The sequence below is a fragment of the Zingiber officinale genome, chromosome 5A (assembly GCF_018446385.1).
Source record: "Zingiber officinale cultivar Zhangliang chromosome 5A, Zo_v1.1, whole genome shotgun sequence".
Lineage (NCBI taxonomy): Eukaryota > Viridiplantae > Streptophyta > Magnoliopsida > Zingiberales > Zingiberaceae > Zingiber > Zingiber officinale.
The window spans coordinates 73,267,300-73,338,389 of NC_055994.1; the positions used below are offsets into that span (position 1 = coordinate 73,267,300).

Genomic DNA, 71,090 nt, shown 5'->3' on the forward strand with positions numbered 1-71,090 from the left:
ATTCAAACGGCAATTCTCGCGAAGCTCTAGATCGATCAGCCGATCGATTCAGGAGTCTGAATCGATCCGTGGATCGATTCAAAGGTTCAATCGATTGGAACCCAACTCCAATCGATCCAAGTTGCTGATTTTGGTGGAAGGCCTGATTTAACATCTTTGAACCTCTTTGAGTCTAGGTAACCATTCCAAACCCTTAAATACATTTGTATACATACAAGGGTGTTTTCATGTTGAAAACAAGGATGGATTGGTTAACGAAGACTAAGTAGAAGTTTAGGTTGAGGTTGTTTCAAATTTTGAATATTTGAACCTCAAAACTTCTAAATTTGGGTTTCCTAAAGGTTTAGGGATTCCAGGTCATTGTTGGTGCAATGACAGAAGTTACCACCATGTCTTTAGGGAGGGACTCTTTAAAGACATGAAAATTATTTTCATGAACCTTGGAAGGTGGTTAACCTTCTGTTGTAACTTGCTCAAGGTTGAGCATTTAAACTTGAAATGGGGAGAAATGGGGAGTGGATATCCTCATTATTTCAAGTGGACATTCAAGTGGTAGATAATGCTCAAGGTTGAGTAGTTGTCTACATTGAGGGAGAAGTTAAGGTTAAATGAAGGGTATGGGACCTTCATTATCGTGTTGATCAAGCGAGTGATGTTGTGAACAACGATGAGCAACTTCGGGAGAGACTTCAACAAATGGATTTGTTGAAGTGTGCCCAGAATTGGAGCATAGGTTGATGTGTATCCAACGATGGGTTGATGTGTGCCAATAGGGGAGAATGTATGGTTAAGTTTAGGCTTTCATTACCTATGGGAAGGTCATAGGGAGAGGGAGAATGAAGGGAGTAAGTTAGGCTTTCATTACCTAGAGGGTTTGCCCTCTTAGGGGAGAATGAAGAGCTTAATTTATGCTTTCATTACCTAGTGGCATGAAGAAGGAGGCTATGGGATTAGCCTAACTTACATATGGGATTGTAAGTGTTATTGTGGTATTGTCAAACATCAAAAAAGGGGAGATTGTTGGTGCAATATCCCTCAGGTCAAGGTTGACCTGGGTAACCAAGCCGAGTCTTGGTTTGGGTTTAGATGTTTGACAATAAGATATTGATTGAAGAAGAGTCAAGTAGGTCAAGGTTGTTGGAACTGATCGAGAGTCCTAATCGGGATGTTAGGCAAAATGAAAGTCTGGTGAGTGAAGCCAGGAAGAAAAGTCCCGTGAGTGAAGCCGGGAAGGAAGTCTGGTGAAGTGAGGTGGAGGAAGTCTAGTGAGTGAAGCTAGGCAGATGGAAATCCTGGTGAGTGAAGCCAGGTGAAAGTCCTAGTGAGTGAAGCTAGGCAGATGAAAACCCTAGTGAGTGAAGCTAGGTGAAAGTCCTGGTGAGTGAAGCCAGGCAAGGGAAAATCCAGATGGATCAAGGATGATCAGACATCTGGTGTTGGGAAGTCAAGTAGGTCAAAGGATTGACTGGATACTTGGCATGAAAGAAAAGTCCAAGTAGGTCAAAGGATTGACCGGATACTTGGCACAGAGAGGATTGACTGGACACTTGGCTGAAGGGAGTCCTAGCAGGTCAAGGGAGTGACTAGATGCTAGGCATGACATACCAACAGGTCAAGGTTGACCGGATGTTGGTTTGGGAGGTTTAGGACTTGGTTTTGGACAAAAACCAAGTGCTGGATCGATCAGTGGATCGATCCAGGCTCTGGATCGATCAGTGGATCGATCCAGACCTGTCCCAGCGAACAGAAAGCTTCTGGATCGATCCGTGGATAAGCGCTGGATCGATCCGTGGATCGATCCAGGCGCGTTTCCAGAGCACAGAGGCGCTCTGGATCGATCCGTGGATCGATCCAAAGCCTCCCCGATCGATTGGGAACATTCGAATCGATCGGGATCCGACCGTTGGCGTCGTTTATAGCTGCAGGCGTTCGATGGCTGCGGGTAAGAACTTCTCCGATTCACTCCAGAGCTCTCGCCAACTCCTCCACAGCGCTCACAAAGCTCAGATCGCCAGTTCTTGAAGGATCTTGGAAGCTCTCCAAGTCAAGAGGCGGATCAAAGCCAAGAAGAGAAGCTAGGGTTAGGTTTTTGTACTCATTGTAAGCTTGTAAGCTTGTATTTCTTGTATCCTTTCCCTCTCTTCTTGTATTGAGTATTGTAGGGCTTCTCCGCCCTTGGTAGTTACCACAAAGGAGAGTTTTATTTAGTGGAGGGTGTGTGTGTTGGTGTGGATCCTTGGATTAGTCACCTCTTGTGAGGTGGATACCAAGTAAAACCAACCGTGTTAGCGTTGTGTGTTTGATTCTGTATTTTCCGCTGCACATCTTTGAAGGAACAAGCAACGCCGAGCACCGAGCGAACGCGACGAGCTATTCACCCCCCCCCCCTCTAGCTACTTTTGGTCCTAACAGTCCTGATGTTTCGTATGCTTTTAGCATGACGAGCAGATACCAGTCAGATCCAGGTGAAAGTCACTCGATAGCGGTCAAGAATATTCTTAAGTACTTAAGAAGGACTAAAGAATATTTCTTGATATATGGAGGCAATGATGAGCTAGCTGTAAAGGGTTACAGTGATGTCAGCTTCCAGACCGACCAGGATGATTATCGATCGCAGTCAAGATTCGTGTTTTGCATAAATGGTGGTGTTGTGAGCTGGAAGAGTTTGAAGCAGGACACAGTCGTTAATTCTACAACAGAGGTCGAGTATATTGCTGCATCAGAAGCAGCAAAGGAGGCAGTTTGGATCCGCAAGTTCATCACTGAACTTGGGGTGATTCCTAGCATCGTTGACCCTATTGAGCTCCATTGTGATAACAATGGAGCAATTGCGCAGGCTAAGGAACCTCGCTCACACCAGCGGACCAAACACATACTACGACGCTTCCATCTCATTCGAGAGATTATCGATAGAGGAGATGTGAAGATTTGCAGAGTACCTGTTAGGATGTATACTAAAAGCCTAGCTTTTGGTATAAACATTTATCTAGAAATAAGAATCACATTGGTCAAATGTCTACATTTATGATAAATGTAGTTGTTTAATTAATTTATATTGTAGATAACATAGTGTGTGGTGTCACACACAGAAGATCATGTTATTTGTTCTTTATAAATTATAAACAGTAGCTCACGACCAAGATGGAAAGGAACAAACCATTGGAAGGTCGTAGTGTAATTAGGTATTAGTTTATCTTAACTATATAATTACACTAGTACACTTAAAGTGTATTGAGTAGGATCATTTGAGGTCGTTTCTTTTATACTGACTTTATAAAGAAACAAAGACCTCGGTTATTATGGAAGTGTGTGCTCTTAATCCTGATATAATAACAAGCATATATATTTGATATTTATTTCTTTAATTTATCAATGGGTGAGATTTAGTTCGATGAATCAATAAGCCCGGTAAGTTGGAAAATGGTATCACTTATAGTGTGTGTTGTTGATTATAGAAGGAAACTGTGTCCTAGAGATACTAGGTTGATAATGTCCTCAAGAGGAGCTCATAAGGATTGTCATGTTAAACCCTGCAGGTGGACTTAGTCCGACATGATAATAAGGTTGAGTGGTACTACTCTTGGACTAAGATATTAATTAAATGAGTTGTCAGTAACTCACTTAATTAGTGGACATTCGACATCTTAAACACAGGGAGACTAACACACTCATAATAAGAAGGAGCCCAAAAATGTAATTTGGGATTGGTGCGGTAGTTCAATAATAGTTCTTTAGTGGAATGAATTATTATTGATGGAATTAAGTTGTGTGTTCAGGGCGAACACGGGAAACTTAATTTCATTGGGAGACCAAAACTAATTCCTCCTCTCGGTCCCTATCGTAGCCTCTTGTATATAGAGAATTTTATCCATCCAAGTTTATCTTCTAGTTCATGTTGTTGGTGTTGCTTCCCATTGTTGAAATCAAAGTGAACAGAATGGCAACTCACGGGAAGCTTATGAACGTTTTGCTTGCCAATTAAATCAATGTGAGAAGCTTTAGCAATTCACGTTCAATTAAATCAACGTGAGAAGCTTTAGCAATTCACATTTTTGCTTGCCAATTAAATCAACGTGAGAAGCTTTAGCAATTCACGTTTTTGCTTGCCAATTAAGTCAATGTGAGAAGTTTTGCCAATGCTGATGTGTCAACGTGATCACATGGAATTAAAAGGGAAAGAGTTTTAATTAAAATCTTTTTTTTTTTTGTGAAGACATGTTTTAAAAGGATGATTTAAATTTTGGTAAAAAAAAATTTTTAGTAAATCATCCATATGTTTAAAAGAGAGATAAAGAGAGATTTTAATTTATAAAAATTCCTTTTTATAATCCACCATGAAGGGAAAAATTATTGGAGAAATTTTTATAAATTTCCGGAGACAAATTAGGAAGTTTTAATTCTTGTGTTAATTAAAACTTTCCTTGTTTTGGAGATTAGTGGCCGACCATTATTTTAATGAGAAGAAAATTGTTTTTTAATTAAAATAAATTGTCTTTTTCATGGCAAAAGAATTAAGGAAGTTTTTATTAAAATTTCCTTATTTGCCAAGACCAAGGATTATAAAAGAGGGGGTAGAGGTGCCTTCATGGAGTACAACTCTATTATTTTTCTCCCTCTTTTCTTCCTTGGTGTGGCCGGCCCTTCCCTTTCTCTTCTCTCCATCTTTGTGGCCGAAACCTTCTTTTCTCTTGGAGATCAAGTGGTGGCCGGATCTTAGCTTGGAGAAGAAGGAGAGAAAGCTTGCATCCCTTGGAGCTTGGTTGGTGGAAAAGGATCTTCTTCCTTTGAAAGTCTTGCTTGGCCGAAACTTGAAGGAAAGAAGAAGAAGGTGGTTTGGTGGTTCTCGTCTCGGAAGATCGTTGCCCACACAACGTCCGGGATTAGAAGAGGAATACGGTAGAAGATCAAGAGGTTTTTCTAAAAGGTATAACTAGTATTTTTCCTTTCCGCATCATACTAGTTATTTTTGAAAATAAATACCAAATACAAGAGGCTTACGATTCTAGTATTTCGAATATGTTTTTTTTTATGTTGTGTTCTTTTGTTTTTTTTTTTCCTTGTGATTTGATTGTTCTTTTCGGTTAACCTAAAATTATTTTAGGAAATTAAATATTAGCTTTCTATAAAAGGTTTTGTCTAGTCAGTGGTGGTTGCTCCCATATCCAAGAAGGCCATGTGCCTCGCCACGTCAGTACTGGGAACCAATTATGGAAATTAATATTTAATGGAATTAATAACTTAAGGTGATTTGGGTCGAACGTGTTAAGTTCCGCAGGAGATCCAAGTCAAAACCTAAAAGAACAAATAGATTAAGTTTTGGATCAAACGTGTAAAGTTCCGCAGGCGATCCAAAATTTAATTTAAAAGAACACATGGTAACTAGGAAAAAGTTCAGACCTTTGTACAAAATTTTTGTACATTGGAACCTATAGGCTTTCCGAGTAGCAACCAACAGTACCCACAGAGGCTAATATCGTAGATCCCTTGACCAAGGCTTTGGCACAGAGAAAGCATGATGGTCACACTAGGTCATTAGGCCTTGGAGCCTACACTGATTGGCACTAGTGCTAGTGGGAGATTGTTAGTTAGAGCCCTAGAGCCAATCATTTGATGATTGTTGTATGGACTCATTGTATCATATTCTTGTATATAAATAAAGGCATTTGTTTTGGTTATTATACTTACTTGTATTGATGCCAAATAACTAAGTATAATAGTGTCCTTGAGTAAAGGGTTCTTACCTATATCAATCGGTTAGTTGAACCAATATTGAGATGATATAGGGAACACTACTCTTAATCATTCCTAGTCGAGTATTAACATTCAGGGACAATGTTAATGCGACGAGACTAGCATGTAGGTCCACTAAATGACTTGATCTCACAAGTCATGGATATAAAGATATCAAGTTGACACATGGGTATGCATTGGAGAATGTATACTGAATGACCCGCCATGAAAAAATATCATGGATCGTTATATGAGTGTCATATACTTTCTCATATGACTATTAGTATGACTACTAGTCCTTAGACCTGAAGTCACCATGGTTCCCTACATAAGGAGTTACGTACTTTGGCTTCGTCAAACGTCACCCATAACTGGGTGGACTATAAAGGCGATTACTGGGTATGTAACAAATTATGCGGAGGGATGTGAGTGATGTAGATGGGATCTATCCCTCCTATATAACGGAAGAGACATCGATATTCTTGATAGAGTGAGACCACTAAGTGTATGACCATGCCCAAATGAGTCAATATAAGTTATTGAGCTCATTTGATTGAGTGAGTCTACTTGGAGTTCAAGATTTAGATTGATTAGAGGACGACACGGTCTATGCCTCATATTGATCAATCTACATGTCTAGGATAGAAGGACAATGTCATATATTGTGAGGAGTCACAATTAGTAGTCACAAGGTGATGTTGGATCTCAACATTCTTGTAACTTGGGTAGTAATGATGTGTTGCTAGATACCGCTCATTACTTATACTTCTAAAAGAGTTTAGGAGCATTGTCAACGTTACAAGAACCTATAGGGTCACACACAAAGGGCAATTAGATGGAGATTAGGTTCATTTGATGAACCTAAAGGATTAGGTTCATATTGTTGGTGCAATATCCCTCAGGTCAAGGGTGACCTGGTTAACCAAGCTGAGTCTTGGTTAGGGTTTAGATGTTTGACAATAAGATATTGATTGAAGAAGAGTCAAGTGGGTCAAGGGAGTGACTGGATACTTGACTGGAAAGTCCTAGTGAGTGAAGCTAGGCAGAAGGAAATCCTGATGAGTGAAGCCAGGCGAAAGTCCTAGTGAGTGAAGCTAGGCAGATGGAAAGTCCTAGTGAGTGAAGCTAGGCAGATGGAAAACCCTAGTGAGTGAAGCTAGGTGAAAGTCCTGGTGAGTGGATACTTGGCAAGGAAGGAAATCCAGATGGATCAAGGATGATCGGACATCTGGTGTTGGGAAGTCCAAGTAGGTCAAAGGATTGACTGGATACTTGGCAAGGAAGGAAGTCCAGATGGGTCAAGGTTGACCAGACATCTGGTGGAAGTCCAAGTAGGTCAATGGAGTGACCGGATACTTGGCACGACGAGTAAAAGTCAAAGTGGGTCAAAGGGATTGACCGGACACTTGGTGGGGAGTCCTGGCAGGTCAAGGGAGTGACCAGATGCGAGGCATGATGTACCAACAGGTCAAGGTTGACCGGATGTTGGTTAGGGAGGTTTGGGACTTGGTTTTGGGCAAAAACCAAGTGCTGGATCGATCCGTGGATCGATCGATCAGTGGATCGATGGTGATTCCCCGCGAACAGAAGCTTGGATCGATCCGTGGATCGATCGAGGTCCCGATCAGCGATCGATCGGATGAGTCGCCGCGATCAGTCCTGGATCGATCCGTGGATCGATCGGAGCGCTGAGGCGCTCTGGATCGATCCGTGGATCGATCAGCCTCCCCGATCGATTCGGAACATTCGAATCGATCGGGATCCGACCGTTGCGTCGGGTTTAAAGCCGCAGGCGAGCGTGGTCTTCGGCATCTCTTTACGAGCTCTTCTCAGATTCATTCCAGCTCCTCCACAGCTCTCTACAAGCACGTGATCGCCAGTTCTTGAAGGTTCTTGGAGGCTTTCCAAGTCAAGAGGCGGATCTATTGCAAGAGGAAGAAGTTAGGGTTAGGGTTTTTACTGCACATCTTGTAAGCTTTTGCTTAACTTGTATTTCCCTTTCTTCTTCTTGTATTGAGAGTGTTGTAGGGCTTCTCCGCCTTTGGTAGTTACCATAAAGGAGTGTTATTCATAGTGGAGGGTGTGTGCGTTGGTGTGGATCCTTGGATTAGTCACCTCTTGTGAGGTGGATACCAAGTAAAATCCTAGTGTTAGCGTTTTGTGTTTGTTTCTGTATTTTCCGCTGCACATCCAAGAAGAAACAAGCAACGCCAAGCAACGAACGCGACAAGCTATTCACCCCCCCCCCCCCTCTAGCTACTTTTGGTCCTAACAAGTGGTATCAGAGCGAGGCCGCTCTTCACCGGAATCATCGCCGGAAGGGTCAAGCATATCAAGAAAAGCTAGAGGGTGAAGAAGTTGGAGCAAATTCTTCAAGTTCAAGACTTTATCAAGCTCAACTTCAAGATGCAATTCCAAGATGGGCTTGGATTTGACACAAGGGTGGCTCCACCATACACTTCTACGAGTTTCGATTCTTGGAAATCAAGAATCGAAAATTTTCTTATGATGGAGATAGAGCAATGGTTTGCTCTAATGGAAGGCTTCAAGGCTCCAAGAAATTCAAAGGGCAAAGTTCTAAAGAAAAGCAAATGGAGCCCTGAGCAAGCCCAAAGGTGCGAGGCAAATGACAAAGTGACCAAGCTTTTGGTCAATTTATTGCCAAGCACCATCCTTTGCAAAATTGGAGAGTTTGAAGATGCAAAGGAGCTATGGAGCAAATTGGCCAAGCTTCATGAAGAGATCCCCTCCACTGTACAAGATCATGAAGAATCCAGAGAGGGTGACTCTTTGGAGCAAGACCAAGAGGAGGACTCCGAGGTTGAGAGATGCTCAACCTCCGAAGAAGTCCAAGAAGCTTCATCCTCAAGGGAATGCAACGAAGGGAACAAGGAGGAGCATACTCCTTGTTTCATATTCAAGATGATGAAGCCTCCACCTCTAGGATTGAGGGGGAGCAATCCTTGGTGACACCGGATCAAGAAGAAGGAGAAGCTTCTACATCCGGGTCAAGAGAAGAAGAGGAGGAAGAAGCTTCTATCTCCACAAGTCAAGAAAAATCAAATGGAGGAGAATCAAGGTCCGATCAAGAGGAAGCTTCTATCTCCGGATCCAAAGAAAAAGATGCCACCCCTACAAGCAAAGGTATAAATATTTCAATTAATAATAAATATCATATTATATGCTTTGAATGTAGGGAACATGGGCACTACAAGAGCAAGTGCCCTAAATTAGCCAAGAAGAAGGGCCAAGTGGCACAAAAGGGCAAGGTGAAGCCCAAGGAGACCATCCCCAACACAAAGAAGAGCAAGGAGCATATTATATGCTTCTCTTGCAATAAAAAGGGGCATTATCGTAGTCAATGCCCCAAGGGGAAGAAGAGGGTCAAGGCTCAAGGAGGCACTAAACAAGGGGGAGCCTCCAAGGTAAAAAGGAAGGTAACTTTTATTGAGCCTATTCCCTTGCATTATGGTAAAAAGCATGATAACTCTAATTTTTATCATTTTAATGCTATTTACCATAAAAATAGAGAGCATGGTAAAATTAAGGAAAATCATGTGGCCCTACATGCTAAGACTATCACTCCTAGGGTTAGGAATGTAGGTAAAAGTCTAGGCAATAACTCTAAGGATTTTAGATACAAGCCGAGAAACCAAAATACTCATGGACTTAATGAAAAACCAAATTCTAAGGATTTAATGATAGAAAATCAAGTCTTGAGATCAAGACTTGATAAAATGGAAAAGACCCTAAAAAGGATGGAAAATATCCTAAAAGGGCAAAATGAGCAAAACCTAGGGCTAGGAAAGTCAAAGCCATCAAATAGCCATAGAGGTTTGGGATACAAACCAAAGGCTAAGAAGGATGTGCCTAGTTATCATAGGGTTCCATATAGTTATGGAACAAACCCTAGGTTTAATGGTCAAGTCAAGAATACTAGGGAAGTCATCCCTAAGAGTATTTTTGCAACCAAAGTGACTAAGACTTCTAAGAAGTCTAAGAAAGTCACTAACAAGGTCACAAGGGAGACTATCCCTAGGGTTGACCTAGAAAATGTGACCAAGGCTTCTAAGAAGCCCAACAAGGTCACTAGGAAGGTATTTAGGGAAGTTATCCCTAGTGAGTACCTAGAGCATCCAAGGAGCACCAATAGGTGTTGGGTTCCTAGGAGCATCTTCTCTACCCCATAAATGGGTAGAGAGTGTCAACTCCAATTAGAAGGGTAGTTAACCCAACTTTGAGGAAATTGACACTCAAGGAGCATTTTCAAGGTTTGGTTAACCTTTGAAAATGAAATGGAACTATTATTTACTCCTTGAAAGAGTAAAATGTGCCTAGTGGTGAAAATTTGATTTTAATCTTAAAAGGCACATATTGGGAAATTCATAAGAGCTACCAAGTTGGGATTTTGGTATGTTCTTAGGAAATTTAAGGCAATCCGGGCCTTAACTTTAAAGTGCTACTCTTGTGGAAAAATGGAATATGCCAACATTTGAGGATAAGCTTAATTTCAATTAGCATAAATTAATCAAGAGAATTAGAAATGCCCATTTAGGTTTTGGCACTCTCTTGAAGCACTTTGGGCAATCTAGGGTTTAAGTTTTAGGATTAGCTAAGATTAACGATACTTAGATAGGTAATCTAGGTATATTTTATTTATGCTAAACCTTGCCATGATTGTTTGCTCATAATATGCCATGACATCATATTTTATCTTATTTGTATTTTGCATTCATGACTTATCATGAAAAATACAAAAATATCATGTCATGCCATACATACATCATGTAGTTATAGGAATCTTTCTTTTGAAAGCTATTTTATTTTGATGTATGCCATAACATTATCATGCATTATGTTTATTTCCTTAAAAATTAAGGACATATGGCATTAGTTAAACAAGTGGCATCTGTTTACAACAAGTGGAATAAACAAGTGACATTTGTTTAACAAGTAAATCAACAAGTAACATCCTTTGTGGATGTCTACCTCTCAAAATGCCTAGATAGATATGCATGATCCCTAGAATAGGGCAAAACCAAAATCTTACATCTCACAAAGACCTATAAGATGACTTGTATGTGTTTCAGTGCACATTAGATACAAGAGAGATGTTAGGATGATGAACAAAACTCAAGATCTTGATTTAGTGCATTCTTTTGAGTTTTAAGTTCATCAAAACACATAGTTATGTGTTTTCCCATCATTGGGAAAGCTAATGTACAAGTCATGTGCATTATGCCCAAGGAACATGATGGGATATTGGTTTTGAAAATATTTTTAAAATGTTTTTGGAAAACTTTGGTGAAGGCTATCTTTTGATAGTAATCACCATTGAATAGTTAGACACAAACTTGAAGAAAACGCTAAAGTTTTTGCAAGTTTTCAAGTTTGTGTCAATCTTTGAAAATATAAAGTATTTTCATAGAAAGCTATTTTTCCATGATTAAGTATGCCCTAAATAATGTCTACACGAAATTTCATGATTTTTGGATTTTTGTAGAATTTTCTAGGGGTTTCTGAAGTTGACTGAAATGGAATTTCAGCAACTATCAGAACTCCGATCGATCCATGGATCGATTGGAGTTCCTGAATCGATCCGTGGATCGATTCAGAAGGTAAATCTCACGAGCAGAAGCTCGCTGGATCGATCAGTGGATCGATCCACACATACTGAATCGATCAGTGGATCGATTCGGTTGGTTCAATCGATTGGATCCCAACTCCAATCGATCCAAGTTGCTGATTTTAGCTGGGAAGGCCTGACTTCAGCATCTTTGAACCATGGTTAGTCTATGTAACCATTCCAAACCCTTAAAATACATTTGTATACATAAAAAGGGTGTTTTCGTGTTGAAAACAAGGATGGAATGGTTAAGGAAGACTTCATTGAAGTTTAGGTTGAGGTTTGTTTCAAATTTTAAACATTTGAACCTCAAAACTTCTAAATCTGGGTTTCCTAAAGGTTTAGGGATTCCAAGTCATTGTTGGTGCAATGACAGAAGTTACCACCATGTCTTTAGGGGGAGGGACTCTTTAAAGGCATGAAAATTATTTTTCATGAACCTTGGAAGGTGGTTAACCTTCTTTAAAGAAAATGCTCATGGTTGAGCATTTAAACTTGAAATGGGGATAAATGGAGAGTGGATATCCTCATCATTTCAAGTGGCAACTCAAGTGGTTGAAAATGCTCAAGGTTGGGTATTTATCAACATTGAGGGAGAAGTTTAAGGATAATGAAGGGTATGGGACCTTCAATATTGAGTTGATCACAATGAGTGAAATTGTGATCACGATGAGCAACTCTTCAGGGGGAGAGTCTTCAACAAATGGATTTGTTGAAGTGTGCCCAAAATTGGAGCATAGGTTGATGTGTGTCCAAAGACGGGTTGATGTGTTTTATTAGTAGGGGGTTGATGTGTGCCAATAGGGGGAGAATGAAAGGAAGTAAGTTAGGTTTTCATTACCTAGAGGGAGTTTGCCCTCTTAGGGGGAGAATGAAAAGCTTAATTTATGGGTTCATTACCTAGTGGCATGAAGAAGGAGGCTATAGGATTAGCCTAACTTACATGTGGGATTGTAAGTGTTATTGTGGTATTGTCAAACATCAAAAAGGGGGAGATTGTTGGTGCAATATCCCTCGTGTCAAGGTTGACCTGGTTAACCAAGCTGAGTCTTGGTTAGGGTTTAGATGTTTGACAATAAGATATTGATTGAAGAAGAGTCAAGTAGGTCAAGGGGTTGAATGCTGATGGAAAGTCCTAGTGAGTGAAGCTAGGCGTAAGGAAATCCTGGTGAGTGAAGCAGGAAGTCCTAGTGAGTGAAGCTAGCGGATGGAAAGTCCTAGTGAGTGAAGCTAGGCGGATGGAAAACCCTAGTGAGTGAAGCTGGGTGAAAGTCCCGTGAGTGGATACTTGGCAAGGAAGGAAATCCAGATGGATCGAGGATGATCGGACATCCGGTGTGGGAGTCCAAGTAGGTCAAAGGATTGACGGATACTTGGCAAGGAAGGAAGTCAGATGGGTCAAGGTTGACCGGACATCTGGTGGAAGTCAAGTAGGTCAAATGAGTGACCGGATACTTGGCACGACGAGTAAAAGTCCAAGTGGGTCAAAGATTGACCGGACACTTGGTGGGAAGTCTGGCGGTCAAGGGTGACCGGACACGGTGATGATGTCCAACAGGTCAAGGTTGACCGGATGTTGGTTAGAGGTTTGGGACTTGGTTTTGGGCAAAACCAAGTGCTGGATCGATCCGTGGATCGATCCAGCTGTGGATCGATCGTGCATCGTTCCAGGCTTGGATCGATCCGTGGATCGATCCAGGTCCCATCGATCGACCGATCGATCCGTGGATCGATCTGCGCTGGATCGATCCGTGGATCGATCCAAGCGCGTTTCCAGAGCACAGAGGCGCTCTAGATCGATCCGTGGATCGATCCAAAGCCTCCCCGATCGATTCGGAACATTCGAATCGATCGGGATCCGACCGTTGCGTCGGGTTTAAAGCCGCAGGCGAGCGTGGTCTTCGGCATCTCTTTACGAGCTCTTCTCAGATTCATTCTAGCTCCTCCACAGCTCTCTACAAGCACGTGATCGCCAGTTCTTGAAGGTTCTTGGAGGCTTTCCAAGTCAAGAGGCGGATCTACTGCAAGAGGAAGAAGTTAGGGTTAGGGTTTTTACTGCACATCTTGTAAGCTTTTGCTTAACTTGTATTTCCCTTTCTTCTTCTTGTATTGAGAGTGTTGTAGGGCTTCTCCGCCTTTGGTAGTTACCATAAAAGAGTGTTATTCATAGTGGAGGGTGTGTGCGTTGGTGTGGATCCTTGGATTAGTCACCTCTTGTGAGGTGGATACCAAGTAAAATCCTAGTGTTAGCGTTTTGTGTTTGTTTCTGTATTTTCCGCTGCACATCCAAGAAGAAACAAGCAACGCCAAGCAACGAAGCGCACCGAGCGAACGCGACAAGCTATTCACCCCCCCCCCTCTAGCTACTTTTGGTCCTAACACATATAATGAACCAAATTGGATTAAGAGTAATCCAAAGTAGGCTAATTGAGTTGGACTCAATTTGGTTCATGTGTTAAGTGAGTCTAATTTAGACTTAGACTCATTTAATTCAATGAATAGAGATTCATTAAATTAAAATTGACTTGAACCAATGGTTAGATTAGATCAACCAAGGGAGAGAAGTGGTCAAGTTTGACTTGACTTAAGTAGGAAGATGAAGAGTCAAGTTTTGACTTGACTTTGACTTGACCAATGCCACATCATCAAGGCTTCTTCATTTTGTCAAGTTTGACTTGACCAAATGCCACCTCATGGAGGAGATCAAGAGACTTGACTCTTGATATTCCATGGGGGTTACAAGCCTTGAAGTGGCCAGCCACTTTTAGTGTGGAATGAATTCATTTTTCATTCAAGGCAATTCATTTCTTCTTCTTTCTCTCAAGGTTTCTTCTCTCCCTCTCCTCCTCCTTGTTGTTGTTAGAGTGTATACTAAAAGCCTAGCTTTTGGTATAAACATTTATCTAGAAATAAGAATCACATTGGTCAAATGTCTACATTTATGATAAATGTAGTTGCTCAATTAATTTATATTGTAGATAACATGGTGTGTGGTGTCACACACAGAAGATCATGTTATCGGTTCCTTATAAATTATAAACAGTAGCTCACGACTAAGATGGAAAGGAACAAACCATTGGAAGGTCGTAGTGTAATTAGGTGTTAGTTTATCTTAACTATATAATTACACTAGTACACTTAGAGTGTATTGAGTAGGACCATATGAGGTCGTTCTTTTTATACTGACTTTATAAAGGAACAAAGACCTCAGTTATTATGGAAGTGTGTGCTCTTAATCCTAATATAATAACAAGCACATATATTTGATATTTATTTCTTTAATTTATCAATGGGTGAGATTTAGTTCGATGAATCAATAAGCCCGATAAGTTGGGAAATGATATCACTTATAGTGTGTGTTGTTGATTATAGAAGGAAACTGTGTCCTAGTGATACTAGGTTGATAATGTCCTCAAGAGGAGCTCATAAGGATTGTCATGTTAAACCTGCAGGTGGACTTAGTCCGACATGATAATAAGGTTGAGTGGTACTACTCTTGGACTAAGAAATTAATTAAATGAGTTGTCAGTAACTCACTTAATTAGTGGACATTCGATATCTTAAACACAGGGAGACTAACACACTCATAATAAGAAGGAGCCCAAAAATGTAATTTGGGATTGGTGCGGTAATTCAATAATAATTCTCTAGTGGAATGAATTATTATTGATAAAATTAAGTTGTGTGTTCGGGGCGAACACGGGATGTTTATCGGGAGACCAAACCAATTCCTCCTCTCGGTCCCTATCGTAGCCTCTTATTTATGAGTTCTATACCCACCTATACCCACCTTCTATACCCACACAATAGGGCCAAGCTAGCTTGGGAACAAGCTAGGCCGCCTAGGTATAATATTGGGTGGCCGGCCCTAGCTTGAACCCAAGCTAGTGGGGCCGACCAAATTAAAAAAGGATTTTAATTTTAGTTTTATTATGTGGAAGAAATAATTTATTAAAAGAATTAAAATTAAAATATCTCTCTTGTAAAAGATCTACAAAGATTAAAGAAGAGATTAGATCTCTTTCCTTATTTATAGATTGGAGAGATGTTTTATTTTCTCTTTAAAAATTATTCACATGTTGATAAAATTAAAATTATAGAAATTTCCTTTTATCAACCATGAAGAGATTTTAAAGAGAAATTTTATTTTTTAAAATTTCCGGAAACAAATTAGGAAGTTTTAATTGTTGATTAAAACTTGTCCAATTTGCTCTCCAATGATGTGGCCGGCCATTGAAGTTTAATTTGGAAAATTTGTTTTATTTTTATAAATTAAATCATGTCAATGAAATTGAGGAAATTTTATTGTAATTAAATTTCCTAATTTGCCTAGGCCAAGGAATATAAAAGAAGGGGTGATGGTGCCTTCATGAGACATAACCTCTATTGTTTTCTCTCTCTCTTTTCCTTGGTGTTGTGGCCGGCCATCATCTCTTCTCTTCTTCCTCTTTGTGGTGGCCGAAACTCTCTATTGCTTGGAGGTCTTGTGGAGGCCGGATACTACTTGGAGAAGAAGAAGAAGAAGGAGAGGAAGCTTGCATCTCTTAGAGCTTGGTTGGTGTTTTTCTTCTTCCTTGGTGGAGCTTTCTTGTTTTGGCCGAACCTAACTAGGAGGAGAAGAAGGTGCTTGGTGGTTTCTCATCTCGGAAGATCGTTGCCCACACAACGTCCGAGGTTAGAAGAGGAATACGGTAGAAGATCAAGAAGTTTTTCTACAAGGTATAACTAGTAATTTTTCTTTCCGCATCATGCTAGTTATTTATGGAAATAATACCAAATACAAGAGGCTTACGTTCTAGTATTTCGAATATGTTTTTCGAAGTTGTGTTCTTTTGTTTTCTTTCTTTTCCTTGTGATTTGATTGTTCTCTTTGGTTAACCTAAAGTTATTTTAGGAAATTAAATATTAGCTTTCTATTAAAGGTTTTGTCTAGTCGGTGGTGGTTGCTCCCATATCCAAGAAGGCCATGTGCCTCGCCACGTCAGTACTGGGAACCTTTTATGGAAATTAATATTTAATGGAATTAATAACTTAAGGAGACTTGGGTCGAACGTGTTAAGTTCCGCAGGAGACCCAAGTCAAAAACCTAAAAGAACGAATAGATTAAGTTTTGGATCAAACGTGTTAAGTTCCGCAGGCGATCCAAAATTTAATTTAAAAGAACACTTGGTAGCTAGGAAAATGTTCAGACCTTTGTACAAAATTTTTGTACAGTGGAACCTTTAGGTTTTCCGAGTAGCAACCAACAGTTGTGACCATCAAAGGTGCTAGCACACCTTTTGTGTGGTTTTCTCCATCTCTTGCTTGTGTGGATACACTTAGAGGAGTATCTACTTTGATACTCTCGAGATCCGGCGAACCTAGGACGAGCGGGATTACGCGAAGGGCTTCGCATCAAGGGTAACCTCTTCTCCTTTATAGATCTAGTGTAGATCTAGGTTAGAAAAACTCATACTCGAAATTTATACGAAATTTTATTCTTCGCACGGATCCGGTGGCTGGGGTTTCGGGGTTTCCGCAATGCAAAAAGCGGTTTTTGCGGTCCGAAAAACCCAACAATTCACTCAATGAAAATATAATCATGAATTTAAAGATATAGAAAAGATATCTCCATTGGTAAGACTTTTTGAATAGAGTCCTTAAGATGTTGTCAACTGAATACAACCCGGTTAGTCCTTAAGCCGACCGCCTTGTTAGGATGATGTTGTTAGTTGAGCATAATTCAGTCGGTCCTTAAGCTAACCACTTTTATTGAGCTGTTCAGATACGTTCTACATATTCCATTGCTATATATCATATTAAGTTGCTTAATCACGTTCTACGCAGCATTGAGATATTCGCTTGGGGAATGGTAGAGTGCATCATACTTCCTGGAAATCCCTTTGATAATGTATGTTTTGTTGGAATTCTATTTAAGCTGTAATATGAGTATGAGTGTCGTAGGTCCCGTCATCCTTTTACTTGACCGAGCATATGATAAGTTATCTAGAGAAGGTCCACTTCATTCTACCTACAGTCCTCCAGCGGTTGATCTGTTGTGGAGCGAGCTAATAGTTCCGATCGGCCCTTAAGATCGGCCGACCTCAATCATGGTTGCCTTAAAATCTGGCAAGTCCTGAGACACCAAACTCCCTGGTTCACGTGGCTTGAGGACTTACCGTCTCCCTCTAACCAGATTACAACCCAATCTGGTTGAATATAAGAACCTTAGCACTGAACAATTAATCAAAGCCAAAAGAGGGAATATCACTCCCTCTCGGGTATAAGTATCATATCACTCTAACTTTGACCACCCTATCACCTTGATCCTATCTGCCAGGTCACCTTCTAGGTCCACTTATCATAACCCGTATCATAGGATTAAGACAATTCTTGTTCAGATCCGCTTGAATCTATAGAGAAGCAACATCCAAGGATACTATGGATAAATGGATGGCCAGGGATGGGGTTTTGGAATCTCAAACTTTCGGTGGAGAAAGATCGCTGACGGTAGGAAGGAATGAACGTAATGATGACAGGAATCCCCAGTCGTCTCTTCTCCTTGATGGATGAGGGGAGATGGAGTGGAGCTAGGAATCCCAACTCTAGTGGATAAAGGTGGAGTCGACAAAGTCCTTCGATAGAGAAGAGAATCCCCTTCTCATGAAGTGTCGATGACGTTGGAGATGACCGGAGGAATCCCTCCAACTTAGCGTGGATGATGAACCGCTTGAAGATAGAGATCCACCCGTGGAAGAGTTGAGGAAGAAGATGGAGATGGCGCTCCTGATGGCAGCTTCTCAAAATTAGGGATCTTGTCTTCCACAAAATGCCAAATTCTTTATACCATGCATGATCGTGCCATGAGGCACGACTAGGTCATGTTGGCCACTGAGGAGAGTTTGTCAAGCTTTAGTAAGGGACACGGTCAGGTCATGTCAAGGACACGATCAAGCCGTGTTGGCTATTGAGAGGAACTCAATAGCCTTTGTCCATTGATCGTGAGAAATAACAAGGGACATGACTAGGCCGCCAAGCCATGTTCCCTCCTAGAAATGCTCCCAAGAATAGTTGATGCTAGCCTTTGTTGTCCTACAAAATAAAGTGCACTCACATTGAAGAAATAATATTATCAATTTGGAAGGAATTGAAATAAAGCTCACAATACCCATTGGCTCATGAAATATGATATGAATACAAATTTAAACAAACAAGAAGATTAAAATGCGAGCCCCCTGACTTGTTGTTTGGTCATCACTCGCCCACCATGAGCCAAATTGTTTGGCCACTCTAATACTGAATTGTAATAATACTTGTTCTATGAATGTTTTAAAGATTGTAATCCTTAGTATCACATCTACTAAGCTATATCCTTCATATTAAAACCTGGTGTCAATATTTTCTTGGTCGTCTTTATTATATTACAATCACTTCTCATAATAAAAAAAACACAAAATAGACCATTCATTCATGTCCTTATTCAATGTCATAGTTTTGAAAACTAATTTTTAATGATAAATTATTAAATCCAACAATTAATCTATAGAGATCAATAAAAATCTAAATTTAACTTCAGCATTATCAAATTAAGATTATCATAATTAATTCTTAAGAATGTGCATTAGAATCTATTATAGATGTAGTGAGGAGCCATATCATACATGTACAACGCAAAGAGGATTGATTCAATGCTGAAGAATACTCGAAAAGGAAAACTTTCCTTCAGCATCTTATAATGTGTATTTATTCTCTCATCTCTTAAGGATCTAATGCTTCTACTTGTGCCATTTTCCCTCATCTTAAAACTTGGATATTTCAGACATGCTTGTGTTCTGATCAGGCACTCTGTAAGAAAACCCAAGTTCGTCTGAGTGCCTCCGGACCACACTTGCTCTTTGCACTAGCCGGACTAGTTGCTGGACAACCTCCGACATCGGGGGGCGGAATTCCGGCTCCGGCTGTCAATACAAAGCATAGAAGACTGACTTTAGCTTTGAGGTTTTGAGCATCTCTAATACTCGAAAGCAGGGAGTGAACTCACTCCTATTGCACAAAATCAAAGGACTAGCTCGCGAGGATTTGTGAAGGAAAGACAACTCAAATCAGTATGTGATATGTGATTTGATCGACTGACTTTTTATTTTTATTTTTATTTTCATTCAAGGAATCAAGAACTAGTAAAGTACCTGAACACAGAGTGCGATTATGTCGGCAAAACGGGAGAGCGATTTTGCTGGGTACATTCCGTTCAATGCAGGATCTACCATCTTGGACAATGCATCGATATCATGAAGTTGAGGAGATGCCCATCTGACTAGAGATTGTTCTGACCTCGCTCTAGAACTAAAGCATGTGCAAGCAAATAGAAAAAGGAAGAACAAAAAACAGAAAATCTAGGTTGAATATGAGAATGTGTGCCGAAGAGTAAACCTATCCAGTGGCTTCCGACCAGTCAGCAGCTCTAACATCACGACCCCGAAGCTATATACATCACTCTTTATGGTATACACTCCCAACATTGCAAATTCTGGAGCACTGTAACCAAATGAGCCAGCTACCTCGGTTGAAACCTATCGTGTGAAGATGCAATGATTTCAGAGACAAACTAAATGATCAATATCGTTGGCATATAACAAATTTAGATAGCTTTTTTGAGTGCCTGTCTCTCTGTGTTTGGCCTTAGTGCAGCTAGACAACAGTCCGATAAGTGAGGATTGAGTTCTTCATCGAGTAGAATATTTGAAGACTTGAAGTTTCTGTGTACAACAGCAGGCAAGCATACTTCATGCAGGTACCTGTGTATAATTCACAATGTAGATAAATTTAAGTATCCGAATAAAGATGGAGAATTTCAAACCGTATACCATGCTTACTCTAGTGCTTTGGCGGTGCCAAGCGCCACTCTTATGCGTGCATTCCAGGATAATATCTTGCTGCTGAAATCGGTAAAGTGCAACTTGTCGTGCAAGGTTCCATTTCCAATATATTCATAAACCAAAAGCCGCTGCCCATATTCAATACAATAGCCTGAAAGTATAACAATGTTTGGATGCCGAAGCCTTGACATAGTTGAAATAGCCTCGAGGAAGTTGTCTTCCTCCTGTAAGGATATTGCCACACTGTCTATTTTTTTAACCGCCAAAACCTGGGAAGAAAACGAGCTGAGATACTTGCAATGGATGATTTAACTACAAACCAATTAATAAGAAGCAGGATGCATTTCAACATGACGACGACAACCAAAAATTTCAGGGAATATGAAACATTAACTAGCAAAAAAAGGCAAACTTTTCTCATTATAGGAATCATAGATAAAGTACAGTTTACTAGTTACATTATCAAAGTTTCAGGACAGAAAATTCAAAGAGCTGTGTGTTAGTTGAATCATGAAAAGCATAAAAAAAAATCATATTCCAATGGCTTATAAGAATATCTCATTGATTTGATCTTATATCCTCCTGCATGAATCAATAGTTTATTTGCCCTTTTGTAGACTATTGAGTAATTGCCCTTGATATGTTTAATAGTTTGTACTTTGTAGAAGTTCCAAAATAAAAGATGAGAGAGATTTGTCACAAAGTAGATGGAAGATCACCTTTCCATTAGGAAGCTCGGCTCTGTAAACCCGACCAAAGGAGCCTTCACCAACAAGAAAATCCTGACTAAAGCTATTTGTTGCCATTTGAAGAGAAGCAACTGTATATGGTGTTGCAGTTATAGGAACTTTTGGACGCTTGCTAGCTCCACTCTTCCCGTGCATCTTCTCAACTATCACAGTGTCAGCAATAGGTTTTGGAGTAGTAATAGAACTTTTCAGCTTCTTCTCTTGCATCTCCTTTGCAATCACTAGTCAAGTAATGTACACAGAGAGTATTGCATAGTTAAACTATTTAATATATAACATCGCAGATAGACCTAAACAAACATAAATCAGTGATCCGAGAAGAATCACCTGGTTCTTAGCATATGAGAACCAATACACTTTTCTTCTCTAAATATGAGAAAGGGAGTAACCTGTATTTGTAGCAACAGCAGCAGGCCTTTCATGATCATTCGCATTACTTGCACTGATATCTTCACTCTTGAGGACTTTGTGAAGGCATAATACAAGGGCGAGTATTATGCAAAGTAGACCAAGTATGGAGCCTGTAGCTATCCCTATTAACAGGCCTGTAGCCAATCTCTTGCGATCACTTGCATGATGTTGAGGTAATGACCTCTGCGGTGCATGCCAAGAAGCTTGACTACTATTATGCACCCTGTGTGGCCTACTTGGAGGCGGTGGCGTGTATAGTGGTGGAGGTGGAGCCAGACTATTGGAAAATGAATTACCTCCAAGTCTATGTATGAGAATGCAGACATAAATCAAGATAAATGGAAGAGAAATATTTACACTGATATCATGTTGGGAAACTCACTCAAGATTTTGAATGGAGCTGAACTCCGGAGGTATCCATCCAGTAAAATGGTTAGCTGCAATGTTTCTGTAATACGAGTATGAGACTGATGTATACAGAATTGAGAATATGAATCTTGCAGAAAGTAACTTACAAATTACTTAGGCTGAGATTTGCAAGAACATCAATTGGTCCTGTCAGTTGGTTGCTTTGTAAAAAACTGTAAAAGAATCAAAATCAAAAAGTGGAAAATGAGGACGCTTTTTCTTAGGTGCATTGTAACCAAAAATTGTGGCTATTAGTTAGTGCACTTACAGACTAGAAAGGTTCGACAAATAGCCAAAAGAGCTTGGAAGATCTCCCATAAAGTTATCGAAAGACAAATCCCTGACAAAAATTGCTTCAGGACTTCAAATTTTATATAGAGAATGATCTTATATACATTCTTAGATTCTAAATCAAATAAATTTATGATTCACACACCAATATTAACACTAAACAATGACACTTTTTTTTTGTTTGACAATTGACAAGTACACGCCTAAATGTTAATGCCGACTAGAATTATTCTTAAACTAATGAACTAAAAAGAATATCGACAAGATTAATTTCACAAACAATAAAAAGGATAGTCATATATCCTACTAGTTATTGAAATAATAATAAAAACTGTAAAAAGGATTCTGAAAGATCTTACAAGTCAGAGAGGCTCTGAAGATTCCTAAAGATATCACCAATTGATTGAGAAAGTTGGTTGTGGCTGAGATTACTGCGATTGATATATTTATCATTAATCGAGTCATACCAAAATTACATCAGATTGAAGTATATAACCCCACAAATAAGGACTTACAGGTAATTCAATTGAGCCATATTGGATATAGAATATGGAAGATTCCCAGAAAGATTATTACCAGCAAGATTCCTGCATCAGTGAGGGAAGAAGATTACTAGAATGTATGGGGAATCAAAATGACTTTGATAATGTTGTAGACTTGTAGATTCGATAAGCGAAAAGACGATCTAAGTACTCAAGAATAAAAACATTACAGATATATAACATTCGGTGGTAACTGATATGGAATGGTCTCTTGTATATTGTTGTCACTCAGGTCACTGTGAGCAAATGCTAAGCAAGCATTAGAAGAAACTTTAACAGAAAATGGATGTGTATCAACAATACTAAGCATGAACGATTTCTCACAGTGTTGTTAAGGACAAGAGATCTGAAAGGAGAAATCCCAGGGAACCATTGAGCCCTAATCCTGATAGCTGACTGAAGAGACACACACAAAAAAAAAAACGGATATGAGTATAAAAAATTGACAAGAGGAGTGGAATTTAGCTCGAAGTCTAGGGTTCTTTACATAGCAGTTACTGCTGAACCAGAACAAGTGATCCCCTTCCACGAATCGCCGCATGGATCGCCGCCGCTCGGCTTCCAACCGGCAAGCTGCGGGGGGCTATTCAAATAAGTGTATAGCACGCCAAGTGCTTGAACTGCAAAATAGCAAATCTACTTCGTCAGTGCTCTACTCTAATCGAAAGCGATTGCAAAGAAAGAAAAAAAAATATTTTTTTTTCGATCTCCTTTCTGAAAGCAAGAACAGAGAAACCCTAAAAAATCGATTTTTTTTTTATCATCTTGGCGATCGCAAATAGTCGGTATGATCCACGATTCAAAATGGAGAACAATGAAGAAAGAATAGAATGGATTACCATCCGATGAGTCGGTGGCTGACTCCACCACGACCGCACCGCCAGTGATGATGATGATGAGGAGGAGGAGGAGGAGGAGGCTAGATGGCAATGCGGCAGCGAGACGGCCGATTTCCATGGAAAAACGAGGAGGATGCCTCATCTCCCCCCTCACCATTTCTCTCTCACACTTCTCACTTCTTACTTCTCATTGTGCGTGAGATGCCAGCGCAGGAGATTCATATGCTTGCTTCCGACAGACTAGTATTGTCGGCCAAGTTTTTGCCTTCCTTTTCCTGCATTTTTTTAAGAGGCGAAGGTGGAGACAAGCAGAGGGGAAGACAAGATCAAGATGGCTTGGACGGAACAAAAGAATCACAAGTAAATATATATAAATAAGACGCTGGTAAGAAGCTATAACACTAGTACACAGTTTGGTAGCTGTCAGTTTTCTTGGTGCAACTTCCTCTCTTCCCTCGATCAACTCTGACATCGTACTTCATCATCAAGCTTACAAAGCTTAAGCAACGCATGCAGAGGAGGAAGAGAGAGACAGAGCACACGAGAAGCTCTTTGTTTCAGAGACATTAGGATTCCTGATCCCTCTACTTGTCCAGTTGTGAGTTGTGCATTAGGATTCCTGAAATCGAATGACCCACCTTGCAGGGAAAAGATGAGTTTTTTATCATTATTATTATTGAAGCTGTTAATTGCTCGAATTGAATGAGGGTGGAGTAGAACTACAGGAGGTGCTTTTACAGCTCCACCAACCCTTTTCCTCCTACCGTATTTCTTTTTCCATTAGTCTGAAATTTCATGTCTGCTGTTGAAGAAGAACTTCCACGATAACTATGAACCGAAAGCACTTGCAAATTTCACTAGAAGTTGAGAAAGCATCATCTTGTGTCTTATATGCATTAAGTAACTTTTCTTTGCCCCGAGAGAGCCGCCTAGCACTTGTCATGCATGTGCTTTTGTCCCTTCACTAACACCATTCTTCATCATGATTATGAGTTTCATTTAAAACTTTGTATTTTAGTGTCCTTCGAGATTGAAGCTGACAAGTTGTTCTGTGGGCACCAGAAGCCTTTCCTTTTTTTCTATGTTTTTTAAAAAATGTGTTTTGAAAGATATTTTATTCCGGAGAAGTTCAACAAATCATGTTTGTTTACTGTGGGATTTGATGCCCCCTCGCCGGTGTTCATTGCGTAGACTCTGATAAGCGTATATTAAAAGGACAGCGTCAGGAAATCTCAGTAGATCTCTGAATTTTGGATTCAGAATATTGCAGAAAACATCTCCATAAATGCAAACATAGAAGATCCTCACCTTTGCCAATATCCGTAATAATGTAATGGTAAAACACTAGAAAGCACGGTTATGTACGAAACTGGATCCCAAAAAAATATCTATTATTGGTGATCAAATTTAAATTTCAATAGAAACGGTTTAAAGGTCAGCTTAATGTACATAAGTTGTTTTTTGAACGATCCTGTAACAGTCACCGGTGAGTAGCCATTGGTATTAATTTGGTGTCTAGTAATAATAAAAACTTATGAAAAGATTTGAGATGGTTAATGACGGTGTGGAGTCTTTAGCATAGTCACTCTGACGTTTAAGCAAATCTTTAATAGAGGAGAATGAAAAAAGGGAAGATAAATAATAGCCTAGAGTTTGTGGATGTGTATGTGCATGTACATGCTCCAGTAGAATCAAACTACTTTTTACAGAGTTATGATCATTCTCCACATGTTCCAAGATCCATACTGACATTATCCATATTTCATAAAATAAATGATCACGTTGTCCACCTCTTTCAGATTAAATGATGATATTTTTATATTTTTTTAGAAATAAGGGCTACATTATCTGCAGAGTAATGATACGCTGCGGGAATAAAAAGCACGAAACGCTGCAGGAATGAGTCATCCACTCCTACGTGGAATGAAAATGCATGACACCTTTCTCTCTCTGTCCACCTCATCGTTGACTAAAACCTTAAGCTGCCCACCCATCTCCTCCGATTTCTCTTTTGCGCCTCTCCCTCTTTTTTCTCTTCTGCGCCGCCACAGAAGCTGCGCGCCTCTCCTTCTTCTCTTCTGCACCCGCCCTCTCCTCCGAGTGCTCTTCCACACAGAAGCTACGCCTCTCCCCCTTCGTCTCTTCTGCGCCCGCCCTCTCCTCCGATTTTTCTTCCACGTAGAAGCACAAAGCAGAGATCTGCCACCATCGAAGCTCCTACATCGCCGAGCGTTCCCTAAAGGCGCACCCCCAGCGAAGCCGCAAAGCTCCTCCACGGCCTAAGCCCTAAAGCTCTTCCACCGCCTAAGCCCTAAAGCTCCTCCACCAGCGAACCGTGCCTTTGTACGAGGTTGTTGTTTTTCCACTTGATGAATCCTCCCCTTATCATTGAGCATTAAGTTCTTCTCATGACATTGTTCTTCTTGAACAAATGCAAAATTATAATTCTGTTTGTTTTCTTGAACAATTATGGTAGCATCTCATTGATCAAACCCGAGACATGTCCTATTCTTGAACAATTTTGTTTGGTTCCCATAAGTGAAACCAATTAGGATATTGAAAGTCATGTTTAGGATATTTTAAATTTGCAACTCTTAGAAAATATCTCTTGCTGATTTTGTTTGGTTCCCAGAAGTGAAATCAATTAGGATATTGAAAGTCATGTTTAGGATATTTTAAATTTGCAACAATTTATACACTAGAGATCTCTTATATTATGTGTGGCCTCCTAAGTATTAGTATAACTTTAACATAAATTACCTAAATTGTAGTAGTTGAGCAAGGATATGAAAGAGAAAGTAGATGGTTTTTGTTTTTTTTATATGAAAAAAATTGTAGGACAAAGGAACAAATATTCATGGCAGTCGGTTCTTCATCATCAACATCTTTCACTCGAAGACGTATGAATGATGCACAAGGTGAAACACCTCATATGTTATGCTATTGTGGGTTAAGAGCTACTCTCTGGACTTCATGGAAGGAAACCAACTCAGGGAGGCGATTTTTTTCATGCCCAAAATTTAGAATAAGTTTTATTTATATAAAATGATTTCAAAACCAACCGTATTTATATGCTTTTTAATTATTGGATTTTGATTAAGTTTATTCGATATTCAGGAAAGGGGATGCGGCTTCTTCCTATGGCATGATCCAGAATTGTCAGAGAGAACTAAGGGAATTATTAATGATCTGAAGAGGGATAACAAAAAATTACAGATGGAGATTAGTGAATTGAAGAAATCTAATATGTACATCGAAAGTGCAGTTGATTGCAATGTTCTCCTGAAACCTGTGAACAACTCTGTTACTATGAAGTTGAGTGATGAAATATGTTCATTGAATAGAAAGTTTAGAGTTGCTATCGTTGTAGTTGTATTTACTTGGATTGTGATGATTTGGAGATGGTTGGTGTAATTTGCTATAAGCAAATAACTGTTGAAGTAATGAAAGGTGTTTTTTGTTTAGAGTTTCTAATTGAAGTTTGCAAATGGTATTTTGATATATAATGCCATTGAAGCAATTTTAGTTGCTTTTTGGTCTTGCACGGGCAATTTTTCTTTTCATTTCCATTGCAACTAGTTTCAATTTCTCTCTCTATTTGTTGTACTTGTAAATGTGTAACATCTGAGGATCCATTGTCTGGAAGAAAAGGAATCAAACAACACAATGAGAATTTTCCAGATGGTGAGGGGCCAGCACGGGCATATTCATCCCTAGGGAAGGTAAAAGAAAGCACTAAATTCTTTTGAGGAAAAGATTAAAACTAGAGTAAACTATTGAGAACAAAACAGAAAATCTAGATCAAGAATACAGGATGCAAGCAATGTGATAAGAAAACTGCAACAAGATTCCTCCAAGTTATCATCCGAGATACTCGTTGTAAAAGACAAGGTAATGGAAGAATCTAAGCGTGATAACAATGCTGAATATGAAGTTCAAAGTTTAAAGGAAAACTTTTCTGGATTAAACTCTAAGAGGGAGCAAACACATCTCCAACAAAAGATATATCTTGAAAGAATATCCAGTCTCGAACTATTACTCTCTCAAACGGAAAATGAGTTGAAGAAAATACAAATCTAATAGAAGTTGAAGAAAATATCTAAGCAAACACATCTCCAACAAAGTCTGGAACTTTGTAATAGAAGTCTAGAGGAGGACATGCTCAAGCTCAAGGAGGAAAATAATAGCTTAAATGAACAGAAATTTCACTCTACTTGATGCTAAAACGTTTCCAGGATGAAATATTCTTGCTGAAGGAAAGGGAAATGGAACTTGAAGCTAAAATTGTAATCCTCTTAGAAGATAAAAAAGTTCTTGCCCAAGAGCTTTATCATGTCAAGGAAGAAAAGAATAACTTAGAACAGAGAAGAAAGGAATAACTTATAACAGAGGCATTGAGATCTAGTGGAGAAAATGCATGCGGTCAATTTATGTGTAGAGTCCCTTCGGGCAGTAATTAAGGAATTACAAATTGGAAACTATAAACTGAAAGAGGCTCCAAATGATGCAAGCTCATTACAAATTTTAATTGGATACTACTTACAAATTTCAATTAGAAATATAAATCTAATTGCATTACAATTTTCAATTGGATATATAACTACAATTGGATACTACTTACAAACTTCAATTGGAAACATAACTTAATTGCATTACAATCTTCAATTGCATTACAATATTCAATTAAAAAAGAGCCCAACATAGGGCTAACATAAACATCATTGCAACCCCTCAAGCACACAAAAAGAGTCTAAATGTCATGAACATAAACCCAGCATATTCTCTCTCTTTTGTCATCAACTCCATTTCCCCGGCGCAGGCCTTAGTACACAACCTGCAAAATGAATAAGAGCCTCAATGAATAAAAATCAAAGATGATGAAATTGCTGGGCTGAAGGAGAAGGTTAAGATGATTGACATAGTAGACATATAACCTTCAAAGAACTCAAAGTTGGATTAGAAAGAGAGTGGGTCTGTTAAAACACATGAATCTTTATGCGCTGATTCGATTGTTAAATAAGCTCGGTTGCTTTTCAAGTGAAAATTACCAAAATCTGTTTAAAAATATCATTGCTAACAAACAACTTGAGAAATCAATGTCATCTGTTGCTACTTACAGCTATAAAGTTATTGTTAATTTGACTAGACAGCAATAAATTTCATCTGGTGAAATAAAAACATATGAAGTAAGCAATAAATTTGACCAGACACTAACTGTCTAGTAATCAACGAATTAAAGCACCTATAAAATGTTTACAAATCATTTCCTTCCTAGCTAGGTATGTGCAAAGACATTCAAAAATAAATGTGAATTTTTCACCTAAGAAAGCTCTGCATACCTTTCTTTCAGGATCTTGCAAAGACTGATTATTGATCGCAATCATATTGTAGTAGGCTTTCTTTAAAACATCTTTGGCGGCTTGAAACAAATGACAAATTCAGGTTAAAACAAGTTGGAGAATTCATTTCTTGCCAAAATTTCATGCATCTAACTTACATTTTTACTGGACTCATCATCGATCATACTTGGAGAATTCATATTTGATAACTCATCTTGCTTTTTATCAACTGTAGAACCCTGTAGATAGATGTACTTATGTTCAATATTAACAAATTACAAAAGCAAAATCAATTATCACTAAAACATAACACCAAAAGTATATTTCGCCAAATATACAACCAAACCTTTTTTTGAGACTTTGTCTTCGTCTTTTTCACAATTTGCTCAATTTTGGATTGTTTTCGTTTCATCGGTGGACGTCCACGAGACCTTACTTTTAGAGGACTGTGAAACTGTTTGCTCTCATTTCTTAATTCTTCATATATTTTATTGATGTCCTGATAACTATCCAATGAATCACCAATATTTATATCCATAATCCTTTTTTTGGCTTCTTTCAATATCCCTGTTAAAACAAAGCACCTCTCATCATTTTTTGACCCAAGCTGCCCCACTTCTTGTAACAATGGTTGAATATTATTATATCTTTGTCGTTCCTCTGCATGAAGATAAGAATCATCATAAATATTGGTGATTCCTTGATATCCACGTTTAATGTCTTTGCGCCATCGTTCCAATATATAATTTTCTGGAACTATAGTGATATTTCTTTTCACCATAACTAACATCAAATGTCTACACACAATTCCACGAAACTCAAAGAGACGACACAAACACTTCATCTGAGATTGTAAGTCACTATATTGTACCCAGAAAGAAATATTTTTTGGAGTTGCTCCCTCTTTCCCATATATAGTTTTCGTCACCTCAAAAAAGAGTGTTGACCCTTCTTGCTTCACAAATGTAGTGTTACAAAATATCAAACCTCGCAATTCATCTTGAAATAACTTGAATATTTTGTTAGTGTAAACACTTTGAAACTGTTTTTCAATTGGATTGCCACTAATAACCGGAATGATTGAATTGAAAGACGTAAAATCAGAATTATCTTCCTTTTCAATCTTACTTTTCAAAGCATTGTCATATTGTTCAATAAACTGCTTCAAAGTTGTTTTTGAATGAACATAATCATCAAAAAATGTATTCATACTTTCGCTTCTTTGACTTGTCGACATCCCTGCCCAAAATTTATCTTTCAGATATACAGACATCCATTTATGACGAATTTCATATAAAGAATTCAATCAATCATTTTTCTCCAAGTTAAATTCTTCGATCAATTTTTTCCAGTTGCTATCACATTTTTCAGATGTTATAGAATTGTAAACAATATTCTTCAAGTTTCTCTTTATCAACTTATAGTTGGCATGACTACTAAACTTTGCTAGAAGTTTTTTCATAATATGGCAAAGACATAAACGATGATGAGAGTTCGGAAATACCTCAACAATTGCAATTTCCATGGCTTTGCATTGATCTATAATAATAGCTCGTGGAGCTCGTCCTCTCATGCATGTCAACCATGATTTAAATAACCAAATGAAAGTTTCAGAATTTTCTTTAGATATCAAACCACAACCAAGTAATATAGATTCACCATGATGATTTACTCCAACAAATGGAGCAAATGGCATATCATAACTATTGGTAAGATATGTAGTATCAAATGTAATGACATCAGAAAAAGAATCACATGCAACCCTAGATCTTGCATCAGCCCAAAATATATTTCTTATGCGAGAATCTTCATCTACGTCAATCACATAAAAGAAATTTGAATTTCTACTTTGCATACGACAAAAGTAATTATTCAAGGCTTCTGCATCACCATTCCCAAGCCTTAATCTCCGTGATTCAGCCACATAATTTCTACATTTTCTCTCATCAAACGATAAGTTTTCATAGCCACCAGCTTCAACAACAAATGATTGAAAACTTTTACTCAAAGTTATTCCCGCTTGATCATTTAACTCTAATTTCCTCTTAGTTTGGGAATCTAACACTTTATTACATCTAAAATGTCTTGACTTCCTTGGACTTAATGCATGATTGTGTTCAAGTTGAATACTCGTAATGACACATAATCCATCATTTTAAACTGTAATATTAATCTTTGCTTTGCATCCGTTTTACTACAGGGTCTAGGATAAAAAGAATTTGTCACTCTATGAGCAATCTTACCATTTTTAGAGCATCCAAACGAAAAATACTTCAGCTGGCCATCATCTCCTTTTTTGGAACCCAGCTTTGAAATACCGAAACCAAGACTCTGGGCATAGGATTTGTAAAAATCACGAACTTTTTCTTCAGCTGAAAAACACATCCCAACTTGTGGAGTATCAACTCCATTTGAGCTTGACGAATCACCCAACACTTGGAAATCACCCTCAATTAATAGTTCTTGCTTCATAACAATTTTACAACCTAAATTCAAATAAAATAGCTATTAGCAAACTTTTATACAATGAACAAAGAAGAGAAATGATAGGCTATAAGAAATGGCATGCTGCAAGAAGAGAAATGTTGCAAGAATTACAAATAAATAAACAATATATATAATATAAATCAAACCATAGTCATATGAATAACAAAATCTCAAATCACAAATGTCAACAGCAAGAGATATTCTCTAAGAGTTGCAAATTTAAAATATCCTAAACATGACTTTCAATATCCTAATTGGTTTCATTTCTGGGAACCAAACAAAATTATCATGAGAAGTGCTACCAGAATTGTTCAAGAAAACAAACAGAATTATAATTTTGCATTTGTTCAAGAAGAACAATGTCATGAGAAGAACTTAATGCTCAATGATAAGGGTAAGATTCATCAAGTGGAAAAACAACAACCTCATACAAAGGCACGGTTCGCTGGTGGAGGAGCTTTAGGGCTTAGGCGGTGGAAGAGCTTTAGGGCTTAGGCCGTGGAGGAGCTTCGCGGCTTTGCTGGGGGTGCACCTTTAGGGAACGCTCGGCGATGTAGGAGCTTCGATGGTGGCAGATCTCTTCTTTGTGCTTCTGCGTGGAAGAAAAATCGGAGGAGAGGGCGGGCGCAGAAGAGACGAAGGGGGAGAGGCGTAGCTTCTGTGTGGAAGAGCACTCGGAGGAGAGGGCGGGCGCAGAAGAGACGAAGGGGGAGAGGCGTAGCTTCTCTGTGGAAGAGCACTCGGAGGAGAGGGCGAGCGCAGAAGAGAAGAAGGACAGGCGCGCAGCTTCTGTGGCAGCGCAGAAGAGAAAAAAGAGGGAGAGGCGCAGAAGAGAAATCAGAGGAGATGGGTGGGCAGCTTAGGGTTTTAGTCAAAGATGAGGTGGACAGAGAGAGAAAGGTTTCATGCATTTTCATTCCACGTAGGAGTGGATGACTCATTCCTGCAGCGTATCATTACTCTTAGTCGGGGTGATACAGAATTGAGATCAGCATATAATTAGACTTGGCACGAAGGCAGGGTTGTACGGAGTTGAGATAAACTCTTATTGACTTTAGAAACCCCATGATTTCTTCCGTATCATCAATTTATATGACCAATAAACTAGAATACGATCATCTACCTGAAAATTAATCATACGAAATGTGGACATCTGAATTACTAAAACAACATAGAAGATTTTTCACTTTTTCTATTTCTGAAGATTATGATCTGTAATTTTCTTTGAAGGTTTCTCAAAAAACAGATCTTGTGTAATTAAAAATTCATGATAATTTTCAACGGATGAATGGAACATTTATAAATGTAAATGTTTAAGCTGATTTAGAAATGTCATACTGTGTATAAAAAATGAAAATTATATTAAATTAACCCAGTAAACTATTGGTTGCTGCGTGTACTAAAACTTGCTAATAATAACACGCAAAAATTGTTAATTAGGGTGCAGTAAAATGCCTTTGTCTGATTGTAATGGCAGTATTAAGGTCATTTGTATTACCTCATGAGATCCGCCAAATTTAATTATATAAATCATGTTGCAACGCTGACAGTTACATTTAATTTGACTTGAATATTTTTAAAATAAAAAAAATCACTTGTGACATTTTAAATAATTTGTTTTTTTACAAGTCGTCATTTTATTTTTTTTAAAAAAATTATCTCTTCGTAGACCTATTATAAAATTAGAACTATACACAGAAGATTAGCATGTCCCTGTGCATAGATGACACACATAAATCGAATAATGATCCAAAATTTTTTAGATTAATAAATCTTTTTGTCCCATGAACAGTGTCATAATTAGTCCCTCCAGTAATAAATCAGAGATCTAGAGTTTAAAATTCAACTGCGATGTATTATTAAAAAATTTTCTCCTTAATGACTAATGGACCTGAGAATGCTGCTTGTCAACGAGTCTCTATCTATATTTTCTTAATTTATCCATCCAATGAAAAATGTTTAAGGAGTCAGATTGTTCACATCCCAATTTGACATTATTTAACCTCAATTATTATTATTATTATTATTATTTTACATATATACTTAATTACGTGGTAAAAAAGATGATTTCTTCGTCTATTTATTTTTAGGTCAATACAGAAAAAAAGTAAATTAAAGTTGATTACCAATTATTCGTATAGATGACTAAAATATATTAAAAAAAAAAAAAAAAAAAAAAAAAGAAAGAAAGACATACTCGAAAGTGCGAGTTTCAATCTTAAGACATGCGATAACACCTCATATATCACGCCGACAGGACAGATGCGTACTTAATTAGCCCCTGGAGCAGTTGGTTTCCAAAGGAGATTCGCTTCCTTAGATATGGATTCGAATCGTGAGGTAGCCAGCCGTGTAATCCCAACGAAATTACTTCCTGCATGACCACCCAAACGTTTTGATTGCTGACCACACTGTAAATGTAAAGTAAAGTTGCCATTTACTGGAAATGTATATATTGCGAAGAAACTGGCGGAGGTTCCACGGCTGCTTTCCTGCTCAGCTCTCGCCATTTCTTCTGCTTTATTTTATATATATATTTATTTATTTATTTATTTATATTTGGTGTGGTTGTTTAGTTGCAATGGTTGGGTGCGTGTGCGCGCATGAAGGCCTATTTTTTTGAATGCAAGTCTCCTTTTGGAGGTTGTTTTTTTGGAAGGTTTTGAAGGTTTCAGGTTGTAGGAATATACGTGAAAAAGGATGACAGGAGGAGGCAGCAGCGACGACGGCAGCGGAGGAGCCCAGCGGGCGGCGGTGCCATCAAAGCCGGAGGAGGCGGCACAGCCGCACCAAGTGAAGGACCAGTTGCCCGACGTTTCTTATTGCATAACTAGTCCTCCTCCGTGGCGTGAGAACATATATACTGCTTATTTTATTTTTCATTGCGATTTTTGGTGCATTTAATTGAATATCCAAAAGTTCATCAAACTTTATAGTTTAATAAAAGGCAACTTATTTACTAAAACATCTCTCTATCTTTCATCGGCTTCGTTACTGCAAATCTAACGATCTATTTGGTGTGGTTCCAATATTTTTTATGAGTAAAAATGTTTAATAACTCAGAAATTAAATAAATACGAACAAACTCAAGGACTGCTAGGAGTATATATATATTTGAACAATTTTTATTCAAAGTAATTGATGGCTAATAGTTGATTGGATGGTATTTAGTTATTTATTAATTAGAAAATAAATTTATATTTGATTGTTAATTATTTTGAATAATTATATTTGATCCCCTATGAGATTAAGGGATGGTACGAATACTTCAATTAGATTGGCTTCCTTCAAGACAGGCTTCAATTAGGTCGATCTCTTTCAGGTGAGACTTCAATTAGATTAGCTTCCTTCAGGCTAGATTTTAGTTGGGTCGGCTTCTCCGTAAGTCAACCTTCTAAATGTCAAGTGTTATAAGGATCTTCTGTTGTTTAGAAAAATTCAATGAAGATGTAATTAAGATGTTAGAACTTTAACATAGCTCTTTGTCACTCAAATCCAACTTGAGAGAAAAAGATGGAGAAAACGAAAGGCGAAAACTACTGAAAAGGAGAGTAGAATACTATAACGGATTAATTTTAAATAGAAAGTGAAAGGATGATTTAATTCTCAAAGACACATCTCGCCCTTTTCTTCTTAGAGACATAGTTCTTGATTATCGATGCTTCAATAATCACCGTGTTAAATTAGAGTTGTACATTGGGGTGGATAAAATTCGGATGTGACCTAGACGGTCTTAACTTGAGGTCTTCTAGCAGAGTCAACTTAACTCGAGTTCGATTTGACCTGACTTAAACTGGGCTGGTCTTGACTCAAGTTTGATTTGGCTTAACTTCAAGTTCGGCTTAATTTTGATCTAATTAAATTTAGTTTTAGTCTAAATAATTATTAAATGTGCATCTCATTTTCTTGGTAATCTTCTAAGTCTTTTAGTGTTTTTTTTTTAATTTTATTTTAAGCCCTATATATAAGATTATTAAATGCTTTTAAATCTAATAATAATTTGAAAAGTAATTTACAGCTGAAGCCTTCCTCTTAGGATTCCAGCACTACCTTGTAATGCTAGGAACTTCAGTCATCATTCCTACAGCTCTTGTTCCTCAAATGGGAGGAGGAAATGTGAGGCTCATCAATTTCGACCAATTCTGCAATTTAATTCAGGGTTTATATAATTTTAAATATTTGCAATTGATCGTGCCTTGTTAAATAAAATTCTTAGGATGAAATAGCAAGAGTGATCCAAACCCTACTGTTTGTGGCTGGCATAAACACCCTGCTACAGACAACGTTTGGAACTCGATTGCCTGCTGTGGTTGGTGGCTCATACACTTTCACTCTCCCCACAATCTCAATCATTTTGGCTTCTCGCTACAGTCACATTATGGACCCTCATCAGGTGTCTTGGATCTAATTGATCATGTTCATAATATATATAGTTCTTGAAACACAAGACTTGTCGTTGCTGTTGTTCTTTAAGTTGGAAATTTTGTGTGTTTTTCAGCGATTTTTACGCGTCATGAGGGGGACACAGGGGGCTCTCATTGCTGCCTCAGCTGTGCAGATCATACTAGGCTTTAGTGGCCTATGGCGCCTTGTAGTAAGGTTCAGTATCAACTACAATTTTCTCCTTTCTTTTTTAACTTTAAAGATCATATCGATGTAAATTTGATGTAGATTACTGAGTCCTCTTTCGGCTGCACCACTGGTTGCTCTGGTTGGCTTTGGCCTCTACCAACATGGATTTCCTGCAGTAAGATTTCCTCTGTTGAGAGTTCACAAACAATTGTATTTCCTTTTTTTGTTGTTGTTGTAAAATTCTTAAAGATACATGTTACATGGTCACAGGTTGCAAAATGTATAGAAATTGGACTTCCGCAGCTAATACTGCTCATAATACTTTCACAGGTAGTAGCAAACAAGGAAAAACAAATTTAGATCTTTGCTAACTAATGAATGATTCATTGTTCTTCAATAATTTTTCAGTATATTCCACATGCAATGCAATCAAGGAAGCATGTTGTCGAACTGTTTGCACTCGTAATCTCGGTTGGAATTGTATGGCTTTTTGCCTTGATCCTCACTGTGGGAGGTGCATATAGACATGCACCTAGAAGAACTCAACTTCACTGTCGTACCGACCGGTCTGGGCTCATCGGAGCATCTCCATGGTAATGCACAATATATACATATTTAACGTCTATAGTTTCATGTAATCCACTGGATTGTTAATGATGCCGGCAGGATAAGAATCCCCTACCCTTTTCAATGGGGGACTCCAACTTTTGATGCTGGTGAAGCTTTTGCCATGATGGTTGCTTCATTTGTTGCTCTTGTAGAGGTACCTCGTCTCCATCTTCTCCTCCCTTTGTTAGATCATGATTTTACCTAAGCTTATGAAACATTGCAGTCGACTGGAGGTTTTATAGCTGTTTCAAGGTTTGCAAGTGCCACACAAATGCCACCATCAGTTCTAAGTCGAGGTGTTGGATGGCAGGTGTTAAATCTTTCTCTAATCATTTTTCTGAAAACTTTCTTTTATCTGCATCACTTGTATCTTTTGTTTACTACTAGGGAATTGGAGTTTTGCTGGATGGGATATTTGGAACAGTGAACGGATCCACTGTGTCTGTGTAAGTTCATAGATTGATTTACAGGATGAGTGTATTTTGATGACTGAAAAATTCAAAGAAAACGATTGAAATTAATGCAGTGAAAATGCCGGTCTGCTGGCTTTGACTCGTGTTGGTAGCAGAAGAGTAGTTCAAATATCTGCAGTGTTCATGATCTTCTTCTCTGTATTTGGTGAGTAGCTCAAACATAATTGTAGCTTCTTTGGTTTATATTTGAACTTAAACTCATGTTATTGCAGGAAAATTTGGAGCTGTTTTTGCCTCTATTCCAGGGCCAATTCTTGCAGCTGTGTATTGTCTTCTCTTTGCATATGTTGGTAGGCTTCTTGTGAACATATACAATTAATCTTGCAGCTCAAACATGAACTTTTGCTCCATGAACAGGTGCTGCAGGTCTCAGTTTCCTTCAGTTCTGTAACTTAAACAGCTTCAGGACAAAGTTCATTTTAGGGTTTTCTGTGTTCATGGGTTTATCAGTTCCTCAATACTTCAATGAATATACTTTTGTTGCTGGCCATGGTCCAGTGCATACTGGTGCTAGATGGGTATGTCACTGATTGAACCATACACAATTCTATTTGGTCTAATTTCGTTCTCTAGATTTAAAAACTGTGATAATCTCGTTCTCCAGTTCAATGATAGCATCAGCATCTTCTTCTCCTCGCAAGTGCTAGTCGCCGGCTCTGTAGCATATTTCTTGGACAACACTCTGAAAAGAAATGATGGCACGACGAGGAAAGATAGAGGATATCACTTTTGGGATAGGTTTCGATCGTTTAGATCGGATCCGAGGAGCGAGGAATTCTACTCATTGCCATTTAATCTCAACAAGTATTTTCCATCAGTCTGAGTTTGAGCAAGAAGGCAAGGTTCTCTCTGCAATTCTTCAACCCTTTTCTCCTAGAAATCATATGGCAATGTACAATCTTTTTGCCCACTGCATTTCTTCTCAGGTGTCGACTAGTTTTCATGTCGTAATGTCATGACTAGATAGAGGTTCTTCATAACATGACAGGTCTGTAATGCAGCAGTTTGCAACTTCTTAAAGAAGTCGAAATATGAAACTTGTGCCTCTTGTGTAGCATTAAAGAAACTAGAGCAATTTTCTAGTGGAACGATAGTTTAGGGACAGTTTTCTTAGGCAGAAATAATACAAAACTGGAGCTATCCAAAATAAGTTTTAAAGGGAAATGGGGTAACAATTGTCTTTGAAACTGAAGATTCCTCTCTTCAGATCATTATGAAATACCAGATGGCAACCGTAATCGACCTTAGTAATCCCTTATCGTTTCAGGGATCATGAACTGCTGAGTTTTCTTGGCATTCATCGGGTGGTGCATCTCAGCGAGCTTTGGAACCAATGACTCTCTTTGCAAAAGAAGGCAAACAGAATGCAGCAGAATGGATCTGGGAAAAAAGAAGAGCTAAGTAACTGAAAGGAATGTGTGTTCGCTGTACAACGCTTCCGGTGGATTAATTACCTCAGAATTATAAAACTTCAAGGGTCCCATAGATTTGATAGAAATCTCATCCTGATCAATGTGGTATACAGGATGCTGGAAATCAACTGCTGGTCCTTCGGTTGAACAAAGCATGAACCCGATAACTCCACTGCATTGATGAATCATCAGTAGCCACATGTATCCATTCAGTGAACTACATGAGGTTAACAGCCATACCTTGGGTATGTTGGAACAGTCGTCCAAGCATAACTCACAGAGCCTCGGAAGACCTGGCGACAAGCAGAAACAATGTCTTCGATCAGTTGCATATGAAGCCATATGCTCTCCGCTTGGGTGCATACAACTCCACCTGGGCGAAGGGCTTTAGCAATAGACTCAAAGAAAGGCTTCTCAAAAAGTTCTTGAGCTGGACCTGATTAAGCCAAGAAACAAAATTAGGATGCTCCAAGGAAACAAAAACAGATAATAGAGAGTTGATATGTAGAGAGTTGATATGTACCTATTGGATCAGATGAATCCACAATGATTGCATCATAGGTACCTTCGGGAACAGCTTTCAGAAATGCAACTCCTGCATTTTTTTATACTATATAAACCAAGTTGCAAAAATCACAAAGAAATATCCCAATTATTCCTATTAGCCAAACTAGCTTGCAGTATAGGCAAGGTTGCCAACTAGCTTAGTTAGTAAGAGTTGGCAAGGACCTTAACCCTAGCCCTCCCCCCTAGTAAACCCTAAACCATATTTAGAGCAACCAATTCTTTTGAGACTTATCACCCAGAAATAATTCTTACCATCACCAATATGCAGAGTGACACGAGGATCCTTATAACCAACAGCGAGATGTGGAAAGAATTGCTTTGAAACCTAGAACAAGAAATCAACTTCTCAGATCACAGTTTGAACATTAAAGCATGTGAAAGTGTAACTCTTGATTGATTGGTGAAAAGCATTTTGCATATGTAAAGATCCCATTGAGCCTCTACTGATCAGATAATTGTGTCAATTGTAGATTGAATTCCAGAAATGCAAATTAGAAAAGTTATTTAGTAATTAATTATCAATATAAGACAATACATTTTAAAGTAGTATTATAGAGCCTGCTCTACTATTATTAACTAAGTATTACAGATGTATTACCATTTGCTTGTTCTGAGTCCTAGCTAGGTAGGGTGTTTGCATGCAACATTTTTGTTTTTTCCTTTTTTTGGATAAAAAGAAAGACAAGATGCATAGAGTTGTCAATTTTGACATACTTGGAGTTTATATAGACAATTGGATGAACTCACTATGTTTGAGAATGAAACTACAAAAGCAAGGTTTTAAATGTTGTGCTATTTTGATTGGCTCAGCTGAAACACCATATTCTGCTGCCATAAATCATATAGTTACTGCCAAAGGAGCTATCCTTCTTGGTCAGTTCATATTTTAATATCCATTTTCATAATTTCCTCTTGTTTTCGTGTTTCAGTTTCATGTAAGATAACTACCAACGGCATGCCTGATTTTAATGTAGTCAAGTTAAAGCATTCAAATTTTTTGAACCAAGTATAACACCCTACACAATTAGGGATACCAGGAAGAAAAACCATGACAGAATGAAGATGAATAATCGATTGTAAAGCACAAAATTTATTATTTTACTCACATCTATAACCATCTTATCAATCTCGCATATATCTATTTGCTCCACAGAAGAATAACGTGAAACTTCTCGCAGCACACCTCCATCACCACCACCAATAACCAGTACCTGAAATATATCAGTCAATCAATCCTACAATATTGGCATAAATTTAAATAATATAGACAAGAAGTCCACATATCTACTACTGCAGGCTTTTAAGGAGGACCTGGATACAGTTTAGTGCAGACCATGCAGCAGCACAACAAGTATTTGAGTTGCACATAAATAGGGGAAAAATTAAAAGGTTATAGTAGAACCCTTCAAGCTGGATAAAGATAGCTTGGAGTGCACAATTCAATAGCATAATAGACCATCTGTTCCATTTTTTACTTTGAGAAGGTAAGTAGGTAATAAAATTTAATTTGTATATGCACCTTTCTAGGATTTGGTATTGAGCACAATGGAAGATGAGTAATCATTTCTTGGTAAGCACATTCATCTCGGTCTGTTACTTGAATCACTCCATCTAAGACAAGAACCTTGCCGTAGGTTGATGACTGGAAAAAAAAAAAAATCAGCCTGTGGAAAATTCTGCTTCACAAATGTCACAAACAATGGAAGATAAAAATCATATGCTGCTCAATCAGTCATAATTACCTGGAATACCAGTACATTTTGGTAATCTGATTTTGCCTGAAACAAAACCTTTTCAACCTTCAAAGAGTGAGCCTCTCCTACATAAGTTACCAGAAACATATGATTATCAATTTCAGTAAAAATCAAAGAAAAGCATGATAAGAAAAATTCTCTGCATAGAAACACATATGATTACATAACTGAAAACAATAATGGTAAAAATTTGCATGTTCTGCATGATTTTTTTATTATAATTTTTTTGCAGGGAAATCTACAATAATTTTATGAGAAAATTGGCAGTAGAGAGTTAAGGCTCTGTTTGCCCTGTTGACCCAAGAGGAAAAGAAGCTGGAGAGAAGGGGAAAATGTGAAGGAGAGGAGGTGCAAAAAGAAGGGGAAACAAGCTATTTAGCTGGGTAAGTGGACAAGGGTGAAAGAAATAGAGCGATAAGAATCAAATGATGAGATACCCTCTCAACTCTCATCTTCCTCTCTTGCACCTGCCACTGACACACCCTCTCCCCATTCACACTCATCACCCACCCACACGCACCCACTGCTGCCCAGAGCACCTTCCCAGACACTTGCTCATTCACTCACACCACCTCCCTTACCCCACTGCAAGCACCACCCTTCCCTACTCTTGCACATTGCAAGCAGATGCTGTCCTCCCATGCTTCATGCCAGACACCGGATGCAGGATGCAAGATACTAGAACTCATCCTCTTTAGACATTGGACATTGGATCGCTATGCCAACTCTCTTTTCCAACCAGATCTAGGACAACATACAACTTGTAAAGTGAGGTAATTGGAGGGATGGGTAACAACATCTTTTTGCAACTATTTCTATGGAAGTCCCCCACTTCCACCCAAAAATTGGGCAGAAGCATATGTGATCAAAAGGCTTCACATAAGGGGGGCTCAAAGGCCCTTCTATGGTATCTTTTGAATCAACGGAGGGGAAGGAACCAAGCAGCCTCAGGTAATGTGCCTTTCCGCATGTAAACAGACACCAATAGTCACATACAGTTCATCTTATCCAAAATAATTCTTAACAAGGTTCAATTCAATTATAGCACTCACCAGATATCTTCTTGCAATACATTATTAACTCGGAGGTGGAACTTGATGAATGGTGCAAAATTTTCAGAGTCCTTTCATTTTCCAAAATTTCCCAACTACTTTTCTTTAATTCCCTTGATAATATACCGAACTCACCACAAGGGCACTTACCAAAAGAAGGAAAAATAATAACTGGCTCCATTAAAGAAAATAAGAGATCATGTGCAGTCTTGGTGAGATGAACAAAAAAAATAGTAGAAAACAGGAAAGTAGCATTTTTCTACCATCATAAAAAAGCATAATCATAGGTTTATCAAGCATCAAAATGATATACACAAATTTATTTTCAGTTGATTAAGTGATATCCGAGAAATCAACATACACAGTGGTAATATAAACATTAGGGTTTGGCTCCTTTAGCATCTTCCATTTCATCCGCAAACGCGAATGCTTAGAAAAAATCATTGATATGTCCAAAAAAAATCGATTCTTTTGGAATTTATATCAAGGAAAAACTTATTTGACCTCAAAAAAACCCAAAACAGGAGAGTAAACTGAGGCAAACTCTATGAATAAGTATAAAAAAAACAACTTTTCACTACTCCAGAGGAGCACCATAGCCAAACCCTAGAACAGCAAACCTAATCTGAACTCTGAGGAGAAGAGAATACTCCGAGAACCAGGCGGCACAAACCCAGACCAGTTCCAGAGGAAGGAGGGTCACCGATAGGAAGAGTCGAGAAACGGATCGCGGACCTGGCCACATGGGGCTGATCTCGGAGAACCACCCAGGGATGACGGCGGAGATTCCATCGGACGCCGGTTCTTCCTCGCTCGGCGTTGCTCTCTTCGCCACCTCCTCCACCTCTCTATCCGCCGCCACTTCCTCGCGCTCCATCTCCGCTTCTCCACTTCTTCATCCCCTCACTCTCTATTTATCGGCGCGTGTATCGATGACTAAACTACGAAAAGAAGATGCAGGTTTTTTTTTTCAAAAATAAGAAAAATATTGAAATAACTTTAAGTATACTTTAATACTTTTTAAATTCCTTTTTGGGTGTAATTTTTTTTTTTGTACCAATGATGTAATTGTATAATAACAATCTAATTAGTTACCTCATTTAACTTTTCATAAGATTTAAGTAATTTATCACATATATTACTTTTTAAACAATATAATAAAATTTATATTATTTAATATAACTTATTTTATATGATATAACGGTAAAATATTTAAGAAAAAAAAACATCAATTAAATTTTATTAGAGTTGAATATTTTAAAAATTGTGAAAAACGTCTAATTTAGACTAGTTAAGAATGAATTTTTTTAAATAGGTATTATTAATGTTTTTTTATTTATTCTACTATTTAATGAAAAAATTTTATAGAATTAAATTAATTATCTTAAAATTAATCAATATAAATTAGATATACGATATTGATTAAAAATAATAATAATAATAGTCATAATCATAATGTAAGGAAGAAAGAAAAATTGTATACGGTTCCTTTATTCTGTCCATTAGAGAATAAAGCTCTGAAACACGACACACTTTATGCGGCGCAATCTACGCGTTCAATTGGTTTATATCAAGATAAATCATACTAAAAATTTGAAAGCAAGTTAATCAATTAATTATTGGGCATGATTGAAAAAAAAAAAATCAATGATAAAAATAAACTCCGTTGAATTATTGGGCATACCCATCCACCACAAGAAAAATTAATAATACTGACAGAATTACTGAGGAAAAAAAAATTCCGTCAGTAATTATCGAAGGAAATTAAATTCCGTCGATACAATTATAGCTTACCGATGGAATTTAGTTTCCGTTGGTGTCGGCAAACCCGGTTTTTAGGGCACCCAACCCCTTTCCCTTTCACGCGCGCGCTGCTCTTCTCCCCTCCGATCCTAATCTCCGGGTGTCTCCTCCGATCCAGATCTCCAATGATTCGATACGTCTCCTCTTTCTCCCTCTCTCTTTCCTGAGGATGCTCCTCCCGGCGCCAGTAGTAACTGACGGTCGGCACCGCACTCTAGTTCTTATAATATTAACGTAAAGTTTATGTTTTAACATTGTGTAAGGTATTTGGTCACATCTACATCATGTAAATATTCTATCTACATGACATTATACACATGACATAAACGATGACATGACTATAGATGATGATATGACACATCACAGCATGTCATGACACATCACACATACGGCAAGATCTAATCACATCACTCAGATAGCAAAAACTAATTATGTTATAATTAATGCATCTACATGACATATAATATGATGTGAACATGGCATAAATTTAAATATATTATAATTCTATTTTGTCAAAAAAAAATGTTATAAATTTGATTTTAATAAATCAAAATTTATCTAATTAAATTAGGAAATCAATTTCTAAATTTAATTAATATATCTCATCTAGAATCTTTCTATCAAAGAGAGAAATTGAGAAAGAAATAAAATTTAAAGAGAAATAATTTATTTTAATATTAAATATAATTTTATTAAAAAAATAAACATAAAAAATATCGTGTCCAAATTTTAAAATAAATTATAAAAAAATAATTAATAATAAGTATAACCAATAATATTTTAATTTATCAAACCTAACTTATACTATTAAAAAATTAAATATTACTGTTCAAATCTAATTTTAATGTAGAATAAATTAAATATTACTGATTAAATAAATTTGGTAGATAAAAAATTACATGACTAAATTTTAACTTTGGTTATAAAAAAATTAAATATTACTGATAAAGTTGGTAAAAAATTGTAAAAATAGATTTGACTAATTCATGGAAAATCCGAGTAACATTATAATTGTAGCAAAGCGGTGGACAAATTCAAATTCTGTTATTTTTTTCCCCACTAGGTAATAATTTTTCATGTAAAAATTTAAATTGAAAAACCAGGTCTAACATTAAAAAAAAAAAAAATCCTTCAAAAAAAAATTTAAGATTAGTTCCGAAAAACACTCTTAAAATTTTTATTATTTCTGTTAACTGATTACTCAAATAAATAGACTCACGCAATCTTCTTCCTCCTCTACCAGAAATTCATGGATCGATCTATCAAAGCTTCTACCACGGACGTTTGGATGAGCAATGTGGTGGAGCAGTCTCTAGTAATCGAGGATCTCCTCCGTTATTTCCCTATCGTTGCCATCGACACTGAGTTTCCCGGCTTCCTCCGTGACACTCCCCGCCACGCCTCCGATGAACAACACTACGCCGACGTGAAGCACAATGTCGACGGCACCAGCATCATTCAATTTGGCCTCGCCCTGTTCGATGCTAGCGGCAACCAGCCATGGCCCGGTTGTTGCTGGCAATTCAACTTCGCTGACTTCGACCCCGACCTCAGTGCTTCCTCGCCCAACTCCATCCGCCTCTTGCAGGAGAGCGGCCACGACCTGCATAAGAACCGCCGCAACGGCATCAAGTCGACGCAATGCTACTCTCTTCTACGCCACAAGCTGTTCCGCGGCCACAACGCTAAGTACATAACTTTCCATGGACTCTACGACGTCGCTTACCTGATGAAGGTGCTCACCGCCGGAAGACCACTCCCTGACACTCTGCCGGAGTTTCTATTCGAAGCTGGAAATATTTTCGGCGAACTGTACGACCTGAAGCACGTGGCTAGGTCTTGCCCCGGGCTCCTTGGCGGCGAGCTCGGCCTCACAAAGTTGGCCAGGTTGGTGGAACTAAGGGGGCGTTTGGTTTAGGATAATAAGAGTGGGGAATGGGAATGTGAATCATTGATTCCCATTGTTAATGTTTGGATTATAGGAATAGGAATACAAATAAGGGAATGAATCCTTGAAATTGGGTAATAACTCATTCCCATGTACCTCCCCTTCAATGAGTCATTACCCTATTTTCATCAATCAAAATATTCCCTTATTTCAAAAATACCCTTGACTTAAAACTAAAATTTTCTCCATTAATATCAAATATCAAAATATATTTATTTATTTTTTCTTTCATATCACTTATCTCTCCTTATTCTCTCTCATTATATTTTCTCTCTCATCGTAGTTTCTCTCTCATCATTTTATCACACACTTTCTCTCTCCTTAATCTCTCCTATCACACTCTCTTTCCTCTTTTTTCTCATTACACTTTCTCTCTCCTCAATCTCTTCCCTCGCACTCTCTTCCTTCTTTTTTTCCTCATCACACTTTCTCTCTCATCACACTTTCTCTCTCCTCAATCTCTCCAATCACACTCTCTTTTTTCTCATCACACTTTCTCTCTCCTCGATCTCTCTTATCACACTTCCTCCTTTTTTCCTCAACACACTTTCTCTCTCATCATACTTTCTCTCTCCTCAATCTCTCTTATCACACTTACTCCTTTTTTTCCTCAAACACACTTTCTCTCTCATCATACTTTCTCTCTCCTCAATCTCTCCCATCAGATTCACTATTCTCTTTTCTATCACATCCTTTCTCTCTCCTCAATCTCTCTCATAACACTCTCTTTCCTCATTTTTTTCTCACTATATTTTCTCTCTCTTCATCCTCTCCTATCATACTTTCTCTCACATCATATTTTCTCTCATCATGCTCTCTCCAATCACACTCTCTTTTTTCATTTTCTCTCATCACACTTTCTCTCTCTTCATTCTTTCTTATCACACTTTCTCTCTCATCATTCTCTTTCATCATATTTTTCTCTCACATTCATCTTTCTCTCACATCTATTTTTTTCTCTTATTTTCCTTTAAGGGTAAAAAAGGAAACTTTGATTTATTCCGATAGAAGATATACAACTAACCAAACATTGCTTTTAAAAGTGATATCCATGCTCATACCCATTCCCATTCCACAATACAATGATTCCCATTTCGATTCCTATTCCTAGGAAAGAACCCAACGCCCCCTAAAAGCAGAGGGCGTTGCGCATCAGGCCGGCTTTGACAGCATGGTGATCGGATTGGTGTTCACCGAGATGAAGAAGAGATGGGAGATCGAGAAGGCGCAATTTGTCATGGTGCTGTACGGGGTGGAGAAAGCTTGCGTGGAGTTCAAGATCAAGGCGAGTATCGAGAGGGCACAACGACTCAGCAGTCTTCCTCCCCTGCTGCAATGGCTCCCGCCGGTCCATGGCGTCGTCAATTATCATCCTCCTGCGAATGATGCAACGATTTCTGTAGAACAGACGACCATCCCGCAGCTGCAGCTGCCGCAGTCGTCTTCGGTGGTCGTCAATTACAGCTCTCCTGTGTTGCTGCCGGCGAGCGCTCCTCCGTTCAACCCAGTGCAACCGGTGCAGTATTACTTTCATTCTTGGCCTTACCCAATGCAGTTCATGCACTATTTCGCCTAATCCATCCCCTTGAAGACTTTAAGTTTCGTGCTTAATTGTCTATTCTGGTTAAATACTTAAAATTAAAAGTAAACATCTGACTTTCTACTAATAATCATACACCTGAAGTGGGAAAGAGAGTCTCGAACTATATAAATATTTTATTTCCACTAATATTGTCTATGGCCTGGTGAGGGATCATAAAGATTACTTCGGAATTGTAAATTGCAGGCACCATACTCAAGTTTTTTCCCCTGTAATTACTTTTATGTACCAGTGTTTTCTTTTGCTTTGATGTTGTAATACTATTGTTCCTAATCCATCTGCTTCCATCAAATACTAAAATAAATATTTCGTGATCCAGCACAGAGTAGAACAAGAATTGGAGCTTTACTCCTCGAAATCTATATATATATAGATAATGTAGTGAAATAAAAAGGAGAAATCATCTCTGCAAATCCTAAAGGTAATAAACTCTTGGAGTTACATACTGTTAATCACTCATGAGAACCGCCTCTACGCATTGTATATTACATCAGATATATATGGTTAGCCATCCAAAGATTCAGGAAGACCACCTTCTATTGATCATAACATCCTATATATTTCAATTAATCAATAGGCTTGACCAAGTTAATTTGGGAACTCAGCAATCAGTTGGCAGATCATTAAGATCTGGAAGTTCGATGAAATCCTTCCTCCCGGGAGCAACAAGCTGCTTTAATAGTGTGGTGATTATTAACAGGTGGCTCGGGTAACTTCCGGAGCGACTGCAAAGATGAAGCAGCAAATCAAAATTCAGGCAAAGCTCAAAGTATAAGTAGCTTAAAATTGGTATGAAAAGCATCAGCACAGTAGGCCAATAGAAATCTCAGATTTCCTCCTAAAACTACTAAAACTACTGCAGTCCCCTAAAACTCGTCCTCCTATAACTAGACATACATCCTACTTCCCTGTGGAGTTTGAGAGAAATCTCAGATTTCCCATTCATCTGTTGCTTGGAAGGGCTCAAGAGCAGCCAGCAAGGTTGCCATGGTCGATCTTCAAGGGTCTCCATATCCGTGAGGGAAAACAGAGCCTTATAGAGTCTATAGATAGCAACACACACCAATCATTAACAAATAACTGCAGTCCCAACTAGACATGAGAAACGGATATGGGAAAATGTTGACTTCTCATGATAGTAGGCAGCTGAAGATTTAGCTACACATGTTTAGGTTCAATACCATAAACTGGAATTCACTATGAATTGGCCTATAGCTATATGGCATGCCACTGGGAGAATTCTACAGCACAAAAAACAACATCTATAGAGCAGTTTGAAAACTAATTCTAAAACAATGGACCAATAGAAGTGGTTTATAGTAGCACTTTACACAAAATGATGTTAGAATTATTCAATAGGAACATTTTGATAATTGTTCTTAAAAGTTAGAGTAATAGAAATATTTTATAGCAGTATTTGACATAAAACCGCTGCTACAAGTATTCAATATTAGTAATTTCAAAGTTACTTCTAATAGTTATATCATTAAGGGTAGTTTACAGTGACAATTTATTTAAATTAGTGCTAAAGTTATTCAGTAAGAGTGGTTGTAAAACCGTTATGAAATAAGTAAGACAATAGAAATGATTTAGTTTAAACCGATTTTGTTCTTGAATTTTGAAGAGCAGTGTTACAACTGCTCTTAATAAACTGCTTCTATATAAGTGTTTTTTTTTTCTAGTGCGGAGAGATTCATGGAGATCGATCAAGGCTTCCACCACGATATTTGGATGAGCAATATGGTGGAGCATGTTGAGTTTTATGTATTTAATTCAAACTATTTTTCATGTTTTGGTAATGCATATGTGTATGCATTTAGTCCCACATTGCTAAGCCAAGAAGGTTGAAAGAACTTATATATGGAGTCCTTCCATCCTTGCTTAGCAATGTTAAGGGGGCCTACACGCATGCGCGGGCCGAGCCCAAATCAAGTGGTTTCGGGGGGGTTCGAGCCGGAAATCCATAAACCGGGCGCGACGCACACGATCATCGCGCGCAGGGGGGGTGCAAATCCGCAGCTCATGGGCCTCGCGCTTGCAGGCGGCCTAGTTTGTTTTTGCCAATCTCTGGTTTGGTCTGGTTCTTGGTTATGTCCTGAGCGTTCCTGGTTCAAAATATAAGACACACTGCCTCTGGCTTGCAGGCGGCCTCGCGCTTGAAGGATAAATACACTGCCTCTGTTCCTGGTTCAAGACACACCGAAGCAGTCGGCTTTCTCTCCTTCCCTCTCTCTGTCTTCTTCCTTATCGAGGCTTGGTTTTTAGCGATCTAAGGTTGAGTCCGAGTGCGCCGTTCGTCTTGGAGTACACCTACGGACGACGCGAGTGGTTGTCGGATCTTGGGAGGATTTTGCTGGAGAGCCTTGCACCGTGAGCGGCAATAAATTCTCTAAATACAGTCGGCACGCCGACGCTTCAACCGGAGATACATTTTCTCGACCTCTCTTTTATTTACTCCTCGAAATCTATATATATATATATATATATATATATATATATATATATATATATATATATATATATATATAAAATGTAGTGAAATAAAAAGGAGAAATCATCTCTGCAAATCCTAAAGGTAATAAACTCTTGGAGTTACATACTGTTAATCACTCATGAGAACCGCCTCTACGCATTGTATATTACATCAGATATATATGGTTGCCATCCAAAGATTCAGGAAGACCACCTTCTATTGATCATAACATCCTATATATTTCAATTAATCAATAGGCTTGACCAAGTTAATTTGGGAACTCAGCAATCAGTTGGCAGATCATTAAGATCTGGAAGTTCGATGAAATCCTTCCTCCCGGGAGCAACAAGCTGCTTTAATAGTGTGGTGATTATTAACAGGTGGCTCGGGTAACTTCCGGAGCGACTGCAAAGATGAAGCAGCAAATCAAAATTCAGGCAAAGCTCAAAATATAAGCAGCTTAAAATTGGTATGAAAAGCATCAGCTCAGTAGGCCAATAGCACGCTGCCTATCACCTATAACAAGGCAAGGTTTGAGAGCAAGAAGAGGAGACCTTTCCATCACAGGAGTCTCATATAGTGATTACAATACATTTAATCACGTACCAAAACACTCCTTTGCAGTCAGTTAGTTAACCTGGTATTTTCTATGGGGAGAATAGAGCTCCATTTTCATAAAGTTCTTCGTTTGCCCCGGTGGAGAACAAATGGAGAAAAATCCAAATTCCTCTTCCTGGCGCATTTTTCCTCAAAACTCGTCCTCCTAAAACTAGACATACATCTACTTCCCCTTTGGGGTTCGAGAGAAATCTCAGATTTCCCATTCATCTGTTGCTTGGAAGGGCTCAAGAGCAGCCAGCAAGGTTGCCATCCGGAAAATGTTGACTTCTCATGATAGTGGTAGCCACCCGTGATTTACCTCCTCCTTGTTGACCTAGGGAAGGGTTGGCGGACGATATTGCTCCACTACGGTGCTAACGGATAGCAGCAATTCGTTCCCAAGATACAACGACGAACGTCTCGGAATCGTAGCAATTCGTTCAAGAGAGAGTAGAATAGATGAATTCGATAATTCGAATGAATTTTCCAACATCTGGAGGGTTCTATTTATAGCAAATGAAGAGGTTGAATGCCTTTTGGGTGAGTGGATGTGTTCTTTGGGTTGGATCGATCTGGATCGTCCATTCTGAAGAGTTATAACCCTTCACATATCCCACTTTAATCTCATCCATCAGATCTGAAGAGTCGTGACCCTCAGATCTCGCCTATTGTCATCAGCCATCGGATCTGAATCTACTGATCCATTCAATCTAATGTTTTAGATCAAGTCTCATCCCAAGTGGTCAGATCGTGACTCTTCGTGATCCAACGCTCCAGATCGCATCACCGACGATCCATCACACCTCTTTGATCAACGGTAGCCATCCGTTTGCCCCAATCAACAGTCCAGTCATCTCTTCTTGCCCACGTGGATGCCACATAGGCATTGTCATGTCAAGTGCAAAGTGCGCCTACAAAGCGTCCATTGCGCACATGGCGGGTGGCGGGTTCAGAAGAGAGCACCTGGTCTTTTCCTGAGTTAACTCCATTAACACAGCATCATTAATAAGCAAAGAATGCACATCGAAAATTTTTGATGTGGGACTATTCTCCCATGCATTTCCTTATATATCATTAATGAGTAATTAATGTTTATTTGGGCCGACTTTAAACAATTAATTTCTCATTCACCTTTAATTGGTTTTGAGCAAATTAATAGTCTAAATCTATCTACGCGAAACGTAGATTTCAATTTTGAAGTCAATTATGACTTCTATCTATTGATGGCATTCCGATTTTCTCATAAAACCGATATTGGTCCATTAAGGCTCCAATATTCAACAAATGATTCTTTGGATGATGCATGTATGTCATTTAATATTGATTCATGTATTTATGTAGATACATCTTGGGTATACCCTATAAATACCCTATAGATTTAACAATTTAGATATGAAATGAAGAAGTAATTTCCTCCCATCTTGAGTGTTATAGTTTTTTTTGCTCTTCATCTTTTAACGAAGTGGTATCAGAGCCCAATTTGTGTTTGGAGAAAAAGCTTGGAGGAAATGTCGAATGGAACTCCATTTGTTGTTCCATCTCTCACCAAAGAAAATTATGATAATTGGTGCATAAGAATGAAGGCTTTGCTTGGATCATATGAAGCTTGGGATCCTGTGGAGAATGGCGTTGATGAAAATGTGGCATCCGCCAAGAAGAAGAACCAAAAGGCGCTCACCCTCATCCATCAAAGTTTGGATGAAAAGATGTTCGAGAAAGTTGCTGCGGCAACTACTTCCAAGCAAGCATGGGAAACTCTTCAAGCTTCATTTAAAGGTGTTGATAAAGTGAAGAAGGTACGTCTCCAAACATTGAGAGGAGAGTTTGAATCTCTACGCATGAAGGATTCCGAATCCATTTCAGATTATTTCTCAAGAGTATTAGTTGTCACTAATCAATTGAAAAGATATGGAGATGATATGAAAGATGATCGAATTGTTGGAAAAATTTTGAAATATTTGGATCCAAAATTTAATTATATCGTGGTTGCCATCGAAGAGTCTAAAGATCTAGACACCATGACCGTTGATGAACTTGCTGGATCTTTGCAAGCACATGAAGAAAGATTGATAAAACCGGTTCAAGAATCGGTTGAACAAGCTTTGAAAGCAAAGCTATCATTGAAGGACACATTCCAAGGCACATCCCAAAGAAGCCGCGGACGTGGAGGATCTCGAGGGCATGGCCAAGGTCGAGGTCGTGGTCATGGAAGAGGTGGACGAGGTGACAAAAACATCTCATATAATAATGAGATGAATCAAAACTTCAATCAAAGAAGAAGTCGTGGAAGAGGTAGAAGTCGTGGAGGTTATCAAATAAGGTATGACAAATCTGAAGTTGAGTGCTTTACTTGTTATCATCTTGGCCACTATTCTTGGGAATGTAGAAATAACATGGAGGAGACAAACAATTTTGTGGAGAGCAATGATGCAAAAGAAGATTCGAGCCCTACTTTGCTTCTAGCTTGCAAAATGATCAAGATGAGAATGAGAGTGCATGGTATCTTGATTTCGGTGCAAATAGCCACATTTGCGGAAGGATAAATTTGTTCGTGGAGCTTGATGAATCAACCGATAGAGATATAACTTTTGGTGACTCTTTGAAAGTTCAAGTGAAAGGAAAAGGTACGATTTTGATTCGTTCTAAAGATGAAAGTCATCAATTAATTTCCAATGTGTTTTATGTGTCGGCCATGAAAAGTAACATTTTGAGTTTGGGCCAATTATTGGAAAAGAATTATGATATTCACCTAAAAGATAAATACTTGACGTTGAAAGATGATAGTGGAAGATTGCTTGCTAAGGTGCCCATGACAAAGAACTGAATGTTTTTGCTAAATATTCAAAGTGATGTTCCTATGTGTTTGAAATCTTGTTTCAAAGATTCATCTTGGCTATGACACATGAAATTTGGGCATTTGAACTTCGATGGGCTGAAAATGATGAGCAAAGGAAGAATGGTGAAAGGATTGCCTTCCATAAACCATCCTAATTAACTTTGTGAAGGATGTCTTCTTGGCAAGCAAGCGAGAAAAAGTTTTCCCAAGGAGTCTTTAACAAGGGCTCAACATCCATTGGAGTTGATACACTCGGATGTGTGTGGACCAATCAAGCCATCATCACTTGGTGAGAATAATTACTTTGTGCTTTTCATTGATGATTATTCTCGGAAAACTTGGGTGTATTTTTTAAAGGCAAAATCAGAGGTGTTTGTAACCTTCAAAAGGTTCAAATTAATTGTGGAGAAACAAAGTGGCTATCAATTCAAATCTCTTCGGTCCGATAGAGGTGGAGAATTCACATCTAATGAATTCAAGATTTTCTGCGAAGAAAATGGCATCCATTGTCCCATGACGACTCCATACTCACCACAACAAAATGGAGTGACAGAGAGAAAGAACCGAACTATTCTCAACATGGTGAGGAGTATGTTAAAGAGCAAGAATATGCTAAATAAATATTGGGCCGAAGCTATCTCTTGTACAGTAAACTTGATGAATCGGTGTCACACCAAAAGTGTTCATGGTATGACGCCTCAAGAAGCTTGGAGTGGATACAAGCCAAGTGTTTCACACTTGAGGGTTTTTGGAAGCATTGCCTACACGCATGTTTATGATGAGAAAAGAACAAAGCTTGATGATAAAAGTGCAAAGTATCTCTTCATCGGCTATGATCAAAGCTCTAAAGGGTACAAGTTGTATAATCCAAGAAATGGGAAGATTGTCATAAGCAGAGATGTGGAGTTCGATGAAGCAGGTGTTTGGGAGTGGAGTACTACAAAGAAAGAGAGGGGATATAGTTCTTTCCTTGATGATGATGAGGGGGAAGAAGGCATGACACCACCTAATACGCCACCACCAACACCACAACCACAAGATTCACAAACAAATGAAGCAAGCTCGAGTGAAGGGCCTCAAAGATTCAGAAGTTTGAGTGACATTTATGATGCCACTGAAGAGGTAAATTTTAGTGATTTTACTCAATTTTGCTTACTAGCAGAAACCGAGCCTGTAAGTTATGAGGATGTTGCTCATGATAACAAATGGAGAAGTACCTTGAATGAAGAAATCAAGACAATCACAAAGAATGATACATGGGAGCTAGTATCATTACCGAATGGCAAGAACACAATTGGTGTGAAGTGGGTGTACAAAATAAAGAGAAATGCGCAAGGCGAGGTTGAAAAATACAAAGCAAGATTGGTTGCCAAGGGGTACAAGCAAAAGGCTGGAATTGACTATGATGAGGTATTTGCACCTGTTGCTCATCTTGAAACAATTCGATTGATCATTTCTATTGCAGCTCAAAACTGTTGGAGAATCCATCAAATGGATGTAAAATCCGCATTTTTGAATGGAGACTTGGAGAAAGAAGTCTATATTGATCAACCTTTGGGTTATGTAGTGCCTAACGAAGAAAATAAAGTGCTAAAATTGAAGAAGACTCTCTATGGCTTGAAGCAAGCTCCTCGTGCTTGGAATAGCATAATTGATAAATATTTTCGAGCAAATGGTTTTATCAAGTGTCCACATGAACATGCTCTCGATGCAAGGAATGACAAAAATGGGGATATGTCACTCGTTTGCTTGTATGTGGATGACTTAATTTTTACAAGGAATAATCCAAAGATGTTTGAAGATTTCAAGAGAGCTATGACAAAGGAGTTTGAGATGACGGATATTGGCATAATGTCCTACTATCTTGGGATTGAAGTGAAGCAATGAGATGATGCCATATTTATTTCTCAAGAAGGATATGCTAAAGAAATTCTCAAGAAGTTTGATATGAAAAATTGCAAGTCGGTTGGGACTCCTGTGGAGTGTGGAATCAAGCCACATATGAATCAAGATGGTGAAAAAGTTGATCCAACTTTATTCAAGAGTCTTGTTGGAAGCTTGAGGTATCTAACATGTACTAGACCGGATATTCTTTTTGGCGTTGGACTTGTGAGTCGTTACATGGAAGCTCCTACTACTTCACATTTGAAAATTGACAAAAGAATTCTTCGCTACATCAAAGGTACAATTAATTATGGTATCTTGTATACTTTCTCGGACGACTTTATGTTTGTTGGCTATTATGATAGTGATTGGGCCGGTGACATTGATAGTTGAAAATGTAACGACCCAAATTTTCTCATTTGGAGTTCTAATAGGGGTTAAAAATATTTAGAAATATTTTAGAAATATTTTAGAGATTTTTAGAGTATTTGTATGTAATTTTTGGAGGTCGTTTGGTATTTTTACTAAACGAAGAAGTTTCGACAAAAAAATGTCCAAGCTAAGATTCGAACCCGAGACCTCCGGCCGAACCAAGCTTTAAGCTAAGCGAGTCCGGCTGACCAAGTGTGCAAGCAGTCGTTGTTGATTAAAAGAAGAATGAAATGTATTTATGTAGTAGAAGTTAATAACAGGAAATAATAGGAAGGAAAAGGGTTGCAGCCGAGATTTGAACCCACGAGCCAAGCCTTAACCCATGCACGACTAACCAAGTGTTCATGCGGCCGGTTCTGTTTAGAAAAGGGTAGCAAATTTATTTAAAGAAGTTAACAGAATATTGAGTTATAAAAGGAGAACTTAGGGCTTGATTATTTTTCCGTGACCTAAACTCCTCCCTTCCTCTTCTCTCTCGCTCGCGATGGCAGGGTTCGGGCGGAAGCAAGCCGGAGCTAGGGTTTTCACCTCCGGCAGCCGGCGAGGGGCTAACGCCGAGAGTTCTTCGCACCATCGAGCTCCTCTCGTCGAGAAGGAAGCCGTGAGCACGAGGGAGAGGCCACGATCTCAAGCTCACCCGAACCCTAGGAAGTCCCTCTCTTCGGCTGTGAGTGCAAGGAACCGAGGTAAGTGCTTCCTCACCTGCAGTAGAGTAGCTCCGGGTTCTTGTTTCTTCCTTGTTTTCGAATTTTGCTGTGGGGATTTCCGTTTAGGGCTTATTGCCGTGAGGTTCAAAGAAAGAACAAGAAAGAGGATGATTATATAGTTGAGCAAGTACTTCCTCATATGTGGTAGGAGATCTATGAGGTAAAGGAGTTGGTAGCTAGGGTATTCAAAATGCTTGTCTAAGATGTGCAACCAGCTAGATAGGTTTCGATTCGAATTCTTTGTGATGTTCTGTTTTCCCTTGAGATGTTTCTGTAATTTTTCAATTGGATTTGGGAGAATGGTGTTTCCCTTCTTTATGATAATGTTTGTTTTCATTTTGGTTTCCCGACAGATTAGGGAATTTAGTTGGGTTTGATGATATTCTATGTTTCGTTGAGCCCTCCAGATTATTGACGAATTTGGGATTCTAAGTTGGTTTCGATGACATTCTTCTTCGTGATGACTCCAAAATTTGATACTGCTTGGTTTTCCTCTTTTGTAACGACCACCCTTCTTACTACTACTACTACTCTCTAAGGTGACCGTTACTTAACTATTAACTCTACTTAATCGGTATGATCGAAACCACGAGGAATCCCTACCGAAAAATTTCGGCAGTCTCCCCTGTACCGGTGACCATAAACATCAATACATACACAGTATATACAGCCACAGTCGGCTGGAACATATATCAAACACTCATGCAGTTTAATAAAAGTCAAACACTAAAACAACTACTTATTACACAGAGACTCATCACAGCATGCAATCTAAGACACGAATGAACTCAATAAAAAAACAAGGAATAAAGAATACAATCTCAAATGACACAAACTATAAAGTACAACTCAACTATTTCTTTTCCACTAAACATGAAAACTCATAGCTTCCCAGATCCCTCCATAGTCCTGGCATCACACACATCTATCACGCATTCTCCTTGTCGCCTTCCTCTTTACACCTTAACTTTTCCTTTATCTGCAGTAGGAGGAAAATAAATCTATAAGCGAAACGCTTAGTAAGTACTAATCTATCTCACAAAAACTCGAAAGTGCATAAGATGTAAAGGATGCTACAACTGAAATGCTAAAAAGAAAAACTAAACATGCTCATCTAATAGCAAAGCACTAAAATAAACTGCATACTCATGATATACAAGAATAAATCTGCATACTGGAAATAAAGCTAATCATGCTCAATAAACTCATAAGAAAGTAAATGAAAACTAATACGATATGCTTAGAATTAAAAGAGCTAATCTTGGCTAGTTCTAAACATAGGTGATACTTGTTTCATTTACTTATAGCTTTATACTTGAAATTAATTCTTAACTTTCTTCTTCTCTTTCTTGGGCCCAGGCTTAGTACCATCTTATGCGCGCTCTCTAATAGTGACTGAGGTAGCGAGCCTCCAGTCCTATGAGGATAAAGACCTTCATCTTACCAGGGCCAAGACCTTGGAATTGGTCACCTGGATTTGTTTAACGATAACCTTGGAAGTCGGGTACTAGCCTCTTACTTTAAATTTACTTGTTATCTTTTCTAACTATACCTTGGTCTTTTTCTTACTTGTAGTTACCCATAATCCTCAAAAGGCTTAATAGGGCACATACCACTAAAATACATGGCTATTCATCTTATTAAAATAGCAAAAACAACTAACTATATGCTTCAGATTAAAGAGCTATTAAAAGCTAACTAGCACATATATGTATATGTATCAAAACAAGAAACTAGAAACTAAATCTTAATTCAATACTGATCATGCTATTCGAATACTACAAGTGTATCTAACAAGTAGAGAATTGCAACTAACTGAGCATGCTATAAAAATAAAGCAAGCAAATCAAACTACAAGATAAGCTTAATAACTGTTCATGTTCAAGAAATTCAAGAAACTAACACTACATACTTTAAATGAAGGCTGTTCTTGCCTTTCTGAGTAGCAAGGAAAATGCTAAATCCATTCTAACTAAATAAAGGGTTGTTCTTGCCCTTCTGAGTAGCAAGGAAAATACTAAACCCATCCTAACTAAATAAAGGAAAACAAATCTGAACTCTCTAAGCATGCTACAATAGACATAAATCAAAGGAAAGCAAGTCTGAACTCTCTAAGCATGCTATAAAATAGAGCAAAGCCGTGAAATTCTAAAACTAAATTGCATGTTGAAATGCAAAGGAAACTAAGCAACTGAAATGCAAAGAAACCAAACACTGGAATGCTAGATAAAGTAGTAAAATAAGCTAACTCTAAATTCTTATAACAAGGCTATTCTTACCCTTAAAACAGCAACAAACGATCTATCCAAACATACTAGTGTACCAAGTTGTGCATGCTCATTAAGTAGCAAGGAAAGCTAAACCGTGCATGGTTGTTCATGTTCATGGAGGTAGCAAGGAAAAACTAGAACTGCATACTAATAATTAAGGGCTGTTTATGCCCATTTGCACGGCCCAAAGGAAGACAAACTTGCTGGAATTTATGGGCAGCAGGTAGACATACAAGAATACAACATTTAAGTGCTAAAGGTATGCTTAAAACTTAACTACATGCTGGAATTAGGGGCTGTTCGGACTGTTACAATTGAAGCATGCTTAAAACATGAACTATGTGCTAGAATTAGAGGGCTGTTCGGACTGTTACAAACAGAGCAAGGAAGGACTCAAAACCAACTAATCCCTAGCAATGAAATCTCTGTTCGACAGGTTTTGTAAGCAAGGAAGGGAAACCCAAAAACTCCAAGGCAGCCGAAACTTCCTGCTTAGTTCAAGTTGTCTCTGCCACTTGGGAAGTGAGCTACAAGGTCCAACCGAAACTTAGAATGCATGGCAAAATACCTAGCAGCAACTGAAGGAAAGAATGAATAACAAACCCTAGCATCATCTATTCGGCACTGCAAATTCCGTGAGCAAGGAAAACGAAAACCTAAAGCTCGGAGCTACTCCTACCACAGGTGAGTAGTGCTTACAATGGTTTGCTTGGACTTACAACCGAGAGGGAGATCTAGGGTTCGGGTGGAGCTTGAAGATCTCGGCGGCTCCTTTGTGTTCCCGAGCTCCCTTCGTCGAGGTGACCACGTACGGGTGAGGACCGGTCGGACAAAGCCTTCGCCGGCCGCCGGAGGGAGAGAACCCTAGCTCGATCGCCTTCTTCGCCCGAGAGCAAAACCCGCCGCGCCGTGCGTGCGTGTGAGGAGAAGAGAGTTTCGGGCAAGGAGAGGAAAAGAAAACCTAGGTTCTCTTTTAAAACTAGGGTTTTTATTATGACTTAACTATATTTCAATATAGGTTTAGTTAAGGAAAGTTCGGTTGGTCTGTTGGTTAAGCGAATCTCTGCTTAACCCGTGGTTTTCGGTTCAAACCTCGGTTTTGATAATTTTTTGTCAAAACTTCCTTCAATTTGTAAAAATATCAAACGACTTTCAAAAATTGCGTAAAAATACTCTAAAAATTTCTAAAAATCTCTAGAATATTTTAAAAACATTTCCTGATATTTTTAAGGACTCTTAGAACTCGAAATAGGGAAAGTTGGGTCGTTACATCTTTACTATCGCAATCACTGTCTGCTTGGGAGGTTCCGATCCAACCTCAACATTGTGCTTGATTCCTCTGTGTTGATTGAATGTCCTACTAAAGACAAGAGATGTTACGAATCATTTTTGATGAAGTATAGACTGTGGTGATGGGTTTTAAGTCTTGATGTGATCTGGTTTTTATTCGAGTTTTCTTGAGGAATCGAGTTTCAGATTCATATTCTTGATGTGTTTGTTGATTACACTACTAGAAAACTAGGCTTTTGAGACAAAAATTTTAAGACAGTGACAAAATTCGTCTCAAATGCCAAGTAATTAAGACAGTAATAATAGATGTCTCAAAATTTTACATGGGGACATTAATTTTAAGACAGTATTTAAGATTTTGTCTCAAGTTCAACTAAATAAGACACCTAATAAAGACGGTTAAAAAAATAATTATATAAGACATTCAAATAAGATGGTAAAAAAGTATTTGTCTCCAATTATCTTGAATATGATTCGTCGGAACGGTTATGATAATCATTACAGACTCTACCATTCTAGTTCCGATATCTTTTCACGGAATGGTCATGACACGGATCGAATATATATATATATATATATATATATATATATATATATATATATATAATTTTTTAAATTTATAATTTATGTTTAGATTATTGATAATTTAAAATTTATAAAAAAACATATTAAATATTTAATAATATACTATCTTTTGATGGGCCTACGATATATACTAAAATAAATAATAAGTTTATTATATATCTAGTTAATATAATTAAAGGTGTTAAATTTTTTATTTTAACATTAAATTTACATTTGTTATTATCTGGGTTTAAAGGGGTTAGGTTAATAAGTTTATTATCTACGTTACCTTAATATAATTAAAGGTTTTAAGTTTTTTATTTTAACATTAATTTTATATTTGTTATTATCTAGATTTAGATGGGTTAAGTTAATACGTTACCTTAATATAATTAAAGGTTTTAAGTTTTTTATTTTAACATTAATTTTATATTTGTTATTATCTGGATTTAGATGGGTTAGGTTTATTTACTTTTTCTTTCGTGCGACAAAACAGAAGACGGCGAGCAAAGAGGGCGACAAGGGCGACAGAGGCAACGACGATCTCGACGGCAAATCTCAGGTACTTCTTTAGTTTTTCTCTTCTCTCCGTACAACCTATTGAGATTTCCTCTCTTACTGCATCCGCCGGCGTCGCGCGGTTGCTACTGCTCGTGCGACCAACTCGCAACCCTGCTCCTGCCCTGCCGCTATGTCGCATGATGCTTTGGCCGCGGCTCCTGCTGTGCACATGGCCATGGGAGCTGCTTTTCCAAGATCACAGCACGACCATTGCCGCGACCAAAGCATCGCACGATATGAGTTGGCAGTAGACTCATGGGCGGAGCTTAGCCAAGCCCAGTGTGGGCAACTGGCCACACTGGTCCCATAAAAAATAACAACCTAGCAAGATACTGACCTTTATTAACAGTGCATCCCACATAGAATAGGATATATGGAATAGAAGAATGAGTTGGAGACTGATCTTGCGGTTGTAGTATTTTGCTAGCTATTATTTTTGTGATGAAGACAAGCTTTGAAATAAAAAATCTTTGTAATAACTTTCTTTTGCCAACTGCTATTATTTTTATTTAATCAAGTCATTCAAATTATTTCAATACAAATTACAATTTTATTTTTTTTTCAAACTGTTGCTAATTCGAGATAGATTGTTTGATGTCAATTTAGTTAACTGGTCTGATAATAAGTAATAACATCAGATGTATGTGCTTTTTTAATCTGTTTCTATCCTCTTTTCTACTTGTAACTATTTTACAATTGTATCTATAGCTTTTATATAAGTTGTATCAGAAAAATGTAGGAAAGTTGGCACAATTTATAAGCGTTGATATCATGAAGTGTTGATTAGAAGAAATACTATGAAGCTATTAGCTATACCTCATGTTTTCAAGTCGTCGACGAGAAGAACTACAATGTGCATTTTTTTTAACATACTTCTCATGATTTCTAGAATTTACTAGAAGTATATTCATCTTTAACTATTCTGCAAATGAATTTTTGTTTACAAGAAAAATAAAAGCTAAATTGATATTATTATTTGTTGATTTTATTTGATTTGGTTCAGCCACTATTTGAGCAGACAAGAACAGTCTGTTTTTCTTTTGGTTGCTTGCATATGTAGCAACAGAAACGGCAAAAATGACAACATAGACTACATATGCGATCTTACATATTGAAGCCAACTTCAGCTAGTGATTGCATAAACTTTATGTGGTGTAGTTGTCTATCGTAAACACTTAGGCTCTTTTCAAAATCATGAAGAAAAGTTTGAACTATCTATCAACAAATTATATTGATTTTAAAAAAATACTCTTGGCCAAATAATTATTCTTCAGATCAAAATATTAACACAGAAGATAGAAGAGAACTACATCTAACTAAAATTTACGCTAGAGAAATACAAAAGGCAAATAGAATCTCAAAAGAGCATTACTAATAATTGATATTATTATTATGTCTTATTATCCACTTGAATTTTTATTTGTTGCACTCATTTTTGTCTCTTGCACTCTAGATTTAAAATTGTGAACACAAGTCAAGCCTTTCCTAACTCTGATTTCTGGATCTGTCCCTGAGTAAATCAATTTACATGGTATATCTCTTATTGCTTTTGATTTGATTTATTAGTTTGACTGGATGTGAGGGAGAGAAAAGAAATTTAGTTCCCTATCCTATTGCAATTAAGATGTTCGATAAAAGGTCAATATGATTAATTTTGAGAACTCGGCAATTTTAAGATTACTACTAACTATATACCAAACAAAGCAAGCATACTTTTAAGAGATAATGAGAACCATTAAGTGAATCTACATGATACGGACCCCAAATGTTAGCATGTAATAGTCGAAGGTAAATAGTAGTTTTAGTATTTCTCTTAGGATTGGAAAGCTTGTGTTGTTTTACTATAGGAAAAACTTCACAGACACAAGAAGTTGGAAAGGAAATAGATCTAGTGATGATTTTTTGCATTGCAATTGAAGGTGGGTGGTCAATCCTTTGATGTCATGATGCACTTTTAATTTTTTACAATTTCATTTGTAGGCATTGAATACTGACAGTTCTGAAGTTAGAGCTTTATCACATTGGAGAGAAAAGGTACTTCTAGAAAAGGTACTGTTCTTTTATTAGTTAAATTTAATTGTACTTGTAAGTGCTATTTGTGTAGTAAATATTTAGTTGTGATCTAAGAAGTAACTTTTATTCGGTTATATAATGATTCAATTGTCATAAATGTATAAATTTGACAATTTTTTTTTATAAATGATTTTTTTTATCAGTAAATTGTTCCTCGATGAACATCGGCGATATGGAAAAAAGTTGGATTGATTCAAAGAATAGGAATTCAGAAGAATATAGAAGAAAAGTTGATGAATTTTTAGAGTTAGCTTACAAAGACAAGATTGAAGGTAGCAGAATTTATTGTCCATGTTGTGATTGCAAGAATCGTTATTTTGTCTCTAAGTTAGATGCTAGGATGCATATTATTGTTAGAGGCTTTTATAACAAATATAGAGTTTGGGTTTACCATGGGGAAACTTACAGTTCTCAACAAACAACCTTGTCTTCTGGAGGTACAAGTGATATGAATACAGATGATAACATGTTTAGAATGGTTCAAGATGTTTTTAGTGCCAACAATAGCCATGATTTTGGATTAGAAGATGATTTAGTTGGGATGGATGAAAAAACCAGGCGATATATGAAATTATTGCAAGAAGCTGAGTGTGAATTGTATGAAGGTTGTAAAAATTTCACAAAACTGGCATTCATTGTTCATCTCCTACAACTAAAAGTTCTAGGTAGTTGGCCTGATAATTCCTTCACTCTTTTACTTCAATTATTGGTAAAAGCCTTTCCTCATGCAAAGTTACGTTCATCCTTTTATGAAGCCAAAAAAATAACTGAAGATCTTGGCTTCACATACCACACTTGGGATGTTTGCCCAAATGACTGTATGATATTTCGTGGTGCAGATAGTAAACTTAAAGAATGTGAAGTATGTGAATCACCTCGATACAAGCCTGGGGGTAAGCAAATTGCTACAAAGCAAATACGGTATTTTCCATTAAAGCCAAGATTGCAAAAACTTTTCCTGTCATCTGAGATTGCTTCATTATGAAATGGCATGAAAAAGAAAGAACTGATGATGGTGTCCTGAGACACCCTGCTGATTCTCAAGCTTGGAAGTCTTTTGATAACAAATATTCATCTTTTGCTAGTGATTGTCGTAATATTAGACTTGGATTAGCTGCGGATGGATTCAATCCTTTTAGAACAATGAACATATCTCATAGTACGTGTCCTGTTATGCTTATTCCATACAATTTACCCCCATGGCTATGCATGAAACAATCAAATCTCATATTATCTGTGCTTGTTGATGGGCCTAAAGCACCTGGAAACAGAATAGATGTATACTTATAGCCACTCATTGAAGAATTAGTAGAACTATGGAATGATGGTATATGTACTTATGATGCTTCAAGTAAGCAAATGTTTAATCTTCGTGCAACTTTATTATGGACAATCAATGATTTTCCGGCTTATGGAAATTTATCTGGGTGGAGTACAAAAGGGAGGTATGCTTGTCCATGTTGTGGTAGCAGAACTCGATCACTATGGTTGAAACATAGTAAGAAATTTTGCTATTTTGGTCATAGAATTTTTTTACCTCCTAATCATAGATTTCGAAAGCTGAGAGCATCCTTTGATGGAACACGAGAATATGGAAACAAGCCAAGAAGGCTTTCAGGGTATGAAATGTATGAAGAAGTGAGAGAAGTTTTAACGGATTATAAGAAAGATGACATTAAAAAAAGACACAATGGGGAGTTTCATTTACCAAGTGAGACCAATTGGAAGAAAAAAGTATATTTTTTGAGTTGCCTTATTGGATGGATAATTTAGTACCACATAATATTGATGTGATGCATACAGAGAGAAATTTCATGGAAAATGTACTTTCTACAATACTTGGAATAGTAGGAAAATCAAAGGATCATCTGAATGCTCGTCGTGATTTGAAAGAAATGGGAATAAGGAAAGCATTGCATCCTACTCTAATGGCCTCCGGTAAAGAGCGTATTCTTCCTGCAAAATTTACAATGTCCAAGGATGAAAAATTGGTTTGTTGTAAAGTTTTGAAAAATATCAAACTTCCAGATGGCATTGCATCAAATATATCAAAATGTGTACACTTGGAGGAGCGAAATATATGGGGTTTGAAGTCTCATGATCATCATATTCTTATGCAACTGTTGCTTCCGTTAGCTATTCGCAAAGCATTGCTTAAAGATATAGTTAAAGTTCTTATAGAGTTAACTAATTTTTTTAGGCAACTTTGCTCAAAAGTTAATCACATAAATGATTTGGAACACATCCAAGATAGAATTACTGTTATCCTATGTCATCTTGAGAGAATATTTCCTTCATATTTTTTTGATATAATGGAGCACTTACCTATACACTTGGCTGAAGAAGCATTACTTGCTGGAGCCATACAATTTCGATGGATGTACCCCATAGAAAGGTTAGTTTTTGTTTGCTTTATGAATGGATTATATTTGTGTGAATATTTAACATTTTGATTAATTGAAACCAACTGATATCTCTTTAATGTTTCTAGGTATCTATGTACTCTGAAAAAATATGTGCGAAATCGTGCTCAGCCCGAAGCTTCTATTGCTAAAGGCTATTTAATGGAAGAGTGCATGAATTTTTGCACAAGGTATCTAGACGATGTGGAAACCAAATCTAATCGACCCAAAAGAAATTTTGATGGCAGTAATGATGAAGGACGTGCTACAAGAAAAGGAGTGAACATAACTCTTGATAGAGTTACATGGACACAATGCCATCGTTATGTCTTAATGAACACTGATGTTGTGCAACCATTTATTGAGTAAGTAAATAAATATTTACAATACATGGTTAGTTTAATATTGTGCCCCTTTTATAGGAGAACATATTATACTGAAACAAAATCTACCAAATGAACAGTATGCATATGACAGAACTTTGTGTGAAGTTTCCACGTTACGGGTACCATCAACTTCAAAGTGTGCATAATGATACATTTCATACATGGTTCAAAACTCATGTAAGTTTTTATTTTGCTTTTATATTTAGAAATAAATTCATGATTTCATTCAACAAACTTTTATGAAACTTATATGTGCATACTCATGTATTGTAGGTTGAAGAGCAGCTAAATGCAGGAAATTCTAACTTTTCAGAAGTAATCAAAACATTAGCAATGGGCCCTAATCCTCGAGGGAGAAGTTTCAAGGCTTATATGATTAATGGATTTCATTTTCGTACAAAGGCTTTCGAAACTAGTAGAACAACTCAAAATAGTGGAGTAATGCTTAGGGCAAAAACTACTAGCTATGCTAGTAGGAAAGATAGGAATCCAATTGCTGGAGAAATTATTTACTATGGAGTATTGAAAAATATTATTCAAGTACACTATAGTAATAGGATCAAGTTTGTTATGTTCAATTGTGATTGGGTTGATAATCAAAGAGGGAAAATGGAAGATGATTTCAAATTTACTTTGGTGAATTTTGATCATCTAATGTATAGAGATAATCAGATGTCGGATGAACCATTCATATTTGCTAGTCAAGCAGAGCAAGTATTCTATAGCAATGATCCAGTGGAACCCAAATGGCATGTTGTTCTGAAAATGAGTCGCAGAGATAATTATGATGTTTACTCTTCTTTGGATCAAGAAGATTCATATTCTTCTCAAACTTTGGATGATAATATTCCTATTAGGGATGAGGATAATGCTTGGGTGAGGGAAGATGTAGTTGTTGATGGAGCCATTGATCTTGGACAAGATGAAGAAGTTGCAGAGAATGATGAAACATATTAGGATTGTTTATTGTATTGTTAATCTTTAATATACATTTTTATTTATTATTGAGTAGAGACTTGTTTTTTAATTATATATTTCTATTTCATTTTTATTCTTCATTTATGCTTGATGCATAATCAATTTTTGAGTATTAATCTGATTTATTTATAATTTAATAATTGGTCATCAATGTTTTCTTTTCCAAGTTCAGCTTCAAATGTGTAATTGATCTTTTTTGGCCTCTGGATTGATATGTTGATTTTTTTTCATTATAGGTCATCATGGCTAGACAAAAAAAGAAAGGGACAACCATGTTGGAAAAATTGAATGGTGATCAAACAAATGTGGTAAAAGGTAATATATCTCAAGTGCATCCTTCTACACGTGTAATAGAGAAACCACAACAACAAAGGCCAAATAACATATTACGTCCAATAGTTCATTATCCACAAACAAGATCCAAGCATCAATCACAAGTTCAACAAGCATCAACATTGCAAGCTCAAACTTTGGAGCTCATTGATGAACTACAAAACTCGCAATCAATTGATCCACCTAATTCACAACCTGGATTAACCTTACCAAATTCAGGTTAGTTTATATTGATTTCCGAAGTGTTCAATTATTTTTAAAATTTCTTGTATTATTTGTCACCTCTCTTTGTTGGTTCTTTTTTTACTTATTGTAATTTATAAGTCTTTTACATTTGTTGAATTTCTAGGAGAAACTAATAATGGAGTGACTAAAAAACGAGGAAGAGGCCCTGCTCAGGGTAATTTATCTCAAGTGCATCCTCCCACACGTGTACTAGAGAAACCACAACAACAAAGACCAAATAATATGTTACGTCCAATAGTTCATCTTCCACAAACAAGATCCAAGCATCAATCACAAGTTCAACAAGTATCAACATTGCAAGCTCAAACTTTGGAGCTCATTGATGAACAACAAAATTCACAATCAATTGATCCACCTAATTTACAACCTAGTTTAACCTTGCCAAATTCAGGTTAGTTTATATAGATTTCTACAGTGTTCAATTATTTTTTAAATTTCTCGTATTCTTTATCACCTCTCTTTGTTGGTACTTTTTTACTTATTGTAATTTACAAGTCTTTTACGTTTGTTGAATTTATAGGAGAAACTAACAATGAAGTTACTAAAAAGAGAGGAAGAGGCCCTGCTCAAGGGGATTTACATGCAGGTGAAAAGTTAATAGTTGATTTCAACTAATCATTCCAAGCTATTGGACCAAATGCAGGGAAGTATTCATCATTGCTTGGTCGAATTGCTCGTAATGGTGTCCAAGTTCCCTTAACATATGTGGAATGGTATGACATGCCCACACATGTTACAGATTATATCTAGAATGAAGTTCAAATAAGTTCTCCATTTTTGCTCTATTATTAATCATATCATATGACCAATATGACAAAGCAATGTTTCTAACCTAGTTATAATAATTGTTTCTAAATATTTTTTAACTGTTCATATATCTCCTATAAATTATATAGGAGAGCAGTAATGCCCTTCTGGCACATAAGTCTGTATGTCTTAAATCTATTGGCGACAAATGGAGAAAGTGGAAGAATCGAATTAAAACTGATTATTTTAATGGAAAGACGTATGACCAATTGTTAACCAATGTTCCTAATCGTGTTGAACCTGAGCAATGGAGGATTCTCATCGAGTACTGGAGTACAGACAAATTTCAAGTAATCTTGTCTCAAATAACATTGTTTATGTTTTTTTTAATTATTGTCATTATAACCTGTTCAAAAAAATCTCTATTTTTTTTGTTTTTAAGGAAATTTCAAAGAAAAATGCACTCAATAGAGAACTTGTGGGGCCAATACATAGGACCGGAAGAACTTCAATGCCCAACTTCAAAATAAAAGTATGTATAATTATAATATACTATATTTTTCTGGTAACAAATTTATAAAGATTTGTCATTTTTATATAGTTGGCAGCTGATGGAAAGTCAACTGATCCCTTAACAACATACATTGAGGCTCGTTCTAAAAATGGAGTTCCAGCTGATGCCGAGGCTGCAAATTTAATAGTAAACACATTCATTTATAATTCTTATATTATTTAGACATTATCATTTTGTTTACTTGTGAAGAATCTATATTTATTGATGTTAATAAACATCTAGGGTCAAATGCAAGAAAAGTTATCAGCGGTACCTATTGAGGATCAAACACCTGAGTTAAGACAGAAGATTTTCAATAGTTTCATGGGAAATCAAAGTCATGGTTATGTTCGCACTATGGGTTTAGGTCATAGTCCTTCTGATATGCGTACTCACCCTTTGTTATCCAATGAACATTCAAATGAGTTAATAAAAATGGCTACGGAGAAAGCTATAGCAGAGTGTATGAAAGTAGTGACTCCTATTCTAAACCAAATGAAATCTCAAATAGATGCACTTCAATCAAAGTTAGAGAATCATGAATCCCCATTGACTCATCTTGGTATGGAATCCAGTGAATTTAGAAATCAAAAGGTATCTTTACTTTATTTAAATAACTGACTTTTATAATGAATTTTGATAGTTTTGTGATACGTACATTATTTTTTATTTAGGTTGCAGATAATATTATTTCACATGAACAAGGATTGTATAACCAACAGGTACATTGGTGATTGTTTTCATAAGAATTTTTTTTAGTTTTATTAACAATTTTGGTGATGTAGTAGTGTATATATTTTTAAGCTGTAGATAAATTTATTTTACAGGTGCAACAACTTGAAAGACACAAAGATATTGACAAACACATAAACCATCATTTCTTATTACGAGATGAAGAGGTTTGTTTAACTTGGGGTTGTTTATGTTGTATATATATATAGTTGCAAGAAAGAGGATTATGTGTTAGATGATGAGATTTCTTATTGAAATGTTCTGTTTATTGATTTTTTTTAACAGTATATATTATAAATCATCTTTACCTCTAATAAGAGTTTTTTTTTATGTTCAGGATTCTGGTGAAGAAGGATTATAGAAGTTATCTCTAGATCACGAGGAGTTGTTCTTTAGACTTTCTTTTATGTAACTTTCATGGGAACAGTTTTTTTTTGGATGAATGTTGGATGAATGTTGGATGTACTGATTATAGAATTTTATATTGTGGATATCATTTTTAATTTATAAAAAGAGAATTTTTCCTTTTGTTTTGAAATGACAATTTATTAGATTTAATCTAGATTAATTAATTTGTATAATAAATGTTCTTTAAAGATTATTAATTTTTATCATAATTGTTGCATTTAAAAAGTTAAAATATTAGGTATAGTAATTTACTGTCTTCACTTCTATTTGAGACAGCACATTACCATCTCAATTTAGTGTCTTTAGTTTTTTTCACAGGATAAGACACAACATTTGAGACAAAACAATAACTGTCTTAAATACTTTTGAGACAATTAAATAACTGTCTCATCACCGTCTTAAATAGCATTTGAGACAGTACAACTGTCTCAATATTTTTTTGAGACGCTTGTATTAGGGACGACTACATTACTGTCTCATCACCGTCTCAAAAATATTTTGAGACAGTAAATTTATAATTTAAGACATATTTTGTTGAGACGCTAAGACATATTTATAATTAGCGAATCTCTGCTTAACCCGAGGTTTCCGGTTCAAACCTCGGCTTTGACAATTTTTTGTCAAAACTTCCTTCATTTTGTAAAAATATCAAACGACTTCCAAAAATTACGTAAAAATACTCTAAAAATTTCTAAAAATCTCTAGAATATTTTAAAAGCATTTCCTGATATTTTTAAGGACTCTTAGAACTCGAAATAGGGAAATTTGGGTCATTACATCTTTACTATCGCAATCACTGTCTGCTTGGGAGGTTTCGATCCAACCTCAACATTGTGCTTGATTCCTCTGTGTTGATTGAATGTCCTACTAAAGACAAGAGATGTTACGAATCATTTTTGATGAAGTATAGACTGTGGTGATGGGTTTTAAGTCTTGATGTGATCTGGTTTTTATTCGAGTTTTCTTGAGGAATCGAGTTTCAGATTCATATTCTTGATGTGTTTGTTGATTAGAATGTTCTAGTTCTTCATGGGAAGCAATAGGATTTAAGTTCTTATATGCTCTTGTTATTGAAATAGTTTTGAAACTGTTACAAGATATTATGAATACGGTTTGATTTGCTGTGTTTAGCTATTTGCCCATGGGATAATGTTAATGTGAGTTGGTTATGATGCTTTAGTGGCTGTCCGAATTCTGGGTAAATATAGAGTGTGATGTGTCGATTTTGAGTTGTTCTTATATGGTTCCAATGACTTTGGAATTCTGAATTTGAATAAGTTTTCATAGGTTTTACATAGATTTTATAAAGCCATTATTATTGAACCTCTAAAAGTAGGTTTTATAGAAGTTAAAGTTTCAACAAGTCCAGTTCTTTTGGTGCTATGAGGTGGCACGTACAGCCCTTAATCTAAGTACCTAGGGTTAGTTCTCCTTGCTAGCTAATAACATGACCAGGTCCGTTTAATACCATTGCAAACTTAGTTTCTTTGTTATTCTATAAGCATGAGCAGCTTACTATGAATTCCAGATTTTCGGTTAGGTAGGTAT

At 37.4% G+C, this 71,090-nt stretch overlaps 5 protein-coding genes, 1 long non-coding RNA gene and 1 other non-coding gene across 8 annotated transcripts; 4 read left to right on the forward strand and 3 right to left on the reverse strand.

Annotated features, from left to right (window-relative positions):
- Nucleotides 1–18,913: 18,913 nt before the first annotated feature.
- LOC121980594 (protein STRUBBELIG-RECEPTOR FAMILY 8-like) lies at nt 18,914–24,054 on the reverse strand. 2 transcript variants are annotated; one of them, XM_042532696.1, is made up of 17 exons: nt 23,860–24,054; nt 23,452–23,726; nt 23,100–23,232; nt 22,937–23,008; nt 22,783–22,848; nt 22,586–22,657; nt 22,430–22,501; nt 22,048–22,119; nt 21,887–21,952; nt 21,754–21,819; nt 21,350–21,675; nt 20,931–21,181; nt 20,209–20,480; nt 19,995–20,130; nt 19,766–19,905; nt 19,522–19,678; nt 18,914–19,293 (listed from the first exon to the last, which is right to left on the reverse strand). In XM_042532696.1, the coding sequence occupies exons 2-17, from the start codon at nt 23,606–23,608 to the stop codon at nt 19,135–19,137; spliced, it is 2,217 nt and encodes a 738-aa protein (XP_042388630.1). In that variant the 5' UTR covers nt 23,609–23,726; nt 23,860–24,054; the 3' UTR covers nt 18,914–19,134. The 2 variants fall into 2 exon arrangements, with proteins under 2 accessions (XP_042388630.1, XP_042388631.1); XM_042532697.1 differs by having other exon boundaries at nt 23,852–24,054.
- An 8,880-nt stretch (nt 24,055–32,934) lies between these two features.
- LOC121983433 lies at nt 32,935–33,036 on the forward strand. The gene has a single exon (XR_006112487.1). It is a non-coding gene; the product is annotated as a U6 spliceosomal RNA (small nuclear RNA).
- A 535-nt stretch (nt 33,037–33,571) lies between these two features.
- Nucleotides 33,572–38,751, forward strand: LOC121980595 (nucleobase-ascorbate transporter 6-like). The gene is made up of 14 exons (XM_042532698.1): nt 33,572–34,125; nt 35,296–35,393; nt 35,494–35,670; nt 35,776–35,876; nt 35,949–36,024; nt 36,120–36,179; nt 36,258–36,442; nt 36,516–36,612; nt 36,682–36,768; nt 36,846–36,904; nt 36,985–37,076; nt 37,144–37,221; nt 37,289–37,449; nt 37,536–38,751. Exons 1-14 carry the CDS (start codon nt 33,978–33,980, stop codon nt 37,752–37,754), a joined length of 1,638 nt encoding a protein of 545 aa, XP_042388632.1. The 5' UTR covers nt 33,572–33,977; the 3' UTR covers nt 37,755–38,751.
- Nucleotides 37,962–42,642, reverse strand: LOC121980597 (spermidine synthase 1-like). Its single transcript, XM_042532699.1, has 9 exons — nt 42,452–42,642; nt 40,653–40,729; nt 40,430–40,552; nt 40,017–40,121; nt 39,163–39,235; nt 38,867–38,938; nt 38,584–38,779; nt 38,386–38,515; nt 37,962–38,311 (listed from the first exon to the last, which is right to left on the reverse strand). Exons 1-9 carry the CDS (start codon nt 42,591–42,593, stop codon nt 38,246–38,248), a joined length of 984 nt encoding a protein of 327 aa, XP_042388633.1. The 5' UTR covers nt 42,594–42,642; the 3' UTR covers nt 37,962–38,245.
- Nucleotides 42,643–44,807: 2,165 nt separating this feature from the next.
- LOC121979638 (putative CCR4-associated factor 1 homolog 8) lies at nt 44,808–47,043 on the forward strand. The gene is made up of 2 exons (XM_042531631.1): nt 44,808–45,431; nt 46,579–47,043. Exons 1-2 carry the CDS (start codon nt 44,808–44,810, stop codon nt 47,041–47,043), a joined length of 1,089 nt encoding a protein of 362 aa, XP_042387565.1.
- A 9,610-nt stretch (nt 47,044–56,653) lies between these two features.
- LOC121982903 lies at nt 56,654–59,229 on the reverse strand. Its single transcript, XR_006112322.1, has 2 exons — nt 58,969–59,229; nt 56,654–56,978 (listed from the first exon to the last, which is right to left on the reverse strand). It is a non-coding gene; the product is annotated as an uncharacterized LOC121982903 (long non-coding RNA).
- A 5,288-nt stretch (nt 59,230–64,517) lies between these two features.
- LOC121979640 lies at nt 64,518–66,502 on the forward strand. The gene is made up of 4 exons (XM_042531633.1): nt 64,518–65,152; nt 65,249–65,524; nt 65,623–65,722; nt 65,819–66,502. Exons 1-4 carry the CDS (start codon nt 64,518–64,520, stop codon nt 66,500–66,502), a joined length of 1,695 nt encoding a protein of 564 aa, XP_042387567.1.
- The last annotated feature ends 4,588 nt before the right edge of the window (nt 66,503–71,090 follow it).

Excerpts from the sequence above, each read along its gene's own strand:
- LOC121980597 (XM_042532699.1), bottom strand. The coding sequence starts at position 42,593 with ATGGAGCGCGAGGAAGTGGCGGCGGATAGAGAGGTGGAGGAGGTGGCG. Across the intron at positions 40,553-40,652 it reads AAAATGTACTGGTATTCCAG|TCATCAACCTACGGCAAGGT; the intron begins GTAATTATGACT and ends TTTTTTTTCCAG. Across the intron at positions 40,122-40,429 it reads CAATACCAAATCCTAGAAAG|GTACTGGTTATTGGTGGTGG; the intron begins GTGCATATACAA and ends GATATATTTCAG.
- LOC121979638 (XM_042531631.1), top strand. The coding sequence starts at position 44,808 with ATGAGCAATGTGGTGGAGCAGTCTCTAGTAATCGAGGATCTCCTCCGT. Across the intron at positions 45,432-46,578 it reads TGGAACTAAGGGGGCGTTTG|GAAAGAACCCAACGCCCCCT; the intron begins GTTTAGGATAAT and ends TCCTATTCCTAG.
- LOC121980594 (XM_042532696.1), bottom strand. The coding sequence starts at position 23,608 with ATGGTGAGGGGGGAGATGAGGCATCCTCCTCGTTTTTCCATGGAAATC. Across the intron at positions 22,849-22,936 it reads CTCTTGTCCTTAACAACACT|TGACCTGAGTGACAACAATA; the intron begins GTGAGAAATCGT and ends ATTTGCTCACAG. Across the intron at positions 20,481-20,930 it reads CCGAGCTTCCTAATGGAAAG|GTTTTGGCGGTTAAAAAAAT; the intron begins GTGATCTTCCAT and ends TTTTCTTCCCAG.
- LOC121980595 (XM_042532698.1), top strand. The coding sequence starts at position 33,978 with ATGACAGGAGGAGGCAGCAGCGACGACGGCAGCGGAGGAGCCCAGCGG. Across the intron at positions 35,394-35,493 it reads CTCAAATGGGAGGAGGAAAT|GATGAAATAGCAAGAGTGAT; the intron begins GTGAGGCTCATC and ends TAAAATTCTTAG. Across the intron at positions 37,450-37,535 it reads TGCATACTGGTGCTAGATGG|TTCAATGATAGCATCAGCAT; the intron begins GTATGTCACTGA and ends CTCGTTCTCCAG.
- LOC121979640 (XM_042531633.1), top strand. The coding sequence starts at position 64,518 with ATGGATAATTTAGTACCACATAATATTGATGTGATGCATACAGAGAGA. Across the intron at positions 65,153-65,248 it reads TGGATGTACCCCATAGAAAG|GTATCTATGTACTCTGAAAA; the intron begins GTTAGTTTTTGT and ends TAATGTTTCTAG. Across the intron at positions 65,723-65,818 it reads ATACATGGTTCAAAACTCAT|GTTGAAGAGCAGCTAAATGC; the intron begins GTAAGTTTTTAT and ends CATGTATTGTAG.